Source organism: Selaginella moellendorffii, unplaced genomic scaffold, assembly GCF_000143415.4.
Source record: "Selaginella moellendorffii unplaced genomic scaffold, v1.0 SELMOscaffold_78, whole genome shotgun sequence".
In the NCBI taxonomy this organism is placed as follows: Eukaryota; Viridiplantae; Streptophyta; class Lycopodiopsida; order Selaginellales; family Selaginellaceae; genus Selaginella; species Selaginella moellendorffii.
In genome coordinates, this window is record NW_003314339.1 from 390,332 (window position 1) to 446,984 (window position 56,653).

General features: G+C 51.4%; 24 protein-coding genes, 1 long non-coding RNA gene and 1 pseudogene across 30 annotated transcripts; 15 read left to right on the forward strand and 11 right to left on the reverse strand.

Annotated features, from left to right (window-relative positions):
• Positions 1–3,447: 3,447 nt before the first annotated feature.
• Positions 3,448–5,121, reverse strand: LOC9662807 (probable protein phosphatase 2C 7). 2 transcript variants are annotated; one of them, XM_024660857.1, is made up of 11 exons: positions 5,046–5,121; positions 4,869–4,984; positions 4,672–4,806; positions 4,564–4,613; positions 4,348–4,509; positions 4,194–4,288; positions 4,070–4,132; positions 3,932–4,011; positions 3,769–3,854; positions 3,626–3,710; positions 3,448–3,576 (listed from the first exon to the last, which is right to left on the reverse strand). In XM_024660857.1, exons 3-11 carry the CDS (start codon positions 4,794–4,796, stop codon positions 3,474–3,476), a joined length of 849 nt encoding a protein of 282 aa, XP_024516625.1. In that variant the 5' UTR covers positions 4,797–4,806; positions 4,869–4,984; positions 5,046–5,121; the 3' UTR covers positions 3,448–3,473. The 2 variants fall into 2 exon arrangements, with proteins under 2 accessions (XP_024516625.1, XP_024516624.1); XM_024660856.1 differs by having other exon boundaries at positions 4,869–4,965; positions 5,046–5,120.
• Positions 5,122–5,890: 769 nt separating this feature from the next.
• On the forward strand, positions 5,891–7,771 carry LOC112341175 (scarecrow-like protein 7). The gene has a single exon (XM_024660870.1). The coding sequence runs from the start codon at positions 5,891–5,893 to the stop codon at positions 7,769–7,771; it is 1,881 nt and encodes a 626-aa protein (XP_024516638.1).
• Positions 7,772–7,945: 174 nt separating this feature from the next.
• LOC9662808 (pentatricopeptide repeat-containing protein At4g02750) lies at positions 7,946–9,538 on the reverse strand. Its single transcript, XM_002987033.2, has one exon. It carries the CDS (start codon positions 9,536–9,538, stop codon positions 7,946–7,948), a length of 1,593 nt encoding a protein of 530 aa, XP_002987079.2.
• Positions 9,539–10,342: 804 nt separating this feature from the next.
• LOC9662809 (uncharacterized membrane protein At3g27390) lies at positions 10,343–11,422 on the reverse strand. Its single transcript, XM_024660871.1, has one exon. It carries the CDS (start codon positions 11,420–11,422, stop codon positions 10,343–10,345), a length of 1,080 nt encoding a protein of 359 aa, XP_024516639.1.
• A 352-nt stretch (positions 11,423–11,774) lies between these two features.
• LOC9662810 (probable leucine-rich repeat receptor-like protein kinase At1g68400) lies at positions 11,775–14,392 on the forward strand. The gene is made up of 2 exons (XM_024660896.1): positions 11,775–13,514; positions 13,577–14,392. Exons 1-2 carry the CDS (start codon positions 12,035–12,037, stop codon positions 14,191–14,193), a joined length of 2,097 nt encoding a protein of 698 aa, XP_024516664.1. The 5' UTR covers positions 11,775–12,034; the 3' UTR covers positions 14,194–14,392.
• On the reverse strand, positions 14,367–17,011 carry LOC9662724 (probable LRR receptor-like serine/threonine-protein kinase At4g30520). Its single transcript, XM_024660895.1, has 4 exons — positions 16,547–17,011; positions 16,223–16,483; positions 15,177–16,139; positions 14,367–15,114 (listed from the first exon to the last, which is right to left on the reverse strand). Exons 1-4 carry the CDS (start codon positions 16,986–16,988, stop codon positions 14,495–14,497), a joined length of 2,286 nt encoding a protein of 761 aa, XP_024516663.1. The 5' UTR covers positions 16,989–17,011; the 3' UTR covers positions 14,367–14,494.
• A 232-nt stretch (positions 17,012–17,243) lies between these two features.
• On the reverse strand, positions 17,244–19,151 carry LOC9662811 (DEAD-box ATP-dependent RNA helicase 47, mitochondrial). The gene is made up of 2 exons (XM_002987036.2): positions 18,940–19,151; positions 17,244–18,893 (listed from the first exon to the last, which is right to left on the reverse strand). Exons 1-2 carry the CDS (start codon positions 19,093–19,095, stop codon positions 17,298–17,300), a joined length of 1,752 nt encoding a protein of 583 aa, XP_002987082.2. The 5' UTR covers positions 19,096–19,151; the 3' UTR covers positions 17,244–17,297.
• Positions 19,152–19,231: 80 nt separating this feature from the next.
• On the forward strand, positions 19,232–21,218 carry LOC9662812 (probable homogentisate phytyltransferase 1, chloroplastic). Its single transcript, XM_002986977.3, has 11 exons — positions 19,232–19,630; positions 19,691–19,777; positions 19,830–19,904; positions 19,994–20,077; positions 20,131–20,220; positions 20,278–20,379; positions 20,431–20,526; positions 20,570–20,641; positions 20,688–20,783; positions 20,841–20,945; positions 21,008–21,218. Exons 1-11 carry the CDS (start codon positions 19,313–19,315, stop codon positions 21,047–21,049), a joined length of 1,167 nt encoding a protein of 388 aa, XP_002987023.2. The 5' UTR covers positions 19,232–19,312; the 3' UTR covers positions 21,050–21,218.
• A 71-nt stretch (positions 21,219–21,289) lies between these two features.
• LOC9662725 (protein S-acyltransferase 8) lies at positions 21,290–23,629 on the forward strand. Its single transcript, XM_002986978.2, has 5 exons — positions 21,290–21,677; positions 21,758–21,943; positions 22,015–22,329; positions 22,395–22,628; positions 22,697–23,629. Exons 1-5 carry the CDS (start codon positions 21,585–21,587, stop codon positions 23,300–23,302), a joined length of 1,434 nt encoding a protein of 477 aa, XP_002987024.2. The 5' UTR covers positions 21,290–21,584; the 3' UTR covers positions 23,303–23,629.
• A 163-nt stretch (positions 23,630–23,792) lies between these two features.
• On the forward strand, positions 23,793–26,242 carry LOC9662726 (zinc finger CCCH domain-containing protein 18). The gene is made up of 6 exons (XM_024660872.1): positions 23,793–24,921; positions 25,043–25,210; positions 25,282–25,461; positions 25,537–25,601; positions 25,666–25,747; positions 25,815–26,242. The coding sequence occupies exons 1-6, from the start codon at positions 23,972–23,974 to the stop codon at positions 25,921–25,923; spliced, it is 1,554 nt and encodes a 517-aa protein (XP_024516640.1). The 5' UTR covers positions 23,793–23,971; the 3' UTR covers positions 25,924–26,242.
• Positions 26,071–27,691, reverse strand: LOC9662727 (protein THYLAKOID FORMATION1, chloroplastic). Of its 3 annotated transcripts, none has more exons than XR_002990454.1 (6): positions 27,399–27,691; positions 26,897–27,167; positions 26,615–26,831; positions 26,446–26,561; positions 26,244–26,376; positions 26,071–26,177 (listed from the first exon to the last, which is right to left on the reverse strand). XR_002990454.1 is itself a non-coding variant. In XM_002987037.2 (5 exons), exons 1-5 carry the CDS (start codon positions 27,604–27,606, stop codon positions 26,316–26,318), a joined length of 873 nt encoding a protein of 290 aa, XP_002987083.2. In that variant the 5' UTR covers positions 27,607–27,691; the 3' UTR covers positions 26,215–26,315. The 3 variants fall into 3 exon arrangements, 1 of the variants encoding a protein (XP_002987083.2); XR_002990453.1 differs by having other exon boundaries at positions 26,071–26,197; XM_002987037.2 differs by lacking the exon at positions 26,071–26,177 and having other exon boundaries at positions 26,215–26,376.
• On the forward strand, positions 27,690–29,634 carry LOC9662813 (obg-like ATPase 1). The gene is made up of 12 exons (XM_002986980.2): positions 27,690–27,844; positions 27,917–28,084; positions 28,151–28,274; positions 28,330–28,421; positions 28,467–28,565; positions 28,634–28,747; positions 28,801–28,865; positions 28,923–29,018; positions 29,068–29,143; positions 29,198–29,290; positions 29,355–29,405; positions 29,463–29,634. Exons 1-12 carry the CDS (start codon positions 27,749–27,751, stop codon positions 29,556–29,558), a joined length of 1,170 nt encoding a protein of 389 aa, XP_002987026.1. The 5' UTR covers positions 27,690–27,748; the 3' UTR covers positions 29,559–29,634.
• Positions 29,634–32,360, forward strand: LOC112341182 (uncharacterized protein C05D11.9-like). Of its 2 annotated transcripts, none has more exons than XM_024660897.1 (10): positions 29,634–30,130; positions 30,186–30,282; positions 30,350–30,433; positions 30,516–30,656; positions 30,721–30,824; positions 30,879–31,304; positions 31,360–31,468; positions 31,530–31,888; positions 31,945–32,040; positions 32,098–32,360. In XM_024660897.1, exons 1-10 carry the CDS (start codon positions 29,655–29,657, stop codon positions 32,279–32,281), a joined length of 2,076 nt encoding a protein of 691 aa, XP_024516665.1. In that variant the 5' UTR covers positions 29,634–29,654; the 3' UTR covers positions 32,282–32,360. The 2 variants fall into 2 exon arrangements, with proteins under 2 accessions (XP_024516665.1, XP_024516666.1); XM_024660898.1 differs by having other exon boundaries at positions 29,951–30,130; positions 30,200–30,282.
• Positions 32,361–32,483: 123 nt separating this feature from the next.
• On the reverse strand, positions 32,484–34,652 carry LOC9662728 (3-epi-6-deoxocathasterone 23-monooxygenase). Its single transcript, XM_024660900.1, has 9 exons — positions 34,281–34,652; positions 33,895–34,219; positions 33,693–33,842; positions 33,388–33,636; positions 33,251–33,337; positions 33,119–33,197; positions 32,953–33,062; positions 32,784–32,902; positions 32,484–32,723 (listed from the first exon to the last, which is right to left on the reverse strand). The coding sequence occupies exons 1-9, from the start codon at positions 34,496–34,498 to the stop codon at positions 32,639–32,641; spliced, it is 1,422 nt and encodes a 473-aa protein (XP_024516668.1). The 5' UTR covers positions 34,499–34,652; the 3' UTR covers positions 32,484–32,638.
• A 430-nt stretch (positions 34,653–35,082) lies between these two features.
• Positions 35,083–37,308, forward strand: LOC9662814 (calcium-dependent protein kinase 3). The gene is made up of 3 exons (XM_002986981.2): positions 35,083–36,043; positions 36,220–36,516; positions 36,586–37,308. The coding sequence occupies exons 1-3, from the start codon at positions 35,392–35,394 to the stop codon at positions 37,035–37,037; spliced, it is 1,401 nt and encodes a 466-aa protein (XP_002987027.2). The 5' UTR covers positions 35,083–35,391; the 3' UTR covers positions 37,038–37,308.
• A 69-nt stretch (positions 37,309–37,377) lies between these two features.
• Positions 37,378–39,262, forward strand: LOC9662729 (protein PIN-LIKES 6). The gene is made up of 10 exons (XM_024660901.1): positions 37,378–37,628; positions 37,684–37,763; positions 37,816–37,940; positions 38,003–38,124; positions 38,213–38,371; positions 38,414–38,506; positions 38,571–38,671; positions 38,726–38,778; positions 38,836–39,024; positions 39,081–39,262. The coding sequence occupies exons 1-10, from the start codon at positions 37,479–37,481 to the stop codon at positions 39,203–39,205; spliced, it is 1,197 nt and encodes a 398-aa protein (XP_024516669.1). The 5' UTR covers positions 37,378–37,478; the 3' UTR covers positions 39,206–39,262.
• Positions 39,263–39,317: 55 nt separating this feature from the next.
• LOC112341183 (DELLA protein GAI-like) lies at positions 39,318–40,905 on the forward strand. The gene has a single exon (XM_024660899.1). The coding sequence runs from the start codon at positions 39,433–39,435 to the stop codon at positions 40,876–40,878; it is 1,446 nt and encodes a 481-aa protein (XP_024516667.1). The 5' UTR covers positions 39,318–39,432; the 3' UTR covers positions 40,879–40,905.
• LOC9662730 (N-alpha-acetyltransferase MAK3) lies at positions 40,816–41,974 on the reverse strand. Of its 2 annotated transcripts, XM_024660907.1 has the most exons (5): positions 41,804–41,974; positions 41,619–41,739; positions 41,495–41,550; positions 40,993–41,359; positions 40,816–40,913 (listed from the first exon to the last, which is right to left on the reverse strand). In XM_024660907.1, exons 1-4 carry the CDS (start codon positions 41,951–41,953, stop codon positions 41,018–41,020), a joined length of 669 nt encoding a protein of 222 aa, XP_024516675.1. In that variant the 5' UTR covers positions 41,954–41,974; the 3' UTR covers positions 40,816–40,913; positions 40,993–41,017. The 2 variants fall into 2 exon arrangements, with proteins under 2 accessions (XP_024516675.1, XP_002987085.1); XM_002987039.2 differs by lacking the exon at positions 40,816–40,913 and having other exon boundaries at positions 40,919–41,359.
• A 5-nt stretch (positions 41,975–41,979) lies between these two features.
• Positions 41,980–43,713, reverse strand: LOC9662815 (syntaxin-41). The gene is made up of 8 exons (XM_024660904.1): positions 43,293–43,713; positions 42,916–43,201; positions 42,759–42,854; positions 42,625–42,681; positions 42,480–42,557; positions 42,357–42,422; positions 42,215–42,295; positions 41,980–42,149 (listed from the first exon to the last, which is right to left on the reverse strand). Exons 1-8 carry the CDS (start codon positions 43,472–43,474, stop codon positions 42,042–42,044), a joined length of 954 nt encoding a protein of 317 aa, XP_024516672.1. The 5' UTR covers positions 43,475–43,713; the 3' UTR covers positions 41,980–42,041.
• Positions 43,714–44,331: 618 nt separating this feature from the next.
• On the forward strand, positions 44,332–45,952 carry LOC9662816 (very-long-chain (3R)-3-hydroxyacyl-CoA dehydratase PASTICCINO 2). The gene is made up of 8 exons (XM_024660902.1): positions 44,332–44,837; positions 44,884–44,995; positions 45,065–45,083; positions 45,136–45,224; positions 45,312–45,436; positions 45,509–45,590; positions 45,668–45,764; positions 45,813–45,952. The coding sequence occupies exons 1-8, from the start codon at positions 44,449–44,451 to the stop codon at positions 45,887–45,889; spliced, it is 990 nt and encodes a 329-aa protein (XP_024516670.1). The 5' UTR covers positions 44,332–44,448; the 3' UTR covers positions 45,890–45,952.
• Positions 45,953–45,976: 24 nt separating this feature from the next.
• Positions 45,977–47,232, forward strand: LOC9662731 (DNA topoisomerase 6 subunit A). Its single transcript, XM_002986984.2, has one exon. The coding sequence runs from the start codon at positions 45,980–45,982 to the stop codon at positions 47,225–47,227; it is 1,248 nt and encodes a 415-aa protein (XP_002987030.1). The 5' UTR covers positions 45,977–45,979; the 3' UTR covers positions 47,228–47,232.
• Positions 47,207–48,701, forward strand: LOC112341185. The gene is made up of 5 exons (XM_024660905.1): positions 47,207–47,608; positions 47,752–47,910; positions 47,968–48,073; positions 48,128–48,230; positions 48,310–48,701. The coding sequence occupies exons 1-5, from the start codon at positions 47,296–47,298 to the stop codon at positions 48,526–48,528; spliced, it is 900 nt and encodes a 299-aa protein (XP_024516673.1). The 5' UTR covers positions 47,207–47,295; the 3' UTR covers positions 48,529–48,701.
• LOC9662732 (peptidyl-prolyl cis-trans isomerase FKBP13, chloroplastic) lies at positions 48,688–49,730 on the reverse strand. The gene is made up of 5 exons (XM_002987041.2): positions 49,393–49,730; positions 49,244–49,336; positions 49,123–49,183; positions 48,990–49,055; positions 48,688–48,931 (listed from the first exon to the last, which is right to left on the reverse strand). The coding sequence occupies exons 1-5, from the start codon at positions 49,714–49,716 to the stop codon at positions 48,858–48,860; spliced, it is 618 nt and encodes a 205-aa protein (XP_002987087.2). The 5' UTR covers positions 49,717–49,730; the 3' UTR covers positions 48,688–48,857.
• Positions 49,731–49,758: 28 nt separating this feature from the next.
• Positions 49,759–50,814, forward strand: LOC9662817 (peptidyl-prolyl cis-trans isomerase FKBP13, chloroplastic). The gene is made up of 5 exons (XM_024660906.1): positions 49,759–50,182; positions 50,248–50,340; positions 50,399–50,462; positions 50,509–50,586; positions 50,640–50,814. The coding sequence occupies exons 1-5, from the start codon at positions 49,787–49,789 to the stop codon at positions 50,741–50,743; spliced, it is 735 nt and encodes a 244-aa protein (XP_024516674.1). The 5' UTR covers positions 49,759–49,786; the 3' UTR covers positions 50,744–50,814.
• Positions 50,815–55,259: 4,445 nt separating this feature from the next.
• Positions 55,260–56,091, reverse strand: LOC112341177. Its single transcript, XR_002990449.1, has 2 exons — positions 55,442–56,091; positions 55,260–55,376 (listed from the first exon to the last, which is right to left on the reverse strand). It is a non-coding gene; the product is annotated as an uncharacterized LOC112341177 (long non-coding RNA).
• Positions 56,092–56,538: 447 nt separating this feature from the next.
• LOC9662733 overlaps positions 56,539–56,653 on the forward strand; it is a 2,650-nt pseudogene continuing 2,535 nt past the window's right edge.

The window sequence follows — 56,653 nt, forward strand, 5'->3', positions numbered from 1 at the left end:
TGCTTCTTATAATGTAAACAGCGGCGCAAGAGATTTTCGTTTAGTGGGCGCATGGCGCTCAGCGCGTTGCTGCTGTCAAGCTCAAGAAAGAAACCATTCTTTTCTCGATGGAATGAAACTCTCACTTTCTCCATGCTCTGGCGAGGCCATGGCAAACAAAACGGGTTGGATGGACTCTGCATCTCAATCTGAGCAAGCACCTGATGCAGAAGCTATTTTTGAGAAACAAAGTATAAGTATGCTGCAACAAGAACCAGCAACATCTGTTTAAGATATTGTTCTGGAAGATGACTTGTCTAAGCTCGAGTTTGATTTGATCCAGGCACCCTGGTCCTGGGAATCTATTCTTCACTTGGTTGTCAAAGCTGGAGGTCCATAGGTTTGGATCCTCTCAAGTCCTTGGGGCGTGAGACTTGGAGCTCCAAGTTTTGATGTCTTTTCTTGGCAATAATATATTGCTCTGAAACCGTGAAAGCTTACTCACCTCCAAACAAAACTCCAGGGTTGCACCAGAGATTCAATAAACCTGTGAGAGCCTTGACCAAGCTCAAACTCAATCAGCTGAGAGCAAGCTTTCTCAAAAGTTTCCAAAGAGCAGATTGCATAACACAAAAAAGTATACCAGGTCACCAACTCATCTCATCACAAGTTGCATTGTGGTCACTCCACGCCTTGGATGTTGATGAACTACAGGCCTCCATTTTATCTTGGAAAACGCTTGAGGCCAAAGGGTGGCGAAGATGAGGAATGAAGCGATCTAGACTGGGACAAGTGTATAAGCAAAATGAGCACGAGAAGAACCATACATACCGCGGAAAAGCAGTTTTTGTGCTTAGTTTGAAGATGTCTGAGACTGAGAAGAAAGACCATGCTGCTCGACTCATAGAGCACGCCCGGCAGCAGCAGACCGCCCGGGTAAAGAGCCCCCTGGATCGAAAATGTGCAGCAGTAGCGTGTAATGGCAATGGCGGTGGTTTTCCATGGCATCGTTCTTGAGCCTTGACGAGGAGGTGCCATCCAGCGAAGGTTTGCAGGAAGGATCTCCAGCGGTGGGCGCCTGGGCGAGAATGCGGTGAGCACAGATCTGGGAGGGGGAAGGCGCATCCACGAGGAAAATCGTCTCCAGCGGACTCGAGCTTCCTTGCTAATCTGGTCATAGAAATGTATGGAAAGTGCAGGCGCTGGAAATCTTCCAGAAGATGAAAGATCCGGCGGAGATCCACGCGCTAGTCGTCGCTGTGGCCTGGCCTGGCCTGGATCACTTGTGCCAAGAGCACATGAAGGCGCATCCACGAGGAAAATCGTCTCCAGCGGACTCGAGCTTCCTTGCTAATCTGGTCATAGAAATGTATGGAAAGTGCAGGCGCTGGAAATCTTCCAGAAGATGAAAGATCCGGCGGAGATCCACGCGCTAGTCGTCGCTGTGGCCTGGCCTGGCCTGGATCACTTGTGCCAAGAGCACATTCGAGCCTCATTCGGGGACATTCCTTCGAGTGTATTCGACAGGGATTGAGAAGAATGGTTGGAGCTGCACTAGCATTGGACTTTTCCCCACTCTTTCATTCTCCAGCGCTGAAATTTGGCTCGACACTGGCGTCGTCTATCTTCCCAGATCTCCCCAACAAGCATCTTAAGTGTTCCATGATCGTGGACATGCTGTAGTCTTGGGCTATGGACGACAAGTAGCTCTTGGCTTTTCCCATCATCCCCACAATCAGATAGTTATTGCCTATGGCAATCTTCAGCGCATAAATCAATGAATATATGATTGCAGGTGGGAGCATTATATATTTATATATGTGTGGATTTTTATTTTTATTTTTTTTGTTTTGAGTTGTATGTATAAACTTTGTGAGTAAATGGATTTTGTTGTAATTGTGGTAAGGCATTACTTTCATCGATTCTTACATTTTTAATATGTTTAGCATTGATATGGTTTGCATTTTTCATTACTTTCACCAAGGAACTAGCCTTAATAACATCCAGAAAGCAATTAACTCTTTGCATTAAAAAATATCATGCTTAGAAGTAAACCCTATTGACATGTCAACATGAAATTAAAATTTACACAATGCAAAAAATTGTATATACAGTTTTGATTTAAACTTTGCAATGAATATATGGCAGACACAAATGCATGCCCATGCATAAAAAAAATTATGTTTAATATATTTTTATAAGTCACACATGTTTATTATAACAATTTATGAACACATGCATTGTTTTTATATATTTTTATATAATTTTATAAATTTTTGCCAAAACACCCCACCTCTTTTATTAGAAGGTCTACATCCCCCTAAAATTGCCATCACAAATTGCTTGCTATTGTTTGAGGCCATTTGTTTAATCACCTTTGAAATAAAATCAATTAAGTAATAATCTCCCCGAATCCTTTACATGCATTACTTCAACCTTCTAATCACAAATAATTATGAATTTTTTTCCCTAAGATTGTGTGTGGCCATTAGCATTAAATTGAAGATTTAATACATCAATTGAAGAAAAATATACTAGAGTGCCCATATAACTCTCAATGGTATTGCTACCAATTATCTTTGTTAGAAAAATAATATTAAACATTATTCAAATGTCGAATATGCATCAAGTAAGTAGGCGTTCCAACAAGCACAGCGTTCCTCAGCATCTTACTTGGACACTGCTTCGACATCCGTTGACGACTGAGTTGACGACTGCAAAACGGAGTTGGAGTCGGCGTCGGAGTCAGTCGATGGCTGTGAAACGTACTCTTCAACATCGCTTCAGAGATGGCAAGCTCATGAACTGATCTGAATATTGTAGATGGTCGTCCATCTACGTCTGGAAAGCAAAGGTCTAAAGGCTTGTAGTAAAACCTCAATTCGGCTTCAGCTGCAGCAGTGACTTCGAGGAAAAGGTTTCGAGAGTAATAGCTCCTCGAATGTTAAGCCCGCCAAGGACCACTCCCTTATTCGCAATAGGATGTCCTCACAGAGGTGGCTCAGGCACGATCAGTCGACCACAGCCGGCATTGAGAACGTAAGTGGGATCAAGGCCTGCCATGAGCTTGTCGGTGTAGCAGCCTTCTCCTTTCAGCACTATTTCGCCAGCCTTTTCCCGAACTGCCTTATCTCGCAGTGTCCAGAAAACGTTTTAATCATGGAGTAACTTGTACCAAAACCATAAGCAGGAGTAAGTAGAAGAGTACACAACTTACGTCTGTGAATTAAGTAAAATATGGTACTGGAGCGCTTCGGCAGCTTCTGTAGCGCAATGCTGGCTTTTGCGCTTGTACACCACCGCCCGTTGCCAGAAAGGTGGTCGGCGTTTTACACTGGCAAACCAAGAAATTTGCTCAGCTTGCGGCCGTGCCAAATGTTGAGATAGTTTTTCTGCATGGGAGAGCACTGCTCAATGTCCTTGTCAAAAGAGGTCACATTGTATTAGAATGTGCCGTTGCATGTCGTGAGTTCAGGAATCACTATGTTTTGTATTTAAGGGAAGATTACAATCACTGCAATGTCGTCGGTTGATCCACGCTCTTGCGAAATCTTTACTAGCTTCTTAGCGACATCCCCAGGAGAGGTATCATTTTCCCTGTTAAATAACTAGGATCAAAAGTGAGAAGAAAAGAGAGCTGGCTTACTGGGCAGACAAGCAAATGTCGACAGCGTCTTGAATCGCCATTGTTTCCCACAAGCCATCGGTTCCCAGAATGACTACCTTGTCATCTGCGTTTGAAACACAAAGCAGTATGAGAAGTTTACAAATAGTTCTAGTATGTTCTACCGGGAGAGATTTCTTGAATTGTGACATCTGGTTCAGCAGTCAAGCCAAAGCCACCTCCAGCACCATCAGGCTTCCCATCAGACCAGCTGTTTAATCAGTGACCAAAGCCGTGAGCTCACTGACTATTGGAAAGAATAAAAAAAAACTCAAGTGTCTCACTCACTCCTTTAGAAAAGCATCGCCAAATGCACGAGAAAGCGAGAGCAAGCCACCAATTCTCCATGTCCCTCCCACGTTTACAACCTGTACGTCAGTAAAGAAAATGTTTCTGGGATCTGAGGAAAGAAAATTTAGTGCCAACCAGAGGCTTTTTTGGCGTTGGATTCTTGGCCTCGATTCGTTTTCTCTCGGATTCCACTTCTGGCTGCACGAGAGCAACGATCAGCATGCAAGCAAAACATTAGTCTCGCAGCAATGAACAAAACCTTGTGATCGACTGTAAGCTGGAGAGCTTTACCGCCTTTTGAGACCACAACTCGAGCATCTCCAACATTTGCAGCAACCAAGACCCGTGTGCCATCTGACCATCGAAACTCAACACCTTTGGAGATGATATCCAAGTGATAAAACTTCTCAAACCTTTGGGAGGCATCAACACAGCTGTGGCAGCGGTGGCTCCACAGCGCGATCCACCAACACCTCGCTCTTGCAGTGCTCCGAAAAGTCCTTTTGGTTGAGCTAGCGTCATCTCGTCAACTTCTAGGTAGGCGCTTTTGGTGGCCTTTGCGAAGTTTCCACCTCCTAAAAGACAGTGGCATACAGCTTCTCTTTAAACTTTAGCTTATACAAGTGTACCTTGAGAGAGCTTTTTCTTGTACTCGGGCCATAGTCTCGTCTTTAGCAACCTGTGTGGAGCCACAGAAAAATATTAGATAACGAGAGAATCCATCGAGCTTTGCTTACTCTGCCACTGCAATTCCTCCATGCCCGTCAAAAACACCAAAAAAAGAAGGCTGTGATCCCGTAGAATCGATTGAAACGCTGACAGTATCTTCCATATTGGCTCGCCCTGTGCCTTGCACAGTCATGGCGCCATAGCTAGAAATTCATGCTTGGGTCATGACCGATCACACACAGGAAGAAAAAGAAGAAGACGCTACCTTTTCTTGTCCAAAGCAAGCGCGAAATTCACCACAAAACCCCTCCTCGACGATCCAATCCTTCGCTTGGAAGTGGCAAAACCCTTGCATTCCAATGCTGCACAAACCACGACGCACTGCATCCATGACTGTTACGAATCACGATCCAGCGCCAAAATTTCTAGACCTGTGACTTACCTGGCCATGGCTGCCCCAAACCTGAACTAGCGCACAGCGACGCCATCGCTATATGCCCTCCACGTCCAAGGGCTTTTTGGTACATTCGTTTTAAATCCAGATTTCCCTCGCAAATTCCCATTACCAATAACCTTTTCCATTAGCACTAATCCAACTTTCGTTTTAGCCGTTTTGTAACAGTAAATAGAGAGCCGTTATATTGACAGCGTACGAAAATGTGACCGTTGGGCCACCCTTGTACGGCTTCACGTGGTCGGTGGTGGCCTCGGTTGATTTTTCCTCATAAAATACTTTATTTTTACACTCGGACCATACCAGCCAAGCCAAGCTAAGCCACCATAGCCAATTTCTTACAAGTAAAATCCTCTAAAGCTAAGCGCAATGGGACCCCCCTCAAGGTGGGCGAGAGCTTTACGCTACTAGACGCGACTTTAAGAAATAGGAGGTGATCGCTTTGCTTTACTTCACTGGTCGCTTTCCTTTGAATTGCGACATGGAAAATGAATGAATCTCGCAATCAGTCTTGTTCACGACACAAGTTTGATCCAATCCATCCATTCCAAGGTACCTCCACTGCATAATCTCCATAGTTTAGATTAGCGAAAGAGAAAGAGAGAGAGAGAGCTCTAAACAACACATTTATGGATCTTCCGGACAAGCTTATGAGCGCTGGGACACACTACCACTAGGCTATACCAGAAAGAAGAAAAGAAGAAAAGGAAAAAGAGAGGCTTACAGAGAGTGTACTTGAGCTTACCTTGTAGGAGTAGCTCGTCGTTGGCGATCTCTCATGTTGGATCGATCGCTTGGCTCGATCCGGTCAGCCTCTGCAAGTAGAACAATCCATGGATACTGCTACGGCGCTCTTGAGCCCGACTTCCTCCACAGATGGCGTCTCCTCGGCTTCCCTCATGATGATCGCCCAGCAGTTCTTCCAGCACCAGTCCATCCAGCACCACCAGGAGAGTGATGATCTGCTGCTGCTGCCATCGCTCCCGCTCCACCAGCAACAGCAGCCCAGCATGAATCTCATGAGCTGCTGGAACATGATCAATCAGCAGCAGCAGCAAGGATGCGAGCAAACACCAATTCAGCTCGCCCAGTGTGGCAGCGTCGTGGAAGAGGATGTCACGGCCTACTTGGATGGATTCACGCCCCCTGCAACGCCACCACACCAGGAAGATCATCAGAAGAATCACCCAAAGCCGCAGCAGCAAGAGCAACAGCCAGACGATTGGATGGAGTACCTGATGATGAGCAGTTGCATCAGCGATGGAGCGGCAGCTGTAGCCGAGCACCACCCCTCGGAATCCTCGCACAGCTCCGAGCTCTTCACCCCGGACGACATCTGGAGGGAGCACTTCGGCCTAAATCTCATGTCGAGTAGCTGCTGCTCCAGCGATCAACAGCAGTGGGATATCAGCAGCTTTACCACCGCCGCCGCCACCACGACCACGACCACGACCACGACCACCACCGGAGGAGACGAACACCTCGCCGCGAATCCACAACACGTAAGTACTACCACTGTCAATCTTCGTAGCCAGCACCACCAGGAGCAGCAGCAAGATCGAGGAGGAGCCTTGGAGCAGCTCGTCCAGCTGCTGGTGTCGTGCCTGGACGACATGGAGAGCGGCCAAGCATCCCCGGCGATGGACAAGCTCGCCACTCTCAAGGCCATGGCGAGCTCATCCGGGAACGCTGTGGAGAAGTGTGCGTGGTACTTCTCCTCTGGACTGGAAGCTCGGCTCCACAGAAGAGGTGGCGATGATCACAGCGATGGCGACGACGAAGAAGAAGAATCGCCCTCCTCCTCGCCCAACAAGGCCGAAGCCATAGCCATGGCGTACAAGACCCTGACCGATGCCTGCCCCTATCTCAAGTTCGCGCATCTCACCGCCAACCAGGCGCTGCTCGAGGCCACCGATGGAGCTCCCAAGATCCACATTGTCGACTACGGCACCATGCAAGGCGTCCAGTGGGCGGCATTCCTCCAGGCATTCGCGACATGGCCGGCCAAGAACCCTAGCCCCCGGTCGCTGCGAATCACTGGCATTCCCAGCCCCCACCTCGGATCCAACCCCGCCCCGGCGATGCTCGCCACGCAGCGCCGCCTCACCGATTTCGCCAAGCTCCTGGGCGTGGATTTCCAGTTCTGCCCCATCCTGGAGCCCATCCGCGACTTCCAGCCCTCGCAATCCCTGCGCACCGATCCCGACGAGGTCGTGGCCGTGAATTTCGTGCTCCAGCTCGCGCAGCTCCCCGCCCCGGCGCTCAAGCGCGCCTTCTCCCTCGTCCAGCGATTAAACCCTAGGATCGTCACGGTGGCCGAGTACGAGGCCAACAACGGCGCTAGCCTGCGCGATCAGCTGGCCAGCAACGCGCGGTTCTACTCCTCGGTCTTCGAATCGCTGGACGTGGCGCTGCCTGGCGATGATCCACAGCGCATCACCGCCGAGAGGCTCTTCTTCGGCAGAGAGATCACCAAGAGCCTGGTGGAGGGAACGAATTGCGAGTGCCCGGAGAAGCAGCGCGAGTGGCAGCGATGCATCGATGGCGCGGGGCTGTGGAGCGCGGCGCTGAGCCACTACACGGTGAGCCAGGCGCGATTGCTCCTCTGGCTCTACAACAAGAGTGAGAATTTCACGCTGCTCCAAGGGCCTGGGAGCTTGTCTCTCGGCTGGCTTGGCACCTCCATCGTCACCGTCTCGGCATGGCACTGCTAGCTAGGCAATTCTTCCTTCTTCTTCCATCTCCTTCCATCTCCTTCCATCACTCCATCGCCATGCCAAGGACGTGTATAGGCACTCTTTACTTACACCTCTCCAATTCCTTCTTCCACTGGGCATCTGGGAAAGGATTTTTACAATGTATTCGATCGACTGACAATGGATCACGAACTAATTAGAATCATAGGACTCGGACGTCCATAGCTTGGCTTCCGGGAGGATGTGATCTTCGGTGTGGCTGCTACAAGCCCCTAGCAAAGCCAGCCTCGCAACTTCGCCGGGCTCGAATGGCATGGATTGCAAGAGCTCCTCGGCAGCTCCAAGCCATCCAGAGCGACCGATCAAATCCACGACGCAGACAAAGTGATCTTCGCTTGGCTGGAGATGGAAATCCGATTTCATGGAGAGGAAGTATGTGTAGCCCTCGCTCCACAGCCCTACGTGACTGCACATTGACAGGAGAATGGAGAAAGTTGAGGTTGTGGGATGTAGACCTTGAAAAACCATGTCCCAGAACACAGAGGTGGCTTTCGCAAAGTGCCCATTTGCGGCAAATGCTGCTAACATAGCATTCCACAACACTGCGTTTGCATCTTGGGTGTTCTCAAACACGTTTTGGGCTTCACGGATGGTGCCACATCTTCCGTACATGTTGATCAACGCGCTTGACACCATTGTTCTTGAATGCTCCTTTGTTTGGAGTCGAAGATTCAAGTGTCTGTCATGGAAGCAGGAGTGAATGAGCTTTCCTTGGGAAAGATCCGTGAGGCTTGCACAGGATCCCAGAAGAATTGCAAGTGTTTCCATCTCCTCACGGATACCCTGAAGCTGCATCGAGTAAAAGGCTCCAAGAGCAATCCTGTCTTGCCCACACTTGGCATATGCTGTGATCAACGCATTCCACGATGCAATGGTCCACATTGGCATTCTATCAAACAGTTTTCTCGCTGAAATGAAACCAGAGTCTCTTGTGTCACCTGTAAGAAATGCATTCCAAGAAATAATGTCTCTGTGGGGCATTCTTTTAAACAAAGCAGCAGATTTCTCCAAGTTTCCACTCTGCATGTTTGTGACAATCATTGCATTCCAGCAAAGTATCGTGTGCTCTGGCATCATGGAAAAGAGCTTCTCAGCTTTCCTCAGCTCTCCGTTTGTGACAAAGGCTTGAATGATGCAGTTCCATGCGGTTTCGTCTCTGTGAGGCATATCCACAAACGTTCTCCATGCATGCAGCATTTGCCCTTCCTTGGCATATGCAGTTACGACGATATTGCATGTTGTTACATTCCTGTACGGCATCAACGCAAACACAGTGCGATATCCAAACGCCTGCACTGCTATGTTCCAGGTGATGATATTTTTCAAAAGCGTCATAGAGAAGAAAGCCCATGCACGATGCAAATCCCCACAGCGGATAAACGCCTGAAGCATCGCATTGCAAGATACAACATCGGGTGCAGGCGTAGCGTCAAAAACCATGCTCGCCTTCGACAGTTCCCCAGCTTGGGCATATGTCGTAATCATGATATTCCACGTTGAGGTGCTCCTCATGGGCATGATCTCAAAGAGCGCCTCGGCATCGGGAGCTAAGCCGCAGCAGGCCAGCGCTCTGATCCTCGTATTCCAAGACGCGATGTCCGCAAGCCGGATGCCCATGCTTAACCTCACTTGGTTGCCTGCGTTCTTATCCAAAGTCCCTTTGTCACCTTGTGATGTTGGGTGTTTCGTCCAGAGCTCAAAGCAAAGCGCCTCTCTTGCCTTCATGCTGGACCGAAGTTGCGATCTGGCATGCATAGCAAGAAACCAGCAGGAGGCCTGATCCACAGAATGCGGGAACTAATTCTCATGAATTCGTCCTCACAGGCCATTGGCAGCAGCGGCAAAGGTGCGAGCGCTAGAGATGGTGGAGGAGGCTATGTCAAGCTCGTCAAGCCAGGAGGTAAAGTGGTGCAAGTCCGTGGCCCCGTGAGGGCAGGAGATGTGATGCAAAGCACACAGCACTATGTAACACGACCCGATGTGTTTCGTGTTTCACCTGTGAGCGCAGCGCTTCTCACACCGGATGTGATTCTCATGCCGGGCCACAAGTTCTATCTCCTCACTTTCCACACGGTGGCGAGCCTGTTAAGAAAGGAAGGTTTGCAAGCACAGGCTGATCCAGGGAAGAAATCTGTTGTGCTTCCAAAGGATTCAGGAGAGATCAAAGAGCATCGAGTGCATAACAAAGAGAACTTGGAGAACAACGTCAAGATCAACTCTTTGGAGCAGCTGATTTCCAAGAATGATCCAGGAGATTCAAGCAGTCCTAGCACCGACGCATTGGACGGTTGCTGCAGAGAACACTCCATACCTTGGTCTCCACCTTCAGGAAAGTATGTGAGGAGGCCATTGAGGCCATCATACTTCAGAAGGAGGCAGTCTTTCAGACCCATGCCCCCACTCCCTGAGAATGCAACCACATCATCTTCTTCCCCCTCGTTACAAAGTGGAGACTAAAACCATGCATAAGCTCAAGAGTTTTCTTGTGTACAGAATTCATTCCAGTTTTCAAAAGTTTTGTCTCGAGTGTCAATCGAAACTTATCATGTCCTCCATTACCACTGATCGATCTGGATGATCCAATGCAGTGCTAGCAGCAGTAGAATCCATGGCTGCCTCATACTGCTTCCGAAACTCTGGGTTCCTGGACACGAACGCGGAGATTCCTCGGATCCTACGTCCAAAGGCCTGCAGCATCGCGCCACGGATTGGATCTAGCTCGCGAAAATCGGCCTGCCGACGCAGCACCATGTCATAGAGGTACTGCTCCTCCGTGGGATCCAGCTCAGCCTCTAAGATCTGACGTTGCAGGGTCTCCAGCGAATCGTAGTAATGGTCATCTCCGTGTTCCTCCTGTTTCGTTGACGTCAACAAGTACGAAAGAATAGTCAACGCTGCCGACTCCACGGTCAACTTGTCGGTGGAGGCCAGCAGTCCCTGCTCGATCAGGCGCGGGCCATACCCGGAGCTCATGAACTCGAAGAGCTCGCCGAGATCCATCTCGCGAATCACGTGGAATGAAACGCCCAGGCCTCGCTTTTGCTGCTCGCGCTCGTGTACTAGATCATCAGCTGGTTCTTGATCGCGGCGGTGACGATGGCCGTGATTCTTCCTATACGCCGGCTTTGGGAGGCAAGTCCCTTGCCTGAGATGGATCATGTCGTTGCTGAGCTCGTCATACTCGGCGATGGCGGCGATGACGTGCTTGAGGCCACAGCGGATGGATTTCTCCCGGTAAGCCACCACCGCGCCGTTGAAGCCCTTTGCGAGGCTGTAGAGCAGCGCGGATCCTAGAGACGCGGCCACTCTCGCGGGCCAGAGCGCGAGCATGGCGCCCGTGACTGGCAAGCAAATCGGCCTCGAGCAAACGCCGTCTTCCACGCACTCTTCCATGTTGATCACCTGTTGCTTCCATCCCTTCCACAGGAAAACTGGAGCCTTGGCCACGGCTATGCTGCAAACCGCTGGAACATCCACGACTAGCCCCACGACTGCCACGCCCGCGCATCCAACCAGACGAGCAGAGTTGCTCGCGACTCTCTTGGCCTTGATCTTGATCACAACCCTCTTCTTCGACTTACCTGGAGTAGAAGATCCTGTCTCTTCCATGGTCTCTTCCATTGTCTCTTCTGTCGCTCGCGCTTCTTGGGCGATTATAAACCGCGGCGGCCGGCAATCCACCAGCTGTGGCTGCCGTGCCCAGACTCGAAAAAGATGACATCCATCGCTTGAGCCAACTATAAGAGTCCTCTTTCACGCGTATTTCCACTCAGTGGGGCAAACCTTTTTCTATTTGTATATTCTTCCTCGATCTAAGAATCTCTGGGCCATGTTTTTCTCATTGCAAAGATGATTGCGTCTTTGACTCCATATTATAATCAAGAGGAAGTTGCTAGATCCACACTGTTTGTGTAGCGGGCTTTTGTTTCTTTGTGTAGGGGCCTGGGTGACAGTCCCCCACTCACGAGAGCCAGGTTGCAACGGTCAGTTGAGATTAAGTGCTAGTGACATGTTTGGCAGGCTTGCGGGCAGAGAGTTGGGTGATTCCCTGCTTGATCCCGTGATTTGGGGGCTGGATGATCATCCAAGCCTTATGGAAAATCTCACAACCAAAGCTAAAACACGCAAAACAAGCAAGCATTGGAGCGCCAGAGCGCGATATAGCATAGGCTAGGTGCCATGATGAGCGTAGAGCTCTCTTGAAAGAAAAGAGAGCGAGAGATGAAGCCGCTGCTGGTGGTGGTGGTGGTGGCGCTAGCGGCGGCGGTGGCGGTGGCGCTAGAGGTAGGAGGTGATCTGGGCGCTCAGCAGGAGGTGGAAGCGCTACTGGCATTCAAGCAATCCGCGGATTGGAATGGTGGAAGGCTAAGGAGCTGGGGGAGAGGAAGCAACCTGTGCACGCAATGGGTGGGCGTGTCGTGCGTCAAGGGCCGCGTTTCCAAGCTCGTCCTGGAGGATTACGATCTGGTGGGGGGCATCGACTCGCTGCTGCGCTTGCGCTCCCTCCGGCTGCTCAGCCTCAAGAACAACGCGCTCAATGGGAGCATTCCTCCCGACCTGACCAACTGGAGGAATGTCAAGTTCGTCTTCTTGGGCGGCAACCATCTCTCCGGATCCATCCCAAGATCCATCTCCCAGCTCCCTCACCTCTGGCGGCTCGATCTCTCCAACAACAGGCTCTCGGGTCCAATCCCCAGCTCCATGGACGCGCTCACGAATCTCCTCACGCTGCGTCTCGAGGGGAACGAGCTCTCGTCCGCGCTCCCGCCGCTCGCCCATCTCACCATGCTCAACGATTTCAACGTCTCGGCCAACCAGCTGCGAGGTACCATCCCCAAAACTCTCGAGCGTTTCAATGCTTCCACCTTCGCTGGCAATGCGGGGCTGTGTGGCTCGCCTCTCCCGCGCTGTGCTAGCATTCTAGAGCCACCATCGCCAGCACCCTCTCCGGACCATACCATCGGTCCACCACCACCATTTCGCGCCTACGTTCCATCCTCTCTGGCCATGCCTTCGCATTCCAATGACACGAGCAGTACTCCAGCGTCCACCACGACGCATTCACGCAAGAAGCAGCAGCAGCTAAGCACCGGAGCCATCATCGCCATCGTAGTGGGCGATGCCGTCGTGCTGGTGCTCATGACTTCGATGTTCCTCGTCTACTACTGGCGAAGGAGTGGGCGACGTGGTCGTAAGTTCGAGGACAGGAGCAGCAGCAGCGCGTCCGGATTTGGATCGCAGCTGGATCAGCAGAGCAAGAACAGCACGTACGCGTCCAAGCCAAGAACAGTCCCCGCGGCCGCCAGTGCCGTGGAATTCGACACGGATCACCCCGTGTCCGTGTCCTCCATGATCAGCAACAACACCAACAACAAGCTCGTCTTCGTGGGTGGCGGTGGTAGCGGACAAGCTCCCAGCTTCGATCTGGAGCATCTCTTGCGAGCCTCGGCGGAGATGCTCGGCAAGGGGAGCCTGGGCTCGGCGTACAAGGCCATGCTCGTCGATGGCTACGTCGTGGCGGTGAAGCGGCTCAAGGACGTGACTTCCACCAGCCGGAAGGATTTCGAGCAGCACATCGAGTTGATTGGGAGGATGCGAAGCCCGCATCTGGTCCAGCTCCAGGCGTACTACTACGCCAAGGATGAGAAGCTCCTCGTCTACGACTACATGCCCAATGGCAGCCTCCATAGCTTGCTCCATGGTTGGTTTTCCATTCCATCTCTTCGATCGACGTCTAAGCTCGTGTGATGTCTCTTTCTGTAGGCAACCGAGGACCAGGACGTGTACCGGTGGATTGGACCACCCGGATCAACATCGCGCTTGGAGCTGCGAGAGGTCTGGCGTACATCCACCAAGAGAGCGGCTCTCACAAGATACCGCACGGGAACATCAAGTCGAGCAACGTGTTCTTGGATAGAAACGGGGTGGCGCGCATCGGGGACTTCGGCCTGGCGCTGCTCATGAACTCGGCGGCTTGCTCCAGGCTGGTGGGATACCGGGCTCCGGAGCACTGCGAGACGAGGAGGATCTCGCAGAAGGGCGACGTCTACAGCTTCGGCGTGCTGCTGCTGGAGATCCTGACGGGGAAAGCTCCGGTGCAGCGCGACGGCGTGCATGATCTCCCGCGCTGGGTGCAGTCGGTGGTGCGGGAGGAATGGACAGCCGAGGTGTTCGATCTGGAGCTCATGAGGTATAGAGACATCGAGGAGGAGATGGTGGCGCTGCTGCAGACTGCCATGGCCTGCGTCGCTCACTCGCCGGATGCGCGGCCCAAGATGAGCCAAGTTGTCCGGATGATCGAGGAGATACGCGGCGACGCATCCCCGGAGTCGTTTGATTCTCAGTCGCAGCTCTCCTCGTCTCAATCGGAAGGAGCATGATCTCATCGACGAGCACGAACTTGTGTAACTCTATCTATGCAAAGTGTAGAGCAAAGATTCATGGTACAAGTTACGGATAAAACACAAAGCTGGCATGTTCTTCCGTTCGATATAATCCTCGTCTCTCAGTCGGAAGGAACATGAGCTAAGAACTTGTGTAACTCAAGAATAGATCGATCAATGCAAACTGTTAGAGCAAGGATTCATGGTACAAGTTACAGACAACACAAAGTTGTGTGAGTGAGTGCGTGTTCTTTCGTTCGATGATCTCCTAGAGCTAGCTTGACGTTAGAGAAGCTTGCTAGCGTCCATAGTCCAGCATCTCCGCGTACGCAGCCTGCTGCCGGGTCGGGTACGAGGGACACTCCTCTCCGGAAGACGAGAATCCTGCGTCGGCAGTGGCGGAAGCTCCTCCTCCACCATCGGCCAGAGTCTCGATCTCATACAACCTCTGCACGACCTGTCCCATGCTTGGCCGCAGCTGCGGCACTGGCGCCACGCACGAGAAGGCGATGCTGGCCATACCAATCGCACCAGTCGCCGAAAACTTGGTCCCCAACGACGGATCGATGGCGGTGTCGAGATGGCCGGAGTCGAAGAGCGGCCTCACAAAGTTGGCGAGATTGGTGACCGACAAGCTGCTGCCGTCCGCGTACATGGGCTTGCGTCCCGTGAGGAGCTCCAGCAGCAAGATCCCAAACGCGTACACGTCGCTCTTCTCGTGGAGGTGGCCGATCACTCCATACTCGGGTGCCAAGTAGCCCAGCATTGCCGATGTCTTGATGTTGGCATAGACGAGCTCGTCCGCGAGCACCTTGTTGTGACCCCAGCTCGACACAAGAGCATTGTAGCTCTCGTCCAAGAGCACGTTGGAAGCCCACACAATGACTTGCTCGCCATTGCGGTGGAGGTAATCCAATCCTGCGTAGTAGCAGTATCTCGAGTATTAGATTAGAAGTCCATAGCCATGCAAGCTTACGTACCTTTGGCAACTCCATGGGCGATCTGGACTCTGGTTCCCCAGTCCAAAGGTGACACGCTTGGGCCGTGCAAGTGCTCGAAGAGCGATCCATTCGGCACGAAGTCATAGACGAGGTAGCACTGGAGTCCTCCTTGGACGCAGCAAAAGCCCTTGAGCTTGACGAGATTGTCATGCTTGAGCTGCACGAAGGAGCTCAGCGCGGCCTCAAACTCCTCCTCGCCACCCACGAATCTCGTCTTGGTGAAGTACTTGATCACGGCGGTGGATCCGTCCCTCACCACCGCCCTGTAGATCGACAGGCTGCTCTTCCTGGCCAGGAGGTACTTATCCGAGAAATAGTTCGTCGCCACCTCCAGTTCCTCCAGCCGATACTGGAAGCTCCTCATCGAGGATCCAACCAGGCTCTTCGGTGCGTTGATGCTTTGCATGGCCAGCGGCGCCACCAGGTGGAGACTGCTGCCTTTGCCGCCGCCATCGCCGCCGCTCTTGCTCTTGGTCTGCTCCGGAGAGAGAATGTCCATGGTCGCCACCTTGATCCCGCCGCTGCTGTCATGAGTGCTGCTGATTCTCTGCTTGTGCCTCCGAAACCACACGAACGACATGAGCATCGCAAGCAGCACTCCGCCGGTGACGGCCACGACGCCGCCGATGACAGCCATCTGCGGGATCCTGGACGAGGAGTTTGTGGAGAGAGGAGCACGCTTGGCTACGGTTTGAGCAACGGTGGCAGCGTTCCCTGGCTTGGCTTGCGGCTCCACGAGATTTGGAATGCGGCCGCGAGCTCGAGGATTCGTGGCTGTCGAAGGGCCCGTAGCAGCATGCTCCGGAGCGACCGCTCCAAAAGGCTGTGGACGCTGCAAGGATGATGCTCCGGAGCCGCTGCAGTAAGGAAGACTTGGAAAGCCCACACCGCACAAGCCAGTGTTGTTGCTGTAGGCAAATCCAGTTTCCAAGCTTCGCAGTCCTGCGCAAAACGATCGATCGTATAAGTTCTCGCGAAGATCACCACCAACTTAGAGTTTGAAGCGATGAGAAGTTTTCGCTTGCCTGCTGGGACATAGCCCGAGAGTTTGTTGCTGCGAACATCCAGAACAGTGATCTGGGCCAAGTTGTTTAGTGCCGCGGGAATGGGACCCGAGAGACTGTTGAAGCTGAGGTCCAAGTGCTTGAGCGACGAGAGCTGGCCCAGCGAGGCGGGGATCCGTCCGTCGAGATGGTTGTGCTGCAGTGCCAGGAGATTGAGCAAGCCGAGATGACCCAGCGCGTCAGGGATGGGACCACTCAGATCATTGCAGCAGAGCTGGAGAGCTGCCAAAGTTGAAACAAAGAAAGTTCTAGCAAAAGAAAGATGCTGATGATCATGGGAAGAACCTTGGAGGTTGCGAAGAGAGGTGAGCTGCGAAGGAATGGCACCCGAGAGCTTGTTGACGTTGAGATAGACGTCGGTGAGACCAGTGAGCGATGCCAGTGACGATGGAATGCTCCCGGAGAGGCTGTTGTAGTGAAGATACAAAGCTGTGAGCGAGGAGAGCTCGCCAATGGCCCCTGGAATGCTTCCCTCGAGACCTCTGCCTTGCAAAGAAACGTTGGTGACCCTTCCTCGCGAGTCACAGGCCACGCCCACGAATCCATCCTCCGCCCCACACGGATCTTTGCCCGCGACCCACGACGCCAAAACCTCACCTCTGGGATCCAAGCCGCGCTTCACGTCGAGTAGAATCGCGGCATCGCTGCGAGCTGCCCAAGCTCCCCCCAGCGCTGCTAATGCTGCTAGTGCCGAGAGCAATGCGAGAAGATGAGGCCTCGAGCCCATTGCGAGCTTCTCCTCCTCCTCCGATCGAGATGGAGCAATGCAGCTTAGCTGCTAGGTGGACGAGACGACCCAAGCGCCACTAAGACGCATCCTTTCTTCGCTGGAGAGAGAACCGCGGCGGCCATCGCCATCAGTAGCAGCAGATTGCTTCCAGCGTGACGTGGCCGAGCCGGGACCGTCGATTCGACACGATTCACAAACGATCTCTAGCTCTGGCGGGGATCTCTCCTTTGCAAAAAAACAAAGGCGCTCCCGTTTGAAAAAAAAGCTTCTTTTCTTCTCCTTTTGGTGGCTTTGTACTAAGAACTTTCAAGCTTCCATACCGAAAGAAGGACGCATCGTCGTCCTCCTCTTGTAACCTTCGGTTCTTTGGCTATGGCGGCTTTGAAAACTCTTTCTTTCATCTTCGTCTTCTTCGTCAAGTTGGTCCTCTTCTTCCAGGCTCACGTCCCCACACGCGACCTCGCATTTGTCGATCTGGAGCCCGAGCTGCTTCTCAAACTTGTCCACCACGAACTTCTCCCGCTCCTCGCAGATGGTGAGCACGGTTCCACCGCGGCCCAGCCTCCCCGTCCGCCCAGCCCGGTGCGCGTAGTGCGTAGCATCCGTCGGGAGCTCCAAGTTGACGACGAGATCACACTCGGGAACGTCGATACCGCGAGCTCCAACTTCACTCACCACCAGCACACGGATCTTCCCGGCCTTGAAAGCAGTGAGTGTGTTGCTCCGGCCAAGCTTTCCTTTGTCGCCGTGGAGGCAGCTCACGTCGATCCCTCCGGCCTGGAGCTTGAACATGGTGTCCTTGAGACGCCGCGAGAAGTTCATGAACACGAGCACGGACTGAGGATCCAGCGCGTTGATGCACCTCCGGAGCGTGGAGACGCGGTGCCTGGCGGGGCTGATCACGTAGCAATGCCGGAGGTTGGGTGGTAAGCTCTCCCGGGCTCCTCTCACGTCTGGATCACTCGACCACCTTTTCTGCTGTTGCGAATCCACCTCCGACGAGCTCTGGCTGGTTGACGTCGCTGCTGCGGCCTTGACGAGCAGTGGCTTGTGCCCCCAGTCCTCCGCAGCTTTCAGAAGAGCCGGCGGCATGGTCGCCGAGACGAGGATCGTCTGCCTCTCTAATCTTTGCGGCTGCGAGTTTGAGGAGGACGAGGACGAGGAAGAGGCTCTCCGGGTTCCAACATGCTCGAGGATTCGCTTCATGTCGTCGCGGTACTTCATGGAGAGCACCTGGTCCGCCTCGTCGAACACGAGAAACCGGCATCCGTGCGTGTGGAGCTTCCCTGCGCGGCTAAACTCGGAGATCCTCCCAGGAGTTCCAACGATGATCATGGGCTTGTTCTTCTTGAGAGCCTCGGCCTGGCGCTTCAAGTTGGCGCCACCTATGAGCTGCTGGACAAGCCTCCGGTGCTCGTCACCCAGGAGCTTCTCGGCCTCGCGGACGATCTGCATTGCCAGCTCCCGGGACGGTGCGACGATCACCGCGTCGATCGCGCCAGTCTTCCTCGCGGACTCGTCTCCTCCAGCGTCCGCGAAGGGCCCGATCGTGGAGAGAATTGGCAGCAAGTAGGCGAGCGTCTTCCCGGAGCCAGTGTAGGATTGCATGGCAGCGTCGTGGCCATCGAGGAGCACTGGGATGGCGGACGCTTGGACTTGCGTGGGCGAAGTGAGATTCATCTCGTCCAGCTTCTGGACGAGCTTGGGTGACAGCTTGAGCGACGCGAATCCCTGTGCGCTGAAAGGACTGAATCCGGGAGATGGTCTCGTCACCTTGATCGATGGCTTCTTCATCTTCTCCGGCTTCGCGGTTCCTCCACCTCCTTCCTTGTCTGGCGGGAGAAAACGAGAGCCTTGAGGCTGTGATGTTCTTCCCTGGAAGGTTTCCTCCGCTTCCTCTTTCTGCGATGAATCAATGAGAAGAACTAAAGAACCAAGATTTTCTTACCTGTTTGAGCAGAAGAGGAGATGGCGATGACCAATCTCGAGCGCTGCGCGAGGAAGCAATGCGGCTGGCACGCAGAACCAAGCGGCGGCTGCCCATGGCGGCGGCCATTGCGTGCTCCACACCCACGAACGCGCTCATTGTGAGATTGAGCGCCATGTCTCTAAAACCCTAGCTAACACGCGTCACCATGACGATCGCGCTGGTGGTCTCGTGATCTAGACGGGCCACCCACGGGACACGAGTGTGAGAAAGAAGGGCCCGATTTTATACGGTCGATCCAGGTAGAAAGAGAGCCAACGACGGCATGGACAAACTCTTTTAGGGGTTTCTCTTCTTCCATCTCCAGCCTTGGCGCTCTGGATCCCGCAGCTCCATGGACGCGATCATCCTCATGCCGCTGCGATCCAGTGCCAGCCTCCGCCATCCTCCGCCGCTGGCGAGAACGTCCTGTTCTTCCCCCTGCATTCTTCGCCCTCGCAATCCATGCGGCGCTGGGCTCCCGGCGCTTGGAAGCTCCACTGCCATCGTCTTGCTCCGGGATTGCAAGAGCAGGAAGAAGAAGCGCAGGATCTCTTGCGCCGCGGAGCATGCAGCCGCGGGATTGTCATCGTCTCTCCATGCACAGCCCGACATAGCTGCTTGGCTCAGCGCATTCTACCGCTTCACTCGGCCTCACACTGTCATAGGCACCGTAAGTTCTTCCCTTTTGATCGCTTTCTTCGCGACCATCTCCTTGGATCTCTTGCTCCAGGCAATTGGCATCGTCTCCATCTCCCTCCTCGCGGCCGAGAGCGTGGCGGACTTTCTCTCTTCGCGTTTCGCGGTGGGTCTTCTCCAGGTGAGTTCTTTCATCTCGATTTCTTTGCTAGCGCTCAGGACACTTCTCCCAGGCTTTGATCCCGGCGCTACTCATGAACATCTACATCGTGGGACTGAACCAGATATCGGACATCGAGATCGACAGGGTGAAGCAGCCGAAACTTTTCTCTCTTTCTCTCATCGCTCGTCGCGATGGTTACAAGAGTTTCTCCGTGGGTGTTTGCTTGCAGTTCAGGTTAATAAGCCATATCTTCCTCTTGCGTCTGGAGACTACTCGCTCGCGACCGGGGTCGCTCTCGTGATTGCGTCCGCGCTTTCGGTGAGCCACCTTTTCTTTCTTACTTCCTCACGAAACTTACATGGACGCTCCAGAGTCTGGGAGTGGGATTCCTGGTCAAGTCTAGGCCACTTTTGTGGGCCTTGAGCGTCAGCTTTGTTCTAGGGACAGCGTATTCGATCCAGGTATGAAAAAGATTGGTCTTTCAGCCCGAAAAATCCGATTTTTCGAGTTTTTTGCAGCTTCCTTTTTTGCGATGGAAGCGGTCCGCGGTTGCTGCAGCCAGCTGCATTCTCTCGGTGCGAGCCATTGTCGTTCAGCTCGCATTCTTTCTTCACATGCAGGTGTGCCGTGTTTTTCCGTTTTGCCTGCTCGTAAACTTTGCAAATTCGCAGGCCTTTGTTCTCAAGAGACCGGCCTTCTATCCCAGATCGTTGCTCTTCGCCACCGCATTCATGTGTTTCTTCTCGGTCGTCATAGCCTTGTTCAAGGTAAGCTAATCTGGAAAAGTACGTATGTCATGCGTCTTTGTAGGACATCCCTGACGTAGAGGGCGATCAGACATTTGGAATCCAGTCGTTTAGTGTCCGGCTGGGCCAGGAAAAGGTCAGTTGCTCGTTTGGATTCTCAAGTTTTCTCACCTCTCTTTCAGGTGTTTTGGTTGTGCATTGGGCTCTTGGAAGCTGCTTACGCTTCAGCGGTGATCTTTGGGGCTATGTCTTCGTGTCTCTGGAGCAAAATCGCCATGGTGAGAGTTTCGTGATCATCGCTTTAGTTCTTACAAGTTTGCGTTGGATTCGTCTAGACGGTGGGTCATTCCGTGATCGCGGCGATTCTATGGATGCGATCCCAGAGCGTCGACTTGTCTAGCAAAGCAGCGATCTCGTCTTTCTACATGTTCGTCTGGAAGGTGTGTGGATTGTCTTTGATCTTTTCATCTCGTGATCTTTGATCTTGGTTTGATCTTCGTAGCTCTTCTATGCCGAGTACTTCCTCATTCCATTCATGAGATGATGAAAAAAGAAGATCCCGTTCCATTAAATTTTTTTTGGGTTGAATAAAAGCATCTGATTTGATCTCCAAACGTTACTGGACACGTGAATATTTGTTTCATGTGGTGGCAAGATATGGTGTTTGTACGTATTGATCATCGCAGATATCCAAACAAACAAAGGTTTAGAAATGGGGGAATACAAATATTCTCTTGTACGGACGAGTGGCCATGTGGCCCAAATAGTGGCACTGTGCTTGCGCATTGGGCATCCCATACCCATTGTGGCGCTCTCGAGGGTTTTTGGAGAGGAGCGCGGCGAGAAGGCGATCAGATCTGCCGCTCGCCAATTCGTGCCATGTCCGATGCTCGCCTACGCGCTCGTTGGAGTGGGATGATGGAGCTCCCGGGACTGGTAAGCGTGGCGCCCGCGCCCTTTGTAGCGATAGCGGTGTAGCCAGCAGCTGGGGGAATTTCTACACTAGGATTTTGGATTCGTGGTCGCGGGGGCATGATCTAGCACGCGCCGGGGGAGAGGAGCTCGTCTAGGTCGCAGCGATGTTTATGGTTCCATCCCCTCCCCGGGCCGCGAATGCGCCCAAGAAAGTCACGGACAAGACGCGCGTCTACCAGGTGTGGAAAGGAAGCAATGTAAGTTTCGCGAGACTTCCTTTGGAAGTTCCCAAGGCTTTGGGAAGCTAAAGGAACGTTTTTTGTGTGTGTTCTTGCAGAAGTTCTTCTTGGGTGGAAGGCTCATCTTTGGACCCGACGTGAGATCTCTGCTGGTAACTCTCTTCCTCATCATCGTCCCGGTTGTGATCTTCTGCGTGTTCGTCGCGAGCCGGTTACGCGACAAGTTCTCCAATGACAGGAGTGGGATTGCGATACTCGTTGTCACTGTTGTATACACCGCATTTGTAAGTCATCCATGCTTTTGCTCTCTCGTCTTTGCTCACTTCTTCGTGTCGTTTTCTTTCTTCTCGTCCAGGTACTCGTCTTGTTAATGCTCACCTCAGGAAGGGATCCGGGGATCATCCCCCGGAACCCGCATCCACCGGAACCCGAGGCCGAGGAAGAGCTGGTTCCGACTTCTCCGACTGACTGGTCTGCCGGTGGTCTCACGCCTCGCTTCAGATTGCCACGAACCAAGGACGTGATCGTGAATGGCGTCTCGGTGAAGATCAAATACTGCGACACTTGCATGCTCTACAGGCCGCCTCGCTGCTCGCACTGCTCTATTTGCAACAATTGCGTCCAGCGCTTCGATCATCACTGTCCTTGGGTTGGGCAGTGCATTGGCCTGGTACGCTTGCTTGGTCTCTTCGCTTCTTCGTTTCTCATCTTCGTCTCGTCTTGTGTTTCTTGCAGAGGAATTATCGGTACTTTTTCATGTTTGTCTCCTCGACAACGCTCCTCTGTATCTACGTGTTTGGAATCTGTGCGCTGTATATCAAGCTCCTCATGCACGACCACAGCTACACTGTATGGCGGGCGATGGGGAAGTCGCCACCATCTGTACTTCTCATGGCCTACACCTTCATTGCGGTGTGGTTCGTCGGCGGCCTTACGTTCTTCCACCTGTATCTCATGAGCACTAATCAGGTACCTCTTTCTTGGACGTACTATTACAGCTTGGTTTAGCGATCGTCGTGTGTGATATGTTGGTGCAGACTACGTACGAGAATTTCCGGTACCGTTATGACAACAAAGTGAACCCGTATAACCGTGGTGTGTTTCACAACCTGTACGAGATCCTGTGCAGTCCAGTTCCCAAGTCGTTCAACGTTTTCCGTGCCAGAGTCCAGGCCGACGGCTCGCTCCCATCCTCGACAAACTTGCAGCCAGTAGCGTCCAGCAAGCCTCGCAACGCCGTCAGCTCGGAGCCCGTCAAGGACATCGAGGCCGGTTCCAAGCCTTCGTGGGCGCTGGGAGGGGAGCACTTGATCGACGAGGCCGCCTTTGCAGACCTCCACTGCCGAGTGAGCAACGTCGACACGGCCGCGGCAGAAGCCAAGGACAACTTGGGCATGGAGGACACATTCGCTCACGCGTTTGGGAGGCTCCCGGTGATGGAGAGTGGCGGCGGTGGTGGCGGCGGCGGTGGCGGTGGCGATGCAAAGGGGGGGATCATCCATCCCCGCCGCTCCAGCTGGGGACGCAAGAGTGGCAGCTGGGAGATCACTCCCGACATCCTGGGATTGTCCTCCGGCATTGCAAGCGAAGGTGGTGGTGGTGCTCGGCCCAACGGAGATAGCACACCACCCGGGAACCGATGATACTACTACATACACAAACATACATATATTTCTTGCCAACAAGTTGAGAACTCAAGATCAATCTTTTCAGTCCCTGGGTTGGCGGCGTTTGGTTGAAACAGGCCCGATTTCTCGCAACAAGAAGAAGAAGAAGAAGAAGAAGAAGAAACTTACAAGACCACCCAAACGGCAGTTGGTGTCAGCTGAAATTGTGAAGCACAATTTCCTCCTCGGATTCCTAAAATAGCTGCGCTGCTGCCATGGGTTTGTTTGGTTTGGGTTTTGGATTTCTAGGTAGAGCTACGCGCTGGTAATCAAATCAAATGGATCGTAGCAATGGGTTTGATATACGCTCGCATTATATGTAAGAGAGGGGGTGTTTAATGAAGGTGGTGGCAATTTGCCAGGTGGGTACCGGAGCTATGATGCATGGGTGGTAGAATACAAGAGAGAGAGGCTCGTTTTGTTTGCTTGTACAAACCAGGCCAAGAATGGAACTTGCGAGCTCCTCCGCTTGATCCATGCTGCTGCTTTGCGCCGCCGCCACCACCACCGCCGCCACGGGCAAAGCTTTTGATCCATCCATGAGATTCGCGGTATGCATTTTGGGTGATGTTCGCTTGCTTGTTCTACTTCTTCTTCTCTCCTGGGATGGATCGATCGCCATCGCGCAGCGCTTGAGCGGCGGGAATGGAGGCGTATGAGGCGACCAGGATTGTCTACTCACGTGTCCAGGCCGTGGATCCGGATAACGTGTCCAAGATCATGGGATATCTCCTCCTTGAGGATCAAGGCGAGCGCCAGATCTTCGGCTTGGCCATGGGTCCCGACGCGCTGCTCCAATCCGCGGTGGCCAGGGCGAGAATGCAGCTGGGCTTGCTCGACTCCGCCAGCGCCAGCGCCAGCGCTGCGGCGGCGACCCAAGTCATGCTCCAGCCGCCATCGCCATCGCCGCCGCCGCCGCCGCCTCGAGGAGTTGATCACATCCATTCTCCTCCTCCTCCTCTGGGCTCCGGATCATTCCAGCGGCGGCAGCACAGCAGCGGCGCCGCTAGCTTCTCCGGCGGTGTGTTTCCCAATGACCACTTCTACCCGGAGACGTTCGCGTTCCTCAACAGCAGCAAGATCAAAGCCGAGACGTCGGGCGCGGGGTGGCCGCTCGACGATCCCGGGGACGATCACATCCATTTGCGCTGGTCGTGTTGTTGCAACTGGCCCAAGCCTTGCGTCTACTACTCGCGGGGATTCTGCAAGCACGGCTCTAGCTGCCGCTTCTCGCACGATCACATCGTCGATCCCTCCTCGCCGGGGGGGCCAGACCCTCCTGTCGATGGCCAGGGACCCCAGCACGATCATCCTCCTCCAGAGCAGCAGCAGCAGCAGCAGCAGCAGCAGACGGGAGATGGATCATCACCATCGCCATCGTCGCTGGAGCGATTGGACCGCGAGCTGCAGGAGCTTCTTTCCAGCCGCACCTCGCCGGTTTCCATCGCCGCGCTGCCGCAGCTCTACTACGAGAGATTCGGGAGGCCGTTGCAAGCCGAGGGGTACCTGACCGAGAGCCAGCGGCACGGCAAGTCGGGCTACAATCTCACCAGGCTCCTGTCCAAGCTCAAAGGAAGCATCACCGTCATTGATCGGTGAGTGACCTCTTCTCGATCTCTCCTTGCCTGTTCTTGCTCCTTATCTACCATCGCCCTCCTTGTTTCGGGGAAAGCTAGCTCCTCTCTCACTCTCTCCCTCTCGAATGTTTCTTTCCAGGCCCCATGGCCAGCACGCGGTCGTCCTGGCCGAAGACGCGCACAAGTTCGCCACCTTCGCAGGCGAGCATTACGATCTGAGCGGCGTGAATCCGAGCTCCAGACAGATCTACCTCACATTTCCGGCCGAGAGCTCCTTCAGCGAGGATGATGTCAGCATTCACTTCAGGTAAGTCGTCCTTGTATTGATTCCATTCCATGTTGGGTGTTACGGTGTTTCCATCTTTCTTCCATGCACAGAGCCTACGGCCCAGTCCAGGACGTCCGGATACCCTTCCAGCAGAAGCGAATGTTTGGCTTCGTCACCTTTGTCTACCCCGAGACGGTCAAGATCGTTCTCTCCGAAGGGAATCCTCACTACATCTGTGGCGCCCGAGTGCTCGTCAAGCCGTATCGCGAGCGAGGAAAGCATGGAGACAGGTTTGGTGCTTAGATCTCTACTGCCGCTCTTACAAGTTCTTAAGAGATTCCTTCGTTTTTTTTTTGCCACCGCAGGAAACATCTGGACAAATCCGATTCTTCCAAGTACGTGGATCTCGCGAGCAAGGACAGCAGCCACGGTAATATATCTTATCGCGTTGGATTCCGCTCGAGATAAGCTGATCGAATTTGTCTCGCTCGCAGTGTTGAGCTTCCACGACGCTGGCCGTTTCCAATCCCAGGATGATCCTGGGATTTCTTCCGCCAGCTTCGAGCGCTCCGACAGGTGAAAAATGGCTCTGAGGACGCTGAGAATCGCGTTTCTAACGAAGGGAAGAGTGTTTTGGCTCCAGAATAACGTTCGGGGTGGCCGATAAGAAGTTGACAAACTGGGTCACTGCTGCTGCATCGTGTCCTTCACAAAGGAGTCAAGAACAAACGCTTTGCACGAGAAATCCATAGAAAGGTGTCGTACCTCCATTTCTTTTTTCTCCTTCTTCGTTCTCCACTAATGATATGATCTTCCTCCTGCCAGAGAAAGAACCAAAAAAGAAAGAACAAAATACATACATCGTCATGATTTTACAAACCCAAAGCACGGGGAGGAGCTGCATGAACTTTGGCGTGGCCCTTTCGATAGAGAACACCTTTTTTTTTTCCTTCACTAGGATCTTCTCTAACAGGCTTACCGCGAGAGACGGTCCTGGACAGTATTCCTACGTACGAAGCTATAACTCTGCTTGACGATTGTCATGAATATAACACACCAAATGCATACGTACCTCTTTACCCATTACACAAGAGTGATCGTGCAAACTACATAGGGCTCGAGAGCTCTAACAAAACCGTAGCGTTCATTTGTTTACTGGTTCACTGGTTTTGGATGCTTCCCTCTCCGCGCTCTTCTTCTTTTCTCTGCGGCCACGAGAAGCGCGCTACCAAGTCAGCCACTGGCAAGAAAAGATCTAGACACTACACACAGACCTGTCAATGTACTCCTTGAGCAGGTCCTTGGCCTGCGAGAGCTTGGTCAAGAGATTTCGGTACACGTCCAGGTCTCTATCCACGCTCATCTTGCTCACGTTCAGCGCATTGCAGAGCTGCGCAGCAGTGACGAGTAAAGTGACGAACAGGCCGCGAGCACAACTCTCACCTTCTCCAAGACGGCCGGATCGGAAGCGTTTGCCCGTTCCACCAGCCGGAACAAACCGACCGCAAAGAAACGGCTGTAGTGAAAGCTCGTCTTCCCGGCGGCGCGCTGTGCGATATCCTTGAGGACCTCCTCAACGTCGCCGTCGCCCGAGTTAAAAGACGCGAGGGACGAAGCCGTCTGTGAGGATGCCCATTCCTCGAGCTTTTTAGCGTCTTTCCTGCGATACCGAAGCGAAAGTAGAAAGTGAGGAAGCGAGCATCAAACAACATAAAGAAAGAAGACCTGTACTGATCGGGGTCTTCTCCCAAAGCTTCGATGTAGGCCTTGAAGATGGCTTCGCTGTCTTGCGCGTTCGGGTAGCCGTCCATGAGCTGGTCGTAGACAGTCACAAAGCCGAGAGCAAACACCGCATCGTACTTGTAAGTGGCGTTGTATCGCATCAAGTGCTGCTGGACGAGGAGCTCCTGCAAGACGTTGTTGTAAATGCTGGGTATCGGCTTCCGGAAAGCCTTGAGGAATGCCGACTTGGTATCGGCCACAGTTGGAACATCTCCTGCGTTGGATCGAGCAAAGAAATCGAAAGAAAAAGCTGTTAGAATGGATAGATCACAAAGCTAGACTCTCAGGAAGAAAGAAAGAAAGAGGCCAGACACACAGACAGCGAAGAACCAAAGCTATATCACACACACAAACACAAAGAAAAGAATAGAAGAAGCGAATCCCAAACAAGAATCCATGGCTACCTAGGAAAGATGATAGCAATCTCGTGAAAGTGAGTACCAACCAGCAGCGACCGCCGCTGCGCACGCAATACTGCAATGCGGAGGATGGAAGAAGCGCTGGGACGAGGAGCTCGCAGCGTCACACCCTAAAAATCTCCACCTTACAATCCTGGCCAGTGTTACGCACCTCACGACGCCCAGATTGATCGCGGGAGCTTGATCGCAGCTGCGCGTGTGATGGAATGTGGTCACTGCCGATAGCGCTGCCATAGCTAGGGACTAGCGGCGAGAGAGCGAGATTGTGCGCCACATCGCCTTATCCATCCCCACCATGTCATTGCGAGGAGTGATGACGTGTCCCCAATAAACCCTAAATCACAGTGCTCGTCTTCTTTCTTTCGCGTTTAGGGCGATGGCGCCCAAGGCCGCGGCTGGCGCCAAGGGCAAGGACGCGACGGCGGAGCGCCAGATCCTCGGCAGATTCTCGTCCCATCTCAAGATCGGCATTGTGAGTGCTCCATTTCTCGGCCGGGAAGAAGAAATTCTCGCCTCGATTGATTCTGGCTTGCATTGTTCGCAGGTGGGGCTTCCAAATGTCGGCAAGTCCACTCTCTTCAACACGCTCACCAAGCTCTCCATTCCTGCCGAAAATTTCCCCTTTTGCACCATCGAGCCCAACGAGGCTCGAGTGTCGGTTCCCGACGAGCGCTACAACTGGCTGGTCCAGCACCACAAGCCCAAGAGTGAGGTAAGCTACGATTTTTTGTATCGATCGTGATTTTCTCGAGAGTTTCTCTCGTTTCGATTGATATAGGTGTCGGCTTTTCTGGAAGTGCACGATATAGCTGGCCTCGTCCGAGGTGCCAACGAAGGCCAGGGCCTCGGGAACAATTTTTTGTCACACATCCGGGCCGTGGACGGGATCTTCCATGTCATTAGTGAGTTCGCCACTTGATATCTTTTGATTTGATCTCATCATGCCTTGTGTTTCAGGAGCTTTTGACGACGTGGATGTGATTCACGTAGAAGACAGCGTCGATCCCATCCGGGATTTGGATATTATCACGCTGGAGTTGCGACTCAAGGTAGTACTGTTTAGTTGCGCGAGAGCTTGCTTCAACTGCTTATAGGATCTAGAGTTCATCGAGAGACGAATCGAAGACATCGACAAGGCGTTGAAGAGGAGCAATGACAAGCAGCTCAAACTGGAGCTGGAATGCTGCCACAAGGTTGACGTTTGAGCTTGAATGGCACGGCACAGGTTGTAACACTTGAATATGGTTGCGCTGCCTTTTAGGTGCACGAGAGTCTCAAGCAGGGCAAGGACGTCAGGCTCGTGGAATGGAAGCAGTCTGAGATAGAGTTCCTTAACACATTCCAGCTGCTTTCGGCAAAGCCAGTTGTATACCTGGTACTGTCTCGATTGCTTCCTTCTTTCTGAGCTTTTGAAGAGTTATGGCGCAGGTGAACATGACGGAGAAAGACTATCTGCGTAAGAAGAACAAGTGGCTGCCGAAAATTCACGCCTGGTAGGCCACTCGCTGTTTAACGCAGACTCTTCTCAGCCTAGCACTGTGTGTTCACAGGGTTCAGGAGCATGGAGGGGACCCCCTCATTCCCTTTAGCGGAGTGCTGGAGCAAAGGCTAGCAGACGCGCCTAGCGATGAAGCAGCGGTTCAGAGGTACATAATCCGTTTTCAGCTCTGATGTGAATCGTCTTGTGTTCTTCAGCGCTTTGCCAAAGATTATCAAGACGGGGTTCGCGGCCATCAACTTGATATACTTCTTCACGGCTGGTCCTGACGAGGTATTCGTGATTCACTTTATCTTTTGACGTTCTTAGCTCGTGCTTCTCTTGAAGGTGAAGTGCTGGCAAATAAGGAAGCACTCCAAGGCTCCTCAGGCCGCCGGCGCAATCCACACTGACTTTGAGAGGGGATTCATCTGTGCAGAGGTAGAGAAAACCAATTTCGATCGCCTGTCATTCGTTCATTGGTGCAAATTAAACCTTTTCTCAGGTGATGAAGTTTGAAGACCTCAAAGAACTTGGATCCGAGGCTGCTGTCAAGGTAAAAAATGGATTTTGGGTGATTTGCAAGGAAGTATTTGTGTGTTTTGTCTTCCAGGCTGCTGGCAAGTACAAGCAAGAAGGCAAAAACTACGTCGTGCAGGACGGAGATATCATCTTCTTCAAGTTCAACGTGACAGCGGCCAAGAAGTGAAATTCTACGCGATCGATCCCTAGTTTTGTTTTGTAACATCCTAAAGGCAATCAAGGAAAAGAGAAGGTTTTGCGCTGCCCTAGGCTAGAAGTTCCAATGGGTGATGGTGTTCTCGCGGTGGAGCGCTTCGCTGAGGCGAGGGCTCCCGAGCTTGAATCGCTCTTCGCGGCGCTGCAAGGTTCCGGTAAGTCCAGCGATGGGCTGGCGTCCATCAAGCGCAGGACCAAGAGCCACAATCGCCGCAAGCACCGCTTCTGGAACCACCAGGAGAAGAAATCCAAGAAGAAGGCGATCAAAGAGAATGGTAGCGCCAATGCCAGTGCCAATGCCAATGCCGGGGACAAGGAAGATGGAGTGGTGGAAGGCGAGGATAAGAAGAGGAAGAGGGAGCTCAAGGTGGCTTCCTTGTCTAGGCGTGTCCGGAGACGAGTAGAGCTTCAAGACGTGGTAAAAGGGAAGGGAGGCTCTTGCAAAGATGGAACTCGACGCCTTGTTACTCATGTGTGGCATGCCAAGCGCTTCTACATGGCCAAGCGCTGGGGATACTGGCTTTCCAGTGGCATCCCTGGAAGGTTTGCTCTCTTGTGGTGATTTTCTTTCGTCGTTTAGATCTCATCCAAGTTCCAGGGGACGATGCGCAGCGACTGTGTTGAGATGGGCTGATCGTGGAGCTGTGCTGCACGACGCAAGCTACTACAGCGCTATCCAGCTCGAAGGTCCTCAAGTAACTCGATTCGTTGCCTCGCAGCGTATTGCCAGCATTGCTAACTCTCTCGCTTTGGCTCTACCAGGAGGAGTTGTCACGAGTTTTGGGACTGGTTTTGGAGCCACTGGCTGGAAATGTCTCTGGTGTGCCATGCTACGTGATCGCTATGGTCAGTTTTTCACTTTTCCAATGAGTTCTTCGTTCTTCTCATGGTTGGTGTTTTCCTTTCTTTTTCTTTATTTTGATCTCAGGCTCATCACTGTGGGAAGGTGCCGCTGTCTTGCATTGCTCCTGTCAAGGTGGTCTTTTGTGCGGACCATGAGAAGCTGTGGATCTTCGTTCATGCAGCTGCATTTGATGAGGTCTTCGAGGCTGTGCAAAACGCTTCCCAGGTTTGTGAACGTTTTCGCTAGCGTCGTCTAACAGTTATAACACTCCACGAGCTTTACTTTGCAGGGCATTTCTAGTGTTACGTGTAAGTCGAGGAAAGACGAGCTTGCTACTTTGGAGATTTTTGGGAAAGAAACTTTCCAACTTCTGGATAAAGTGATGAAACCTGGGTGCGTCACAGAGTCTGTTTTTCATTCAAGGACTGACTTGAAAAAACTTTGCAGGTCTGATGGCACGTCTTCTTTTGAAGGACTTTTGAGCAAACTTTCAAAGCAGGCATGTGTAGAGCTGGAAGTTTGTGACCCTCGACATCGTTTCCTTTTAGAGAGCGATCCGGCTGTCCCTGTCGAGAACGAAACGACGAGAAACGAGCCTCCTGTCCCACAAGTAGAGGAGACTATCAACAATCTGGACGCAACATACTGGCGAGCTGTCATGGATCAACAACCAAAGGCCGAACAAGGCAGCACTTCGAGACTATGGGGTCCGTCCAGTGCTGTTGAGCCTCCACCATCTGACAAGACCGTAAACAAAAGGCAGCAAGCTCATCGCTTGTCCCACTTTCGCTTGGAAACCAAGGACGCGGAGCCTCCCTCCTGGAAGAAATGTCCCATTTTGCTGATGAAATACCAGCAAAAAGCCTTGAACGGGTGAGTTATTTGCTTTTGTTTCTTCTCACCATCACTTCAACTCTGAAACTTGAAGGTGCTGGCTTGTTCTTCCCAAGAGCTGGGTCCACGCATTCTGGATGTCGCTAGTGCTTGCTGGAGCTCGTGTGATCGGTCAGGCAGAACGACGCTGGATCATGACGCACGTACGTTGGCTCTCGAAAGTCTTTAGTCTGTCAAACTCAAACTCGTGTTTTGGCTTGTCAGGGAGGGATATCTTCATTCCCGCACGACTTTCCAGACTGTCTGGCGAACAAAGAACTCTCAAACCATGATAGAGACGGCGATGAAGAGATGGAACAAAGTCCAATGCCCGTGGATCGAGAGGAGAGCAAAGTCTCGCTGTTTGTCCCGCGAACGGCGCTTGTGCTCTCGGCGTATCTGCAATTACACGATCTAACTCTCTCCCAGTTCAAGCCAGTGACTGCTACTAGCTGGACCATGCCTTCCACACCCGGAGCCTGCTACCTCAAGGTGATGATCCAGCCTGTGCGGAAGGGTGTTCCGGAAGAAGGCTGTCTTCTCTATGCTCCAACTTTGCAAGACTTCCATGGGTGGCTTGACAGGTGAGCTGAGCTCTTCAGGATTTGCGTGTTTATGCTTGATGTTTTCATCTGATCAGAGCGCAGAAGTGGCAAGGTTTGGAAATTGAGAACCAGGACGGAAGTGAGATCCGGGACAGGATTGGTTTCGTTACTTCAGCACCTCCATGGCGAAGGTTGGCTCTTCTTTTTTTTGTGAACTCGCTGTTCATTGTGTTGCATGGTTTATGCAGTGGAGACGCGGCCATCGCGTTTTGCGACGCCAGCCAACTTTGCAAGCTCCGGCATTGGCAAGAAGCTGAATCCGCTGAGAGCTTTGGCAAGGACGCCAAGGGGATTCTTGTGTTCTTTCACAATCCGAGATCATCCAGGCTCAGGCCGGCATTGGCATTAGTAAATCTAGAGCTCGAAAACTAACCAAGTTGGTTCATCGTTGGAACTTTCTCGGCTCTGGCACACGCGATCTCACGATTCAATGGGAATTTTCTCGACCCCACCACACGCGATCTCGCTGTCACAGGTGACAGAAGAACAGAAGTTGGCGGGCCAAGTTTTTCTTCTGCTAGACAAGTGCCTTGCTGCTTGTTGACGACTGTGTGGAGAGAGTTACTACTCAGACTGACTTAAAGTTGTAGCTTCCTTTTTTCTTTTGCTGCTTGTGAATCCACAGACACGAACTATTAATTGATGAGTTCGATCTTTGCAAGAAGCAGAATTTGAACGCCAAGGAACTTCATGTAGTAACTCTAGAGATGGAGAAGCTGTCTTGAGTGTCTATAGATCGTGTAACACCACTGGTAAATGGTTCTTGGTGCTGATCTTTGGGAAGTTGATCACTTTCTCTGGCTCCGCTTCCCATCTACACACATACGCACCAAGGAAGCACTGAGAATTCGGAGGATGGGGCATTTGGACAGACCTGAATTGAGTCACAAAGTGATGAAGAAACACTGCAGTTTGTACTTTGGCCAGTTCTTGTCCCGGGCAAAGTCTCGCTCCTCCTCCAAACGGCAGCACATACGATGATGGAATGCTTTTCTGATGCAACCAAGTTGCAAGTTGCAAGAATGAGAACTAGTGCTTAATACCTCTAACCAGCGCCAGGGGTGGAACTTGGTGGGCTGTGGAAACATCTTCTCATCGAAGTGAATGTTGAGAAAATAAGGAAGAACTGTCCAGCCTTTTGGGATCACATAGCCTGGAAGAGAGAAAACACCATAGTGTAACACTTCCCAAAAAGTCGGAAGATTTCACCTCGGAATTCCACGTCCTTGAGTGCCTTTCTCATCACTCCTTGAGCCCCATTTGCCAGGCGGAGTGTCTCATTGAAAACCTGCGCTCAAACAATGCGTAGAAACAAAGTTTGTCTGAAGTCTGGGCATATACCGCGTGAGTGAAATCTAGCGACATGTATTCATTCCATGTTAGACCCTCGCTTGGATCTTTTCCCTTTCGGATCGCAAGGTTTTCCTCCTGGAGACAAGAGTTCCATGCAGCGTTAGCCAGGGATGAATAGTTCTTACTCTGATCTGTTCCAGAGCTTTGGGATTCTCCGACAAATTCTTGACTGCAAAGGCGATGATAACCGCTGGAATGCCCTCTGCGTTTGCAATGTTGATGAGGGCATTGTCGACGATGATCTGGTCCGCGTCTCTCTCCTCTTGCTTAATCTCCTCGATCAAGGCATTGAGGATGTCCTTGTGCTCGATGTCGGGCCGAGATCTCCGGAACGCTACCATGCCACTTATGATCTTGGTCAGCTTCTTACGTGCCTGAAAGATTGGAAGCAAAGTCACTTAGATCTACGCAAAAGAAGCATGAAGAGCACCTTCATGGCCCGGTGGTATGGAGTCCCTGGTATCATCAATGGGATTCCAATTATACCCCCCATGAGCCTGTTAAATTCCTCGAAGATCGTTGCCGAGAGCTTGCCTGGTTCCAGGCCAAACAGCTGCTTCATCAGAAAGTCGTGCGTGATCTGGCAAGAGTTTTACAAGATTACTATACGAGGATCATATATGCTAATGTACCCTCTGGATTTCGTCCTGGAGCAAGATCTTGGTGCCCCTGCTCCACGTACTCATCCCTTGCTTGGTCAGGAGCTCCATCTCGCGAGTGAGGTGCTTCTTGAGAGGCGTGGAGCTCACAAACCTCTTGAGCATGGCGTGCATTCTCTTGTGGAGCTCGCCGTGCTGGAAGAGCATTGCGTGCTCTCCCAGCACGTCCTTGAGCGACCGAGGGTAGCCAGACTCAAACAGCACCCCCTCGTTGTGGAGCACAAACTTGACGCCCTCCACGTCCGTGATCATGATCGTCTTGCCCGTGAGCAAGCTCGTCTTGAACACTGTCCCATACCTTTCCACACAAAGATCATATCAGCATTCACAATCCAGCAACAAGATCATTGTATACGTACTTCTTTTCCCTCTCCATTGGGAAGATGTAAGGAGCCTCGGAGCGAGCAATCGTCACGTAAGGAATGAGCTCCCCAATGAGAGGCCATCCCATGCTTCCAGGGGGGAGCCTCTCCAGCTTCCGGAACCTCCATGATCGCCAGTAAACAAGCGCCACGAGCCAGAGAGCTCCGGCGATCCCTGCTATGGACGTCCACACCATAATTCTCGAATCCACCATAGCTGTCCTATCTCGCTCACTTTGCGGCTCTCGAGAGAGAGGAAAGGTAAAGAGAGAAAGAAAGAGGTTTTCAATGAGACATTGGTTGGAAGAACTTACGTGCACACTTTAGAACCTTTCCTCTCGCAGCTGCCGATGCGTCGCTATCTGCGGGACTTACTTACCCAGCTGCCCTTCCGGTCAAGTGATGCGTTGAGCAAACTTATTCAACGCTGAGTTAACCCATAAACTCAGTTGGCTTTTCGCTCGCTTATTCAACGCAGAGTTGACCCACAAACTTTGGCTTTTCGCTCGCTTATTCAACGCAAAGTTGACCCATAAACTCAGTTGGCTTTTCGCTCGCTTACAATTTCAGTCGGTGGAAAAACAATGCAAAGTGAAAAAAAATCAAACCCACACAATTGTTTGTTTTCAGTAAGTCAACTCGAGTCAATCGTGAGTCAACTCGAGTCAATTGTCAATGACTCGAGTCAAACTTATTTTGTACCGAAAAGTGCACAAAAGGGTACGGACGTCGTTTTCCACGTGACTGCCGACGTGGCAATGGAATCGCCACACGTCACGAGACTGTGGAGCCGAGTCCAAAAGAAAAATCACACAGGCGTGTGTGGCCATGGCCAAGTGAAGGATCTCGGCGCCAGTGGCAGCTTCTATGAAAGGCGCGAGGAAAGCTCCACGGATCTCTCTCTCTCCCCCTCTCTCAAATCGCATCCAGGCGAGCAGGGCGCGCCAGAAATCCCCACTCGTTTTTCCAGGCTTTCCATCTTCTCCCCCATCAATCGATTGCCAGCGGCGCAGGGTGAAAGAGGGGCGGAGGAGCGCGCGCGCGAGCGAGCCAGCTGTTGTGATGCGCGGCACCGATCCGTGGATCTCGTGTCGGTGTTGCTCCTCGGATGGGCAACTCTTGCTGCTTGAGCCTGTGCGATTTGCTCCTGGGCGCCGAGAGTGAAGATCCCCGTGTGCTGTGCCACACTTGCTCCATTCACCCCGGCGGCGGCGGTGGTGGCGGCGGCGGCGGCGGCGGCGGTGGGCGCTGCCGAATCGTGGCGGGCGCGAGCGACCAGGGCATCGGCGACAACTACGAGCTGGGCGAGGAGCTGGGCAGGGGCCAGTTCGGCGTCATCCGGCTGTGCCGCCATAGATCCACCGGCGAGCGCCTGGCTTGCAAGTCCATCGCCAAGGCCAAGCTCACGTCGACGGGGGACGTGCGCGACGTGCAGCGCGAGATCGAGATCATGCAGCAGCTGGCCGGGAATCCACACATTGTGGGCTTGCGCGACGTGGTGGAGGACGACGAGTCCGTCCATATGGTGATGGAGCTGTGCGAGGGCGGCGAGCTCTTCGACCGGATCGTGGAGAGGAAGATGTACTGCGAGCGCGACGCGGCGCGGGTGTGCAAGACGGTTGTGGAGGTGATCCAGTGCTGCAACGCGCGCGGGATCATCCACCGGGACCTCAAGCCCGAGAACATCCTGCTGGTGGATGCGGCGAGCAACTCGCGGATCAAAGTCGCGGATTTCGGCCTCGCTGTCCACTTCCACCCAGGTGAGAGAGGGAGAGAAAGAAGGGTTTTCTTTATTTCTTGGTGCTTTGATGGTGGTGCTAGTGGAGTGGTGATGAGATTCGAGTGAAGAGATTTGGTTGGAGTGGAGTGAGAGAGGGTGGCGGTTCTCTTTCCACTGCCTAGTTCTAACGCTTCGATTGATCGATCAATGTTACAGGCGAGACGCACTCGGGCATGGCTGGCAGTGCGTACTACATTGCTCCAGAGGTTTTGAGGGGCGAGTACGGGCCAGAGGTGGACGTTTGGAGCGCGGGCGTGGTACTGTACGTGATGCTCTGTGGCGTCCCACCGTTTTGGGACGAGACGGAGGAGGGCATCTTTGATGCTATTCGCTATGGCCACCTTGACCTCTCCAGCGATCCCTGGCCAAAGCTTTCCGCCTCGGTCAAGCGCCTCGTTCGCGGGATGCTGTGCCAGGATCCCAGCAAGCGCCTCACTCCGGCTCAAATCCTCAGTAAGTTCGTCGAGTTCGAGTTGATCGATGGGAAGGAACTTAAGCTTTTGTTTGGTTTGATGGTTCCAGATCACGAGTGGATCGTTGAGCATGCAAGCGCGGTGGACAAGGAGGAGGAGGAAGAGGTGGTGGTGGCGGAGGTGTCGCCGACGCCGGGAAGCAGCCTTGCGAGGGTGAAGCTGGGGCGTCGCAGCATCAACGCCGACTTGGGATCGTGGAGATCGTGGCAGACGACGACGAGCTCGAGCAGCAGCGATAGCGACACCGGGTTCTTGGAGGGGCTCTTGAACGATGGCCAGGACAGGGTGGCGGAGGACGATGCGGCAGTGGGATCATCGAAACATCGTGTTGATCGCGATGGTCGGGACCGGATTGGGAGTGTATCGGGGAAGACGACGATGACTCCGACACCTCCAGCGGCCACTAGCGTGCCTTTGTACCTCACCACTCCGTGCCGGCCCCTCGACGCTTGTTACGGTGCTACACGGTTCTTCCAAAGGCAGGTGTCGAGCGGCGCGTGATCGAAGCGAGGCGGTCGAGACGATCGAGCCGATTTTTGGTGGTGCATGGTGGTGTTTTTGCAAGTTTCGAGTGACACCACCGCTCCACACATTTATTCGTTCATCCAGATGGTGGGCGATTCTTCTGTTTTTTCTTCTTTTTTTTTTTCCTTCCATTCTCTTTCTCCCAGATTGATCGATGCTATACGTTTAGATCTATGTTCTCGCAGCTCCTCGGCTGGAACTATTTTTTGGCTACACAAATAAAGGGTTAGCTTAAGTTTGTATAAAACTCTTGCTTGAGAGTCGCTGTCAATAGTTTTGCCTTTGTTGGATGGTGTTTAGACCAAAAAAAAAAAAAGAAGAGATTTTTAGTGTGTGAGCGACGATTGGGACCGGGTTTAGGGCGAGAGGAAGCGCCTTTGTCTAGGAATTTCATGTCGAAAAAGGAAGAGCATTGCAATGGAGGCGCAGCCCGAGTCCCTGACGCGATTGCTCCAGTTTTCGGTGCTTCCAATCGCCAAAGTTCTGGTCATGTGTGCGCTGGGATTGCTCATGGCCTCCTCCTACATCAACATCCTCAACGCCACATCGCGTAAGCAGCTGAGCAAGGTAAGAGAGAAGCAACCCACTCCATGTAGATCCATCCATGGCTGCCTTGTTCCAGCTCGTCTTCCAAGTGTTCTTGCCGTGTCTCATCTTCACACAACTCGGAACAGCAGTGACCCTAGAGAAGCTGCTGGAATGGTAGTCAAGAAGCGCTGACTACCGGAACTTACGTGGTCCTTTTTGTCAACAGGTGGTTCATCCCAGTCAACGTACTTATCTCCTCCACACTGGGCTGTTTGCTCGGCCTGCTCGTGGCGCTGCTCATCAAGCCACCGCCGCGCTTCTTCAAGTTCACCATCGTCATGATCGGCATTGGTATGTTCTTCCTCGCTCGCTTGCTTTTGGGTCCCGGAGCTCCATGAATCATGTCCCCGCAGGAAACATTGGAAACATACCTTTGGTTCTCGTTGGAGCGATTTGCCGGGACAAGAACAACCCCTTCAACGATCCAGACACTTGCAACACTGACGGCGTTGCGTATATATCCTATGGACAGTGGGTACGTATTCCAGTTTTGCTCCTGGTAGAGCTCATGGCGTATGTTCCATTGTTTTTGCTTCTGATGTTTTCTCTACTTCTGTATATAGGTGGGGGCAGTGATCGTCTACACGTTCGTGTACAGGATGCTAGCACCTCCTGCTTCTGAAGAGGAAGAAGCCTCCAAGTCGCGAGAGCCTCTCCTTGTTGATCACAGCAGTAGCGACGCAAGCGAAAGCGACAATGTTGTTCCATCCACGAACAGCAAAGTAAGTTGTCAACTCGACTCTTGTGTGAGATCTTCTCAACAGTGCCGGAAAGTGTCGCAGGCCGTGGCCCGAATCAAGCTGTGGCTACAGAGCGCGAGAATTGGAGACATACTTCAGCCACCGGTTGCAGCATCTGTACGTTGAGAGATCGCGTTTTGTTTTCTCGTTTCAGTCGCTGGAAACAGTGGATTTTGTGCAGCTTCTGGCACTGGTGTTTGGAGCAACGCCATTCCTCAAGATGCTCTTCCTGGAAGACGATGCGGTGTTCTACTTCCTCTCCGACAGCCTCAACATCCTCGGGTATGGCATGGCACTTTTTGTTTTTCTCGTAAGCTGCTTGCTCTTGTGGATCAGTGGAGCCATGATCCCATGCATCATGCTCGTCCTCGGAGGGAATCTCGTCAAAGGTTGGAGCGATACGAATCCGGAACTTTAGTTTACTCACTCGCCACTGTTGTTTCCAGGACCTGGAGCGTCCGAGCTGGGACTCAAGACGACGGTGGCCATCACGGTGGTGAGGCTGGTGCTGGTGCCTCCAATGGGCATTGCCGTGGTTTCACTCGCCGAGAAGCTCAACTTGCTACCACCCAACAACAAGATGTTCCGCTTCGTGCTGCTGCTCCAGCACTCGATGCCAACCTCCATTCTCGCAGGTAAAATCCAAGGATTTTGGATGAATGGATCGAACTAACACTGCAAATCTTCGCAGGAGCGGTGGCCAGCCTCCAAGGTTACGCCGAGCAAGAAGCCTCCGCGATACTGTTTTGGGAGCACATAGCGTCCGTGGTCACCATGACCGGATGGTTGGGTGTCCACGTAAACTACCTCTCGTAACTTCTATTATCTTAATATTCAAAGCTGGGCGAATATGCCCCTCGTCCGTCCCATTCACATTGTCCGCGAATTATCTACGTGGCAGCCTTCTCTCCCTCCGATGCGCGCGGCCGCCACCGTCCATTTAACCCATCTCGTAGCGACCGCTCCCCCCCTCTCTCTGTCTCTCTCTTTTTTTTCCTCGCTCGCTCGCTCTCGTCCAGTTTTGAGAGGAGCGGAGGGGCAAGATGGGCAACTGGGCGATGTTCGACAGCATGCTGGCGGACACGGGCTACGCCGTCGCACAAGCGGAGCTCCCTCAACTCGCAGATCGAATGGAGCGGCTCGAGAGCCTCGGAGTCGAGCGCTTCGATCAGGACGTGGTCCACTCCAACCCATCCGACATCTCCGGCTGGATCGACAGCCTCATCGAGCAGCAAACCCGAGGTAGTCCGCTAGACTCGCAGCAAGATAACACCAGCAGCAGCCCCTCGCCGCCATCTCTGTTTAGCTCTTGTCCTCACGACTCGAGCAGGATCGCCACCACCACCAGCGCGCTGCCTCTCCACATGATCCACACCCAGACCGATGACGAGCAGCAGGACGACCAAGAGGCAAACGGGCTCAAGCTCATCCACTTGCTCTTCGCTTGTGGAGCCTGCCTTGGCCGAGAGGATGACAAGTCTGCCAAGGCCGAGGAGTTTCTCAACCAGATCCGCATGCTGCTACTCTCCATGGGTGACAGCGCTGGAGCTATCGGCCGAGTGGCTGCTTACTTCGTCGAGGGTCTCTCTCGCCGGATCCTCTTTGGTTCTCTCCCAGCAGCACAAGCCGAGGAAGCCGATCCAGCATTCCTCGAGAGCTTCTACCGGACCTGTCCCTTCCTCAAGTTCGGCCACTTCACCGCCAACCAAGCCATGTACGAGGAGCTCGAGGAGGAGCGGAGCGTGCACATCATCGACTTCGAGTTTGGGCTGGGTGTCCAGTGGCCGCCGCTCATCCAGATGCTGGCTATCCGGCCCGGGGGGCCTCCGTCCCTCCGCTTGACCGCCATCGCCCCCGACCACCTCCAGTTCCAAGTCCACCACACTGGAAACAGGCTCGCTCGGTTCGCGGCTAGTATAGGCGTCGATCTCCAGTTCCAGACCGTCAACTCCATCGCCTCCGTCCTGGTCTACCCCGGCGAGGCTCTGGCTGTAAACTCCATGCTACACCTTCACCGCCTCGTTGACGATAGCCTCGACTCGGTCCTGGCATCGGTGAGACGCCTGTCTCCCAAGATCTTCACGCTGCTCGAGCAGGATGCCAGCCACAACAGCCCCGACTTCGACAACCGCTTCAACGAGTGCCTCCACTACTACTCCGCCATCTTCGATTCAATCTACCAGCAGTTCGGTCAAGTGGAGCAAGCGGTTCTCGAGTCCGAAGCCCACCTGGGCCGAGAGATCGTCAACATCCTTGCGTGCGAAGGCAGAGCCCGAGTCGAGAGGCACGAGCGGCTGGAGCAGTGGACTCGGCGGATGTCCGGCATGGGCTTCAAACCGAGGCACCTCGGGTCCAATGCTTACAACCAGGCTGCCACCTTCTTGACCATTTTCCCAGGGGGTGGTCACACCATCCAAGAGACTGCCGGTTGCCTGACGCTCGGGTGGCAGTCGCGTACCCTGTTTGCAGCCTCTGCCTGGCGCTGCTAAACGCAAAGCAATGCAACGCAACGCAGCACGAAGTCCTGTACACATTGTAAGTAGCTATATAAAAAGATTGACAATACCAAAACTTTTCTATGATTTTTCTCCCTTTTCTCTTACCTCGACACTTGTATTGGCAGCACGACTAGCAGCAGCCCGGGTGTTCGTGGCCGTGGTGGTGGTGATGCGAGCAGTGTCCATGTCCGTGCTCCTCGATTTCGTGACCGTGATGGTGATGGCCGTGCGAGTGATGGTGATGGTCGTGAGAACAGCACGAGTGCGAGTGCGAGTGGTCGTCGCTGTAAACTTCGTAAGACTGCTCGGCTTCGTCCAGTAGCGCTGAATCGGGCCTGGGAAACCGCAGCTTCAAGCGGAAGGCGTCGACTCCGTTGAGGTAGTACTTGTCCAGCCGCTTGGCTCGCAGGAAACCGAGATTTCCATACAACGCGAGTGCTCCTACGTTGCTCACTTCTGCCTCGAGCGCCACCTGAAAGAACAAAAAACTATGAGAATTGATAGTGATGCATAGTTGTCCATGATCCACGACACACACACACACACACACAAAGAACAATTTAGAAAAAGAAAAGGAAGAGAAGTCGAAAGAGAAGTCTCCACTAACCTCGTCACACCCAGAGTCCCGCATCACCGATACGCACCTCGTCACAAGCTCCGTGGCTGGGAAAACCAAGAGAAAAAGAAGGAAGCATCGCGCTTGTTTGCCAATTTTTTTTGTTCTTACAAACCTATGCCTTTGCCTCGGTACGCCGTGATCACCACCAGCATTGCAATGTAACCGCGAAAGGAGTTTCTATGGTGGCCCATCTTGCACACTATAGTGCCCACGCATTTGTCCTTGTCGAAAGCCTGCGATGAGACGATTTCCACGATCATATCGATAGCTTTGAAATTCTAGAGGCGAATTTCTTACCAGGTAACAGAGATTTGGCCACAAAGTGATGAAATACCGATACGTGAAGATGGAATAGGGCTCGCTCAGCTCGCTGTCGACGAGACTCATCACCAGCGGCAGCTGCTCCTCGCCTTTGTAGCTCTCGTAGCGAATCGCATCGTCGGCCATCGCGGGGAAGCCGCAAGAACAAACCCTAAATCTTCACTTCCCTCTTTTTTATTCCAAAAAATTTGGAGCTCACTTCTTTTGTCCTAGGCTACAAGACGAGCTTCTTGAAAATGAGCACGCAGATCATGAAGACGCACAGTGCGATCAAAACCATGACGCAAAAAACCATGTCTCCCTTTTTTTGCGTTCTTTCGGCCTGTTCATTGACACAAAAAGAAGATCTTAGCGTTGCGAGAATGACAAGCGAGAGATCTAACAGACCTGTTCTAGCTCTCGGACTCCTTGCTCGATCGAGGTGGCCACTTGTTGGACGTTGTAATCGATTCGATCGACTATAGTTCCCTGAGTTTTTTCAAAGAAAATGATCGATTGAGAACTTAAGCTCCTGATACCACACGCATACCTGATCGATTACAAGCGTGGAGAGGTCTTTCATGATCTGCGCGAGATCGTTCACAGACTCCATTATCTGCACAGACCAGCTGCATTGGAAAACTTTTCCCAAACAACGCAATGAGTAGAGTACCTGTTGGACTTCCTTCTCCCGTTCCTCGCTCAGCACCTCGGCCTTCTTGAGCCGGGACATCTGTTGCTCGTTGAATCCCTGGAACAAGCCAGTCCACCTTTCAGTTTAGAGAAAAACCAGAAAGTAAACAAGCGCGAGTGCTTACCGGGTCATAAAACTCGTCCTCTTTTCCCCGCTCGTATGACGCAGTGATGGATGCACGCTGCAAAGCCAAGAAAGAAAGCACCAACACCGTGAGCTAAAATGCGATCCAGAGAGAAAAAAAAAACACTGACTGACCTCTTGCTGCTGCTGCTGCTGCAAACGCTGTAAGTAGCCTTTCTGATGCTTGCGAAACTCAACGGACAAAGTTTGGAGGTCGGTCGCCAGAGATCTCTGCTCACAGCGAAACATGTTGGTCCACCGCAATCCAAGAAAAAGAAGAAAGAATACAAACCTGCACATTCACACGCAGCTTCATGTCTTCCGAGTGTCCTCGATCCTGAGAAAGCTGCCTCAGCTTTTGTTCACATTTCTTAAGCAGTCTGGTTATGTCTTGACTCATCAATTCTATGTTGTGTTCTTGGCCTTTACCTTTGATGTCATCAAACGTTGGCATGAGCGCTCGAGCATGAGCTTTGGCCAACTCTCCCATCTTGGACCGGATCTTCTGCATGTCGATTGCAACTTCTTCCGAGACATCAACCCAAGGCGGTGGCAATCCCACCGATACAACACCTTCCCTGGTGGAGATCAAGCACAACAAGAAAAGAGGAAAACGAAGAAGAAGTTTGAGTTGAATCGAGCAAAGAAATCCAGAAAAAAAATTTCTACCTGGAGCCATCCACGTCCACCGTGCTGAGCCTGTTATATCCGGAAGCAGCCCCTCGCAGGAGGGGCGCATTGGAGAGCTCCACGACAGCGCCTTGTGCCGACGTGGACGCTGACGCTGGCCGCACTTGCTGTAGGGCAGTGCGGTACTTGCGAAACAGAGCTGTGCGATTGCGCGTGGCCATTGTCGAGCGGCAATCCCAAAACCCTAAAACACTGCCATCGCTCCAAAGATCTCCTGTGCGTGATCATCAGAGATCCAAGCTAATCCCCCACTCGCCCCCCTCCTCTACATCATTCTAGATTCTAGGTGAGTAGTCCCTCGCGAAGCCCTAGCAGAAGATCTCCGCGCTCTCCCACCCTACCAGATCCGACGAGAGGGACACCGCAGCTAGCTCCGCATTCTCGCGACCTCAAGCTTTAGGGCTCGCGGGTGACGTGGCGATGACGCGGGATCCAGGTCACCATTCGCGTCCACGTCGCGTAACAAAAAAGGGAAATAGCGTGGGCTTGTCAAGTAGCATTCGCGCTTTGCACAAGTTCCATGTTGCCACGGTGGGTGTGATATTTTCCTATCATTTTAATTTTTTTTTTCATGATTAACAGTACTCCGGGAGTGTTACTCTCGTATAAAAGATCGTCATTCTCCATCGATCCGTGCGATCACATCTCTTTTCCCCGAAAAGACTCGCAAATATCACAGATCGCGGGCTCGCCAGTTGCCCAGCCAGATATTTTAAAGATCGAGCTAGAGCCCTCTAGATCGATCAATCGCGCGCGATGAAATCGCGGAGGGACAGGGACAAGGACGAGGCCGCGAGCCTGTGCAAAGCAGCAGCTTGGGCGTGGCATTTGCACGGTGGAGGAGCAGCAGCGAGCGTCCTTTCCGCCAAAACGATCGAGGAGCGGAGGACTTGGCACACCAAGGCGTCTCGCTTCCTCGCGGAATCCCGGCGGCGCCAGCAAGCTCCGGTCATCGATGATCATCCCATGATCATACCCAAGCAGCGCTTCACTCCGCGAGCACCTTATCTCCTCAAGTGGGATTGCGGCAGTTTGCTCTTCGATTCGTACGAGCTGGTCGCGCTCTCCACGCAGCTGGACCGGGATCTCTCGCCTCCATCGCCCACAGCTTGCTCGCTCAAGGCCCGGGAAGCTCATGCTATCCAGGAAGTTCCCGGAGAAATCGGTTGCGATTGCCAGCACGAGGAGATTGGTTTTCAAGATGCCCAAGACGAAGGGGAAGACAACGATGGCGATGAGGAAATCGCGAGCTGCGGCAAAGCCATGGGCTGTTTGCCCCTGTCCGTGCAGGGGAGAAGGAGAAGTAGCCTCCTGTCGAGAGCTACGCATCAATCGCTACGGTTGGTGTCGTGTGTGTCGAGCTAGAAAACTTATAAGAAAACTTGAAGCTCCAGATTTAGGGTTCTTGCGTGAAAACGGTCATTTAAGAGAGGCAAGCCGAGCAAAAGCTCTGGCTATGGCGGACGCTTGGAGCATCCGGAGAGTCTACTTGGCGCTCTACAACTGCATTCTTTGTGCTGGGTGGTAAGATATATGCCTTTGCGCTTCCTTCGTGTGATCGCTCTCGCAGGGCTTCCGTGCTTGTTCGAGCTCTCGCGGCCTTGAACGGATCCGGCTACTCTGCTGTCTATGACTCCATTGAATTGCCCCTCCAGCTCTCGCAAACCGCAGCGATCCTCGAGGTGAGATCCAAGCCTACGTTTCTTCGTTTCTTCGTTTTCCTGACGTCCAGATGCTTGTGAGCCGTGTAGATAATCAACAGCCTCGCTGGTAAGATTTTTGTGTTCTTGTTTCGTGACTTGTGAGACGATGATGAATGCAGGGATTGTGCGCTCGCCCGTCAGTGCAACTCTGCCTCAGATCTCTTCACGCCTCTTCGTTACGTGGGGTGTTCTCTGGAGTTTCCCAGAGGTAGTAAGATCTTACAAGCTCCCATGAGTTGGGAAGAAATAAAAAGGAACTTTTTTTTTGGTGTTCTTACTTTTCTTTGTTGCACAGACGAGGTCGCATTGGCTTGTGACGCTTCTCGTTCTCAGCTGGTCGGTAACAGAGGTAATTCGCTACTCGTTTTTCGCTGCAAAGGAGGCTTTTGGCTTGACACCCGGTTTTCTGCATTGGCTACGGTGAGTGAGATCTCAGATCTTTGACAAACTGGGTGGTTTTTCTAACATTTTTTTTTGGATCGATGTCTCCAGGTACAGCACTTTCTTCGTCTTGTATCCAACCGGAATCTCTGGCGAAGTGGGTCTCACCATGCTTGCTCTCTCTCACATGAAGGTTAGTCAGTAAAAAATCCAGTTTTGGAAGAAGCAAAATCTGGATTTGATCCCATCGATGACCTTTGGTTGTCGCAGTCCTCGAAGAAGTACTCGATCGAGATGCCCAACGCCTTCAACTTCGCGTTTTCATACTACTACACGTCCCTGCTCGTGCTCTTGCTCTACGTTCCAGGTATTTTACGAAGAAAAAGAGCGCACTCTCATTCTTTGTGGCCTCTAGGTGTCCCTTTTCTCTACACGTACATGATCGGCCAGCGCAAGAAGAGCTTGGCCAGGACAAGCAAGAAAGTTGCCTAGAGCGCTCAAGCTTTTTGTCTGTGGTGTTCTAACTTCCATTTGTTTGAAAGCTCTTTACCCACATTCTCACTTCCAAGGTAGGGTTTTTCCATGGCGCCGAGGCGCGGCGGCGATGGCGGCAATCCTGGTGGCGAGCTGCGCAAGCGCCTCAAGACGGACGGCTCGATCCTGCAGATCATCAAGGACTTCGCCGAGGCAACGGCGAGAGCCGGCATCCGAGGTGAGAAGCGCAGCTTGAGCGATCTAGCCCTGGAGGAATCGTGTAGGGAGGTGGCGGAGCTGGGCAGCGGCGAGGTGAAGGAGGAGATCGAGAAGCTCGTTCTGTCCGTGACCAAGTCGATCCTCCAAGGCCAGGGCCTGGCTTACACGGTCCCGTCGCGGACGAGCGCCAACCAGCTCTACGTCGAGGAGCTTGACAGGATCGTTCTCAAGGACAAGACCTCCATTCGCCCCTTCGCGAGCAGCTCCACCGTGAAGAAGACCGCCATCACCACCCGGATCCTGGAGCTCGTCCACCAGCTTTGCTCCAAGCAGATCCACGTTACCAAGCGCGATCTCTTCTACACGGACGTGAAGCTCTTCACCGAGCAGGCCCAGTCGGACACCGTCCTGGACGACGTCTCGTGCATGCTGGGCTGCACGAGAACCAGCCTCAACGTGGTAGCGTCGGAGAAAGGCGTGGTGGTGGGACGCCTGGTGTTCGTCGAGGACGGCGACCGGATCGACTGTACCAAGATGGGCGTCGGCGGCAAGGCCATCCCGCCCAACATCGACAAGATCCAGGACATGGAGAGCGACGCCCTCTTCATTCTCCTGGTGGAGAAGGACGCGGCCTTCATGCGCCTGGCCGAGGACCGCTTCTACAACCGGTTCCCGTGCGTGATCGTCACCGCGAAAGGCCAGCCGGACGTAGCGACTCGACTCTTTCTCCGCAAGATGAAGATGGAGCTGAGGCTTCCGGTGCTGGGCTTGGTGGACAGCGATCCTTACGGCCTCAAGATCTTGTCGGTCTACATGAGCGGCTCCAAGAACATGTCCTACGATAGCGCGAGCCTCACCACCCCGGATATCAAGTGGCTGGGAGTCCGGCCCTCGGACTTGGACAAGTACCGGATCCCGCAGCAGTGCCGGCTGCCCATGTCGGAACTGGATGTCAAGACTGGACGGGATTTGCTGGAGGAAGATTTCATCAAGAAGGATCCTCGGTGGTACCAGGAGCTGGAGCTTATGGTGAAGAACAAGGAGAAGGCCGAGATCCAGGCGCTGAGTAGCTTTGGCTTCCAGTATCTCTCGGAGGTTTATCTCCCCATGAAGCTCCAAGAGAGGGATTGGATTTGACAGTCCTAGAAAGAGCTAGCTAGCTAAGTTGTGAGTTTTCCGCGAAGAGCCCTAGGAGGGAAAGAATCATGGCGCGAGGGGATCGAGACGAGGAGGCGCAGGCGCAGGCGCAAATGAGCCCCGACGAGGTGAATGCTCTCGTGGCGGAGGTTGTACGGCATATGTTGTTTAGGAACTTCCAGCAGCCGGGAGTTCCTGTGAGGCGGGAGGAGCTTAACCAGATCGTCACCCGGAGCTACAAGCAGCAAAGGGGGCTTTCGGGTGTGGTGATCGACAGGGCGCGCAAGAAGATCGCGAGCGTGTTTGGGATGGAGATGCACGAGCTCCACAAGTTACCGCGGCAACACAGTGCCCGAGGTGGTGGCGCTGGTTCCCAAGGAGGTAATGCCGTGTGTAGTGTACCACTCGCGCACAACTTGGAGTGCCCTCTCTCTCTCTCTCTCTCTCTCTCTCTCTCTCTCTCTCTCTCTCTCCTTTTCCGCTTCCTCGATCATTCACTCTCACTCACACTATGGCACTTGCAGCGAGTAGCGAGCCGTCACGGGAGTATTTCGTCAAGAGCACCGTCCCCCTGGAGGCTCGCCGGGAGTTTGTGGACGCTCCAAGTGCGGTGGCGCTGCGGGGCCTGGCGCTGGCCATCGTCTCGATAATTCATCTCTCCCCCGGGAGGAGTTGCAAGCAAGGTGGGTTCTCTCCATTTCGCTTGCTACTCGAAAGAATCATGTTCTTTCTCTCGGCAGAGGACTTGTGGCTTCACCTGGGGAAGCTGGGAATCGAGGAGGACGACGAGAGGCACCCGGTGTTTGGGAGCATCAAGCACACCATGGAACTCCTCCAACGGCAGAGGTAAAGTGTGAGAGAGAGTTCTCAAACAAGTGTGTGATTCTTTCTCGGCTCCAGACACTTCCACAAGGAGAGGAGCGAAGATGGTTTCGTGTACACGCTGGCCGAAAGGTCCCTGGAAGCAAATGTTGCGAAGAAGATCAGCACCTGGATACCCAAGGTATGTTTTGTGCTCTGCTCATTCATACACACGACAGGCTTTGGCGAGCAGAATCTAACGAGCGCTGCTGGTCTTGCAGTTTATGGAATGGGACATGTTCGCCCACGATAGTGACAGTGACGATAGCGATGACACTGCTGCTGCTCCCGCTGATACTGCTGCTGCTGCTACTGCTACTGCTGCCGCTTCGCAAGGTGCTGCTGCTAATGGCGATGGCGATGGCGATGAGGGCGACGAGGAGGAGGAGGAGGAGCACGGCCATGGCGACGAGGAAAGGGAGAGCTTAGAGTCAGAGTAGTGGCAACGTAACCACGACTAACGCGAACGCAGCCAGATTCTATACTGCTGTCTGTCTGGCCAGCTAAACAGGAGAGCTCCGTCCGCATCATCCAAAAGTTTGAAGCAAGCATTTTGTTCTAGGCCTAGACACGCACAGAAACATGAATGATCAACTTGGTTACATTCTAACAAGCTTTGCTTTGCTTCGAGCTCTTCAAAGAGAGAATATATGTACGCCTAGACAAGACAAGAGGAAGAACGAAGAGCTTATTTTATCACGCACTTCGTACTACTTAGAAGGAGAAAACTGTGATCTCAACGTTTCCAAGCACAAAATCCTTGAAAGATTTACTTGTATCCCTTGCCAACCAGCTCAACGTCAAACAAGAGCACCGAGTTTGGAGGAATGACGCACGATTTACCTGCAAGACCTTGTAACTTAAGTCGCTATTCAACCTCATTGAGTTTGGAGAACTTCACCTCTACACCCAGCTCCTCTCTCGCCATAGCCAAGCTTGGGAGGAATTCTAAGCTTGCGCTTCCCTCCTGGGCTCACATAGACAAAGAGTTACTTATCAAACTGGTCGATCCATCCCGGGGACAAGATAAACACCTGTTAGCATCGGTGGCACATCACTTCCTCCCAAGATTCCCTCGTCCCATCCTCTGATCACCTACATGTCATGGCAAAACCCGTGAAGAAAAGACCAACCTCCGAGCGTATACGTACGTACCTGTCCTACACCCACGTTGAAGCTCAGTGGCTTTCCCCGCTTGTAGCTACTGTCAAATACGGTGCCATCTTCCAGCGTTCCAGTGTAGTGCACCTGTCTCAAGATAGATCTCTCAAGATTTCATACTAAAAGTTACTGGATGATCCCACCTTGATGAGAGCACCCTTGGCGATTGATTCGCCAGTCCCGACCATTGTGTCGCAGTACTCGAGCCCCGACGCGGATGTCGTGTACCCTTGTTGATCTTGAGCTGCAGCTGGTGTGGCGGTGGCGGTGGTAGCAGCCACCAACGCCAGCAATGGTACCACCACTCCTCTCCTGCTCAACTTTGCTGTGATCGTCGTCTTGCTCATGGCTCTTGGATTGTTCCTTGAGCTGCTGCTAGCATACGCGCTGCTGCTGAGACGACGAGGCAACCCAATTCTGATACCCACGAAGCTACTCGCCAAATGCACGGTAGCGGTGGTCGCCATTGCCTAGGGGATTCAAGCCCCTGTTTTTCTAGGTAGGGCGCGCGAAGATTTTTCTTTCGCTTTTGTGGCTATGGCGATACTTCAACCCAATCCAAGTCCGCTGCTGCAAATGCTTCGTCCTGCGCGGAGCAGCACCATCGCGGTGGGAAATGCGAATGCAAATCCACCAATGCAGCAGCATCAGCAGCAGCAGCAGCAGCACGAGACCATGAGATTAGTGATGGGGCGACGGGAGGCATCGATGGTGGCATTGACGTCGTTGCTATTGAGCGGCGGAGTGAGATTGGCGGCAGCGGCGGAGGAAGAGGCGCCGCTGCAACAATTGCAAGAGACACAACAAGTAGAAGAGCTGCAACCGCAACCGCAAGCGCAAGAATGCGAGTGGAAGGTGATGGAATCAGGGCTGAGTTTCTGCGACCTTGTCGTGGGCACAGGCACAGCACCAGTCAAAGGGAACGTAATTCGGGTGAGCGGAGCTTGCCTTTTAGCTTCGATTCAATCACAGCCATCGTGTTCTGTGCTCTTGTGCAGTTACACTACCAGGGGAGGAGAGAAGATGGGTTTGTTTTCGACAGCAGCTATAATCGGGGCGAGCCTTTCTCGTTTCAGCTCAACTCCGCGGGAGTGAGTTCTCGATTCAAGTTTCTATGCTAGATCAAATAGGATACATGGTTCTATACAGGTGATGAAGGGGATCTATGAAGCAATCTTGGGCTCTGGCGATGAATTCCCACCAATGCGGCCAGGTATATGTTAGCTTGTGTGATTGTGTGTTACACAGCATAAGCGCAGGAGGCAAGCGTAAAGTCCGTGTTCCACCGGAGCTTGGTTTTGGAAAGAACCCAGGAATGTGCCCCAGATTTTGGAGTGGTGAGTAACTATCGATAAACAATGGCTTTGCTTGATCAAAGTGGAATTTACAGGACCATGCACTGTACCAGCTAATTCTGTGCTCCTGTATGATTTAGAGTATTTGGGCTTGTGGAAATTTGAGGATGACACTCGCCCATTCCATTTGTTCACATAAAATTACATAGTTCTCACTGTGACATTATTTTAAGCATATTCTTATTAATCTATTATGATTTTCCCCTTAAATCATCAATAGTTTTCTCATTTATCTTAAATAATTTCAAAAAAGAACTATATTTATATTTGTTTTTTCACAAACATGGCAAATATTAGCCTTTTTAGAATGTTTAACTTTACCTTCACATATATTTTTTACAAAACGTGTTTATGGTATAAATTTAATAAGTTTATATATAAAGATTACCCAAAGGAGTTTACTCTAAATTTATCAATTAAAAAAAATTAATAACTTTCAAAAAGTTATTTACAAAATTTAATTTCTATCAGTTGTCTATTTATTTCTATATTTCAAAATGAATTTAGAACTTAAAGTTCATAATAAAGTTCTCTCACTCAAACTAAAATACTATATTTAATAAAGAAATTTAATTTTAGAATTATTTTAATATTACATATTTTTAATTTAGCTGTATTTATTTAAATATTTAAATTATAATTAAAAAATTTCTAATTGAAATATCTAAATTTATCTTCAATTTTTAATATATAAAATACACTCCAAAATTATTATATAGCCATAAAGATAGTTTTAACTTTCTTTGCAAACTATAATAATATTAAAAACATTATTGATAAAATCTACTAGTTATTAGAGCCAACTCTTAATTTAAAGTATTGGAATAAAAGCTTAAAATTATGAACTTATGTTATAATTACTACAAATGAAGCATATAAATAGAGTTCTAGATCTACAATTTTTTAATAGTCAATTAATTAATTAAGTATAGATAGCATATGATGGTTATTATCTCCATTAACTAAACATATTCAGTATTCAATAACTAATTACTAAATTAAATTAAATATCCATTGAATATTGTGGGAGTTGTGCTAGCATAATGAGATTATAGCTAAAACGTTTGTGATGTGATGCTTAAAGATTTTTATCTAAATTCTAAATATTACATTTTTTATTTAATTTCAATTGAATATCAATAACTGCACTCGTGGATTTAATGAAAAAATGTGATATCTTAAATAATACATATAATTCACAGTTATTATATAAAGATGGGATTTATGTGATTTTTATTTAATAATAAATTATACATAGTTTATGTTTTTATATTATTTGCTGTGCATTGCATACAGCAATGATAAGTTTATAATTATAAACACAAGATTAATATTATTGAATATCAACCATTAGATGGTAGAATAAACTAGAATATACCAGGAAGTGTTTAGCAAAGTTTATACATTATAAACATGTTTATAAATTATAAATACATGATTAATCTAAATGAATAACAATCATTAGATGGTAGAATATCCTATAATATCTAAGCACTATAGGTTTGCTTAAGGAAAAAAAAAATATAAAGGTACCATTAAAAGCAGCTTTTAAGTTTCTTAATAAATATGGTTTTTAGTTTGGTTAAGCAAATTTGTTGATAGTGGATATACCTAGAAAAGACTCGAATATTCTAGAATATTTTATCATCTAATGGTTATTATTTATTTAGATTAATCTTGTATTTATAATTTATAAGCATGCTTATAATTTATAAACTTTCTTAAACCCTTTCTAGTATATTCTTTTTTATTTTATCATCTAATGGAATAAGATTAATTTTGTGTTTATAAATTACAAACATGCTTATATTTATAAACTCTATTTGATCAATTTGATTAATAAGTAACAATATTAAGCAAACCAAGCGGTGCTACATGCAACTTGTAGCAATTTATTAAGTTTATTTGTTCTTTTAATATATTCACAGAGTAGAGCTTGAGCTCATTACAGATTGGCTTTGCATACAAGTAACATTTGGATTACGCTCTTTGTACAAAATCTAGTTGTTGAATTAAAACAGTGTTCTAACTTGTTACATCTTTTTCCAATTATACAACTTCACCTGCCCTAAGAGCTGATTGTTTTCTTGTGAGTAATACAAATCACCTTTACAAGCTACATTCTCCAGTTGAGTGTTCTACAAAACATCCAAGACAGAGCAATAGAGCTGTCTTGGGTTCAATTCCTTTTCAAACTAGTTCCCTTCTTTAGAGTTAGCTTATCAAACTTTGATACAGAAGAGCAAAAGTGAGGAGGGGAGGGTGGTGGGAGCGAGAAGACAAAAGGAAAAGCTTCCAAACTTTTTTGCAGTCTCATACTTCTTGTTGGGTACTGCAAGACTGCCAAAACAGAATATTGTAGTCCAACTTCACTCACTCACTCAACTCAAACACACCAAGCACCAAGTTCATCTCTTTGGAACTTTCATTGATTGAAACAGGGTTACATTTAAACATCAATTGGCTCAGTGACAGCTGGGTTCAAGAGTTCTTCCAAGATTTCTCTCATCATTCATTACCACACTTGACCATAGGTGGGGCAGTGAGTCACCAAGTCTGCTTCAATTGAATGCTTAGTCTCTATATTACCTGGGGCACTCTCCAATTGCAGGTGATACAATTGCAGATCACATAAAGGGACTCTATGCTGCCACTCCATTTCCACGCACCTGTTCCACTCCCAAATAACTCAATACTTGAAAAGATTCTAAGAATATCCCCTCTGGAACCTCCCAAAATATTTCAATACAGAATATTCTAGCTTTAAACACTCCACAAGTTTCACTCCTACAATTTCAACTTAAAATATCTTTTGATCCACATGTACAATTTCAATTTAAAATATCTTTTGATCCACATGTCCAATCTTCTTGATCTTGGCTTGTTGGAAAGCCCTCACTGAGCTCTTCACCTCTGAAATCCTCATTGCATGCGAGATAATTACCAAGAACTTCTCAGCTCTAAAACCACTTGAACTTCATCAACTTCAGCTGCATCTCCCCTCTAGGGCTCTACCACACTACTTCACTTCCTTTTGCACTTCTTCTAACTCACAAACCACACAAATCTTTGAAAAACAAGGGAAAAAAGCAAAGTGAGTCAAACTTCTTGATTAACAAATATAGATAGATACTCCCACTCCCAATTCCACCATAGCACCTCTATAGTTATAGCACCAAGCACAACTGTGTTACTTCTTTTCTTTGAGCTTTGAAATAAAGCTTTACTGGTTGAGAAGATGGTAGAGTCCAACCGAAGATTGCAGCAAAGCATGAAGAAGAGTTCACTGACATTCATCTATCATTTTCACATCTCTCAGCCTCTTTAAGTAAGCCACCCGATAATTCCACTGCCCTATCCTGCCGCAAGAAAGTTCATCTCGGGTCCCTCCTGATGGCTTGATCGTCGCTAGCACTTACGATCCAGGGATACTCCTGATTGCGTGAACAGGCACCTTCTCGTCTTGTAGTTCCAGACCTTGGACAAGATCAATTGAAACAAAGATCAAAGATCTTCAAGCTCGAAAGAGAGAGGCCGGCTTATACAATCAGTGCGGGGGTGCTGTATTACGTCAAAGAAAAGGCTTTGAGGACTTACGACTTTGCCACTTCAGAGGACACATCACTGATAAACATTCGAAGAGCGGGGCTGAATCAGAGAACATTGTCTTGCAATCCAGCGGAGAACGCCGTGCTTTTATGCTCGGACCGTCACAACGGTACGTACAAATCCCGAGAAGTAATGACACTACGGCCGAAGAAAGCCAGCGGGTCGTGGGGTGTTTCGTGCCCCGCAACCGCTTTGCTGTTCTGGACAAGGCGCACGGCTTGATTCTAGTCAAGAATCTGAAGAACGACGTCTCCAAGAGAGTCGAGGCTCCATCGGCGAAAGTTGACGCCATCTTCTATGCGGGGACGGGATCTTGGAGCCTTCGACAGTGCAATGCGCCTTCTACTCGGCAACTCGGGATCAAAAACTTCGCGCCGGTTTTTTGCGACCTCCAGAGCTCGCTCGGGGCCCTCAAGCAGATTGATCGGATGGTCTTTAGAATCGCCCTCGAGATCACGCGAGCATCTTGACGTATGCCCTCGAGAAAGGCTGGTCGGACTCGCCGCCGCCAAACGTCCGCAACGGTCCAGCGCTCATCTACAAGCTCAACACCGAAGGTACCGCTCCACACCGTCCCGGTGGACAGCCGCACAGAGGTGATCGGCAAGAGCAAGACCTGGCATCCCAAAACAGAAAGATGCAATCTAAAACATCATATGAAAGCGTAGCTGCTCGTGCCAGATGTGCCGCGAGAAGTCATGATCGAGGTCTTCACCCGCCAAACAAATATCACAAATATCCTTGAGACACTGTGAATAGAAGCGCCGTGATCGGGAGAATTTTATTCTTTCTTTGTGCTTTCACTCATATTTAATTTTAGCTATGGAATGATTGTTTCAAGAGATCATGAGAGAAATGGGCTTCTAAACGCCCAGAATCTGAAATGAAAAGCGATTCTTGAAACTCTGGTGCGCGAGTTGCTCCAATGCGCATTTCTTCGAAGTTTTCATGGGGAAAATAGCGATTCCATTCCTGCGATTATCAAGTAAAGAAGAGGAAGCTAGGAAGCTAAGAATTTACAAGCGAGAGCGATTATCAGTAGCCAAGAAGAGGAATCTCAAGTTCTATTCCAACATGAGGAAAGAATTCACAGGTAGAAGCGGTAGCGAAACCTCACATCAAGCTGCCTTGGCCGTTTTGGTTGGCTGCCTTGGCTCCTACTTCTGCTCGCCAACAGCAGCAGCCAGAAACAACGGTGGCAGGTAATACATTTTTTTCATCATCATACCTCTTGTTCTTGTGCTCCCAGCCAGACTGATTTTCTTTGAGGGATGATCTCATCTCTCCAATGAAAGCTACAAAATCTCTACCTCCACGTACCTTACGGACCTATACCTTACGGCCTTACGGACCATAAAATATTTTTTTCACGTGCGGCGGCGTTCTGCCATGTTCTTGGGTGATCACTCTTCGATCCAATCTTTGACAATGCAGCGAATGGAGGGAGCTCGAAAGGCGCTACAGGTAGTCTCTAGTGGTGCGATGGGACGCCCAAGGGCATGGAATTCGGCCAGCCAGATAGGGGGAGAAAAGCTAAAGGAAACCAGCGCACTGAGAAAGCAAAACTTGGGATAAAAAGAAAGCAGCGACAGCACTGAGAAAGCAAAACCAGGGAGAGAAGAGAGGCGCTGGGGCTGGGGCTTTTAGATGACGAATATGGTATATTCGGAGTGGAAACTACCATGGCTCCAGCGTGTGGCCCGCTATATTCTTCTAGTCTTGTGTGAGCTGGGAGACAACGAGAATTGGAGTGTGCTGCGTCACAAGGAAAGAATAAATCCGGGCCGGCATTATAGCGAATGAGTTTTGAATTTGATCGTTCCGAGCAGCTCAGATGTAAGAATATTTTCAAAGAAATGGCAATCGCTACCGCCAGGATCTCGTCTCTTCCACTGCTGACTCAGAGAGGATTTGGCAGATGATCTCTTGGAGAACTGCGATCAGTGAGTGTCCCGGAGACTAAACTTGCCCAGAGCGGGAATCTGGACCGATGCCTCCGAAGATGCCCGCGGCATTGTATTTTAAAAATTGATAATGCAAATGTATGAAACGCGTCAATATAAGAAGATTTTTCTGGAAGAATTCCAAAGAAAGATAGACACTCGTGAAACACGGTGGCTTCTGCATATGCCCATTCGCGCTATCTTGTTTGAATCTTTGATGGTAGAATCCACGAACTTTGGGAATGGTGCACAATCCTCCCCCGCTTAATGACCAGCACACAAGCCAGGATGCATCAGCATAAGTCACAAACGCTGCAAATCTGCCCGGCCACCTCCGGCACGAACCGGACAGCGCAGCAGGGGCACGACACCGCCCGCGTAGATGGGCGTTGCTCCCCACACCACAAACGGGTTCCTCTCCGTCGTAGTTGTTCCTCTCGCACGCCTGGAGGACCTGCTTCGAATTGGCGATGCCGGTGTGGTTTCGATTCGTGTCT

What these genes read in the sequence shown, in the direction of transcription:
- LOC9662807 (XM_024660856.1), bottom strand. Translation starts at nt 5,091, where the DNA reads ATGGCGTCGCTGTGCGCTAGTTCAGGTTTGGGGCAGCCATGGCCAG. An exon ending in CAAGAAAAAGCTCTCTCAAG is followed by an intron (nt 4,510 to 4,563) that starts GTACACTTGTAT and finishes ACTGTCTTTTAG; the next exon opens with GAGGTGGAAACTTCGCAAAG. An exon ending in CAACGCCAAAAAAGCCTCTG is followed by an intron (nt 4,012 to 4,069) that starts GTTGGCACTAAA and finishes ACTGACGTACAG; the next exon opens with GTTGTAAACGTGGGAGGGAC.
- LOC112341175 (XM_024660870.1), top strand. Translation starts at nt 5,891, where the DNA reads ATGGATACTGCTACGGCGCTCTTGAGCCCGACTTCCTCCACAGATGGC.
- LOC9662808 (XM_002987033.2), bottom strand. Translation starts at nt 9,538, where the DNA reads ATGAAGGCAAGAGAGGCGCTTTGCTTTGAGCTCTGGACGAAACACCCA.
- LOC9662809 (XM_024660871.1), bottom strand. Translation starts at nt 11,422, where the DNA reads ATGGAAGAGACAGGATCTTCTACTCCAGGTAAGTCGAAGAAGAGGGTT.
- LOC9662810 (XM_024660896.1), top strand. Translation starts at nt 12,035, where the DNA reads ATGAAGCCGCTGCTGGTGGTGGTGGTGGTGGCGCTAGCGGCGGCGGTG. An exon ending in CCTCCATAGCTTGCTCCATG is followed by an intron (nt 13,515 to 13,576) that starts GTTGGTTTTCCA and finishes CTCTTTCTGTAG; the next exon opens with GCAACCGAGGACCAGGACGT.
- LOC9662724 (XM_024660895.1), bottom strand. Translation starts at nt 16,988, where the DNA reads ATGGGCTCGAGGCCTCATCTTCTCGCATTGCTCTCGGCACTAGCAGCA. An exon ending in CTCGGGCTATGTCCCAGCAG is followed by an intron (nt 16,140 to 16,222) that starts GCAAGCGAAAAC and finishes CGTTTTGCGCAG; the next exon opens with GACTGCGAAGCTTGGAAACT. An exon ending in CGCCCATGGAGTTGCCAAAG is followed by an intron (nt 15,115 to 15,176) that starts GTACGTAAGCTT and finishes GCTACTACGCAG; the next exon opens with GATTGGATTACCTCCACCGC.
- LOC9662811 (XM_002987036.2), bottom strand. Translation starts at nt 19,095, where the DNA reads ATGGCGCTCAATCTCACAATGAGCGCGTTCGTGGGTGTGGAGCACGCA. An exon ending in CTCCTCTTCTGCTCAAACAG is followed by an intron (nt 18,894 to 18,939) that starts GTAAGAAAATCT and finishes GATTCATCGCAG; the next exon opens with AAAGAGGAAGCGGAGGAAAC.
- LOC9662812 (XM_002986977.3), top strand. Translation starts at nt 19,313, where the DNA reads ATGGACGCGATCATCCTCATGCCGCTGCGATCCAGTGCCAGCCTCCGC. An exon ending in TCCGGCTGGGCCAGGAAAAG is followed by an intron (nt 20,642 to 20,687) that starts GTCAGTTGCTCG and finishes CCTCTCTTTCAG; the next exon opens with GTGTTTTGGTTGTGCATTGG. An exon ending in TCTACATGTTCGTCTGGAAG is followed by an intron (nt 20,946 to 21,007) that starts GTGTGTGGATTG and finishes TGATCTTCGTAG; the next exon opens with CTCTTCTATGCCGAGTACTT.
- LOC9662725 (XM_002986978.2), top strand. Translation starts at nt 21,585, where the DNA reads ATGTTTATGGTTCCATCCCCTCCCCGGGCCGCGAATGCGCCCAAGAAA. An exon ending in CTGTTGTATACACCGCATTT is followed by an intron (nt 21,944 to 22,014) that starts GTAAGTCATCCA and finishes CTTCTCGTCCAG; the next exon opens with GTACTCGTCTTGTTAATGCT. An exon ending in ATCTCATGAGCACTAATCAG is followed by an intron (nt 22,629 to 22,696) that starts GTACCTCTTTCT and finishes ATGTTGGTGCAG; the next exon opens with ACTACGTACGAGAATTTCCG.
- LOC9662726 (XM_024660872.1), top strand. Translation starts at nt 23,972, where the DNA reads ATGGAGGCGTATGAGGCGACCAGGATTGTCTACTCACGTGTCCAGGCC. An exon ending in GATGTCAGCATTCACTTCAG is followed by an intron (nt 25,211 to 25,281) that starts GTAAGTCGTCCT and finishes TTCCATGCACAG; the next exon opens with AGCCTACGGCCCAGTCCAGG. An exon ending in AGCTTCGAGCGCTCCGACAG is followed by an intron (nt 25,748 to 25,814) that starts GTGAAAAATGGC and finishes TTTTGGCTCCAG; the next exon opens with AATAACGTTCGGGGTGGCCG.
- LOC9662727 (XM_002987037.2), bottom strand. Translation starts at nt 27,606, where the DNA reads ATGGCAGCGCTATCGGCAGTGACCACATTCCATCACACGCGCAGCTGC. An exon ending in CGCAGCGGCGGTCGCTGCTG is followed by an intron (nt 27,168 to 27,398) that starts GTTGGTACTCAC and finishes GATCCAACGCAG; the next exon opens with GAGATGTTCCAACTGTGGCC. An exon ending in CTCAAGGAGTACATTGACAG is followed by an intron (nt 26,377 to 26,445) that starts GTCTGTGTGTAG and finishes TCGTGGCCGCAG; the next exon opens with AGAAAAGAAGAAGAGCGCGG.
- LOC9662813 (XM_002986980.2), top strand. Translation starts at nt 27,749, where the DNA reads ATGGCGCCCAAGGCCGCGGCTGGCGCCAAGGGCAAGGACGCGACGGCG. An exon ending in CGCTGGAGTTGCGACTCAAG is followed by an intron (nt 28,422 to 28,466) that starts GTAGTACTGTTT and finishes AACTGCTTATAG; the next exon opens with GATCTAGAGTTCATCGAGAG. An exon ending in TCACGGCTGGTCCTGACGAG is followed by an intron (nt 29,144 to 29,197) that starts GTATTCGTGATT and finishes CTTCTCTTGAAG; the next exon opens with GTGAAGTGCTGGCAAATAAG.
- LOC112341182 (XM_024660897.1), top strand. Translation starts at nt 29,655, where the DNA reads ATGGGTGATGGTGTTCTCGCGGTGGAGCGCTTCGCTGAGGCGAGGGCT. An exon ending in CATGCTACGTGATCGCTATG is followed by an intron (nt 30,434 to 30,515) that starts GTCAGTTTTTCA and finishes TTTTGATCTCAG; the next exon opens with GCTCATCACTGTGGGAAGGT. An exon ending in GACGCTGGATCATGACGCAC is followed by an intron (nt 31,469 to 31,529) that starts GTACGTTGGCTC and finishes TTGGCTTGTCAG; the next exon opens with GGAGGGATATCTTCATTCCC.
- LOC9662728 (XM_024660900.1), bottom strand. Translation starts at nt 34,498, where the DNA reads ATGGTGGATTCGAGAATTATGGTGTGGACGTCCATAGCAGGGATCGCC. An exon ending in TCCAGGACGAAATCCAGAGG is followed by an intron (nt 33,843 to 33,894) that starts GTACATTAGCAT and finishes AACTCTTGCCAG; the next exon opens with ATCACGCACGACTTTCTGAT. An exon ending in CAAGGACGTGGAATTCCGAG is followed by an intron (nt 33,063 to 33,118) that starts GTGAAATCTTCC and finishes TCTCTCTTCCAG; the next exon opens with GCTATGTGATCCCAAAAGGC.
- LOC9662814 (XM_002986981.2), top strand. Translation starts at nt 35,392, where the DNA reads ATGGGCAACTCTTGCTGCTTGAGCCTGTGCGATTTGCTCCTGGGCGCC. An exon ending in CGCTGTCCACTTCCACCCAG is followed by an intron (nt 36,044 to 36,219) that starts GTGAGAGAGGGA and finishes TCAATGTTACAG; the next exon opens with GCGAGACGCACTCGGGCATG. An exon ending in CACTCCGGCTCAAATCCTCA is followed by an intron (nt 36,517 to 36,585) that starts GTAAGTTCGTCG and finishes TGATGGTTCCAG; the next exon opens with ATCACGAGTGGATCGTTGAG.
- LOC9662729 (XM_024660901.1), top strand. Translation starts at nt 37,479, where the DNA reads ATGGAGGCGCAGCCCGAGTCCCTGACGCGATTGCTCCAGTTTTCGGTG. An exon ending in TTCCATCCACGAACAGCAAA is followed by an intron (nt 38,372 to 38,413) that starts GTAAGTTGTCAA and finishes TCTTCTCAACAG; the next exon opens with TGCCGGAAAGTGTCGCAGGC. An exon ending in GCCAACCTCCATTCTCGCAG is followed by an intron (nt 39,025 to 39,080) that starts GTAAAATCCAAG and finishes AAATCTTCGCAG; the next exon opens with GAGCGGTGGCCAGCCTCCAA.
- LOC112341183 (XM_024660899.1), top strand. Translation starts at nt 39,433, where the DNA reads ATGGGCAACTGGGCGATGTTCGACAGCATGCTGGCGGACACGGGCTAC.
- LOC9662730 (XM_024660907.1), bottom strand. Translation starts at nt 41,953, where the DNA reads ATGGCCGACGATGCGATTCGCTACGAGAGCTACAAAGGCGAGGAGCAG. An exon ending in GGCCAAATCTCTGTTACCTG is followed by an intron (nt 41,740 to 41,803) that starts GTAAGAAATTCG and finishes GTCTCATCGCAG; the next exon opens with GCTTTCGACAAGGACAAATG. An exon ending in GGGACTCTGGGTGTGACGAG is followed by an intron (nt 41,360 to 41,494) that starts GTTAGTGGAGAC and finishes TTGTTCTTTCAG; the next exon opens with GTGGCGCTCGAGGCAGAAGT.
- LOC9662815 (XM_024660904.1), bottom strand. Translation starts at nt 43,474, where the DNA reads ATGGCCACGCGCAATCGCACAGCTCTGTTTCGCAAGTACCGCACTGCC. An exon ending in AGCTGCGTGTGAATGTGCAG is followed by an intron (nt 42,855 to 42,915) that starts GTTTGTATTCTT and finishes CGCTGTGAGCAG; the next exon opens with AGATCTCTGGCGACCGACCT. An exon ending in GAGTCCGAGAGCTAGAACAG is followed by an intron (nt 42,150 to 42,214) that starts GTCTGTTAGATC and finishes GTCAATGAACAG; the next exon opens with GCCGAAAGAACGCAAAAAAA.
- LOC9662816 (XM_024660902.1), top strand. Translation starts at nt 44,449, where the DNA reads ATGCTATCCAGGAAGTTCCCGGAGAAATCGGTTGCGATTGCCAGCACG. An exon ending in TGCATTCTTTGTGCTGGGTG is followed by an intron (nt 44,838 to 44,883) that starts GTAAGATATATG and finishes TCGCTCTCGCAG; the next exon opens with GGCTTCCGTGCTTGTTCGAG. An exon ending in GCTCTTGCTCTACGTTCCAG is followed by an intron (nt 45,765 to 45,812) that starts GTATTTTACGAA and finishes TGTGGCCTCTAG; the next exon opens with GTGTCCCTTTTCTCTACACG.
- LOC9662731 (XM_002986984.2), top strand. Translation starts at nt 45,980, where the DNA reads ATGGCGCCGAGGCGCGGCGGCGATGGCGGCAATCCTGGTGGCGAGCTG.
- LOC112341185 (XM_024660905.1), top strand. Translation starts at nt 47,296, where the DNA reads ATGGCGCGAGGGGATCGAGACGAGGAGGCGCAGGCGCAGGCGCAAATG. An exon ending in GAACTCCTCCAACGGCAGAG is followed by an intron (nt 48,074 to 48,127) that starts GTAAAGTGTGAG and finishes TCTCGGCTCCAG; the next exon opens with ACACTTCCACAAGGAGAGGA. An exon ending in TCAGCACCTGGATACCCAAG is followed by an intron (nt 48,231 to 48,309) that starts GTATGTTTTGTG and finishes CTGGTCTTGCAG; the next exon opens with TTTATGGAATGGGACATGTT.
- LOC9662732 (XM_002987041.2), bottom strand. Translation starts at nt 49,716, where the DNA reads ATGGCGACCACCGCTACCGTGCATTTGGCGAGTAGCTTCGTGGGTATC. An exon ending in TCAACGTGGGTGTAGGACAG is followed by an intron (nt 49,184 to 49,243) that starts GTACGTACGTAT and finishes CATGACATGTAG; the next exon opens with GTGATCAGAGGATGGGACGA. An exon ending in TGTGCCACCGATGCTAACAG is followed by an intron (nt 49,056 to 49,122) that starts GTGTTTATCTTG and finishes ATGTGAGCCCAG; the next exon opens with GAGGGAAGCGCAAGCTTAGA.
- LOC9662817 (XM_024660906.1), top strand. Translation starts at nt 49,787, where the DNA reads ATGGCGATACTTCAACCCAATCCAAGTCCGCTGCTGCAAATGCTTCGT. An exon ending in TTCAGCTCAACTCCGCGGGA is followed by an intron (nt 50,341 to 50,398) that starts GTGAGTTCTCGA and finishes GGTTCTATACAG; the next exon opens with GTGATGAAGGGGATCTATGA. An exon ending in GTGCCCCAGATTTTGGAGTG is followed by an intron (nt 50,587 to 50,639) that starts GTGAGTAACTAT and finishes TGGAATTTACAG; the next exon opens with GACCATGCACTGTACCAGCT.